General features: G+C 46.2%; 5 protein-coding genes and 3 pseudogenes across 7 annotated transcripts in view; 5 read left to right on the forward strand and 3 right to left on the reverse strand.

Moving 5' to 3' along the window:
- The window catches only part of LOC136500348 (wall-associated receptor kinase 2-like), a 4,758-nt gene extending 1,891 nt beyond the window's left edge, over window positions 1-2,867 (forward strand). Inside the window, exons 3-4 of the mRNA XM_066495685.1 lie at window positions 718-873; window positions 1,459-2,867. Coding sequence (XP_066351782.1) covers window positions 718-873; window positions 1,459-2,699 — 1,397 coding nt within the window. The 3' untranslated portion in view covers window positions 2,700-2,867. The remainder of the gene's footprint in view (window positions 1-717; window positions 874-1,458) is intronic.
- Window positions 2,868-3,920: 1,053 nt separating this feature from the next.
- Window positions 3,921-8,385, forward strand: LOC136500245 (wall-associated receptor kinase 3-like). The gene is made up of 6 exons (XM_066495607.1): window positions 3,921-4,187; window positions 5,120-5,558; window positions 5,805-6,314; window positions 6,418-6,546; window positions 6,688-6,837; window positions 6,969-8,385. Exons 1-6 carry the CDS (start codon window positions 3,921-3,923, stop codon window positions 8,162-8,164), a joined length of 2,691 nt encoding a protein of 896 aa, XP_066351704.1. The 3' UTR covers window positions 8,165-8,385.
- Window positions 8,386-11,309: 2,924 nt separating this feature from the next.
- Window positions 11,310-15,937, forward strand: LOC136500246 (wall-associated receptor kinase 5-like; annotated as a pseudogene).
- A 12,215-nt stretch (window positions 15,938-28,152) lies between these two features.
- On the reverse strand, window positions 28,153-28,815 carry LOC136500247 (predicted GPI-anchored protein 58). Its single transcript, XM_066495609.1, has one exon. The coding sequence runs from the start codon at window positions 28,813-28,815 to the stop codon at window positions 28,153-28,155; it is 663 nt and encodes a 220-aa protein (XP_066351706.1).
- A 7,017-nt stretch (window positions 28,816-35,832) lies between these two features.
- Window positions 35,833-37,394, reverse strand: LOC136502033 (2-oxoglutarate-dependent dioxygenase 19-like). Of its 3 annotated transcripts, none has more exons than XM_066497515.1 (3): window positions 37,066-37,394; window positions 36,423-36,950; window positions 35,833-36,197 (listed from the first exon to the last, which is right to left on the reverse strand). In XM_066497515.1, exons 1-3 carry the CDS (start codon window positions 37,252-37,254, stop codon window positions 35,916-35,918), a joined length of 999 nt encoding a protein of 332 aa, XP_066353612.1. In that variant the 5' UTR covers window positions 37,255-37,394; the 3' UTR covers window positions 35,833-35,915. The 3 variants fall into 3 exon arrangements, with proteins under 3 accessions (XP_066353612.1, XP_066353610.1, XP_066353613.1); XM_066497513.1 differs by having other exon boundaries at window positions 36,423-36,968; XM_066497516.1 differs by having other exon boundaries at window positions 36,065-36,197; window positions 36,355-36,968.
- Window positions 37,395-37,800: 406 nt separating this feature from the next.
- LOC136500248 (uncharacterized) lies at window positions 37,801-38,409 on the forward strand (annotated as a pseudogene).
- Window positions 38,410-39,360: 951 nt separating this feature from the next.
- Window positions 39,361-53,851, forward strand: LOC136500249 (heat shock protein 81-1-like; annotated as a pseudogene).
- A 1,650-nt stretch (window positions 53,852-55,501) lies between these two features.
- Window positions 55,502-57,382, reverse strand: LOC136502089 (pentatricopeptide repeat-containing protein At2g44880-like). The gene has a single exon (XM_066497575.1). It carries the CDS (start codon window positions 57,356-57,358, stop codon window positions 55,733-55,735), a length of 1,626 nt encoding a protein of 541 aa, XP_066353672.1. The 5' UTR covers window positions 57,359-57,382; the 3' UTR covers window positions 55,502-55,732.
- Window positions 57,383-59,294: the final 1,912 nt, after the last annotated feature.

The following is a 59,294-nucleotide window of genomic DNA, read 5'->3' on the forward strand; positions in this document are numbered from 1 at the left end:
AGCATCGAGTCACAACCAAACCCAGCAGCACCCATCAGAACTAGATCAAACCAAACCTAGGAACAACCAGTTCTAATTAGACCAAGTTCAAACCAGTCAGAACCTAGTTGGAACAAGACCCAGTTCCAACCGGTTAGAACGCCCCCGGTTTGAACCGGTGAAAATAGAGTTTCCAACCAGTCATAACCACAGCTAGAACCATATCCAGATCAAACCAATCAGAACCCAGTTTGAACAAGTCAGAATTAAAACTAGACCTAGTTGCAACAGGTTCCAACCAGATCTCGAACCAGTTAGAACTATGTTTGCACTAGTTAGAAACCCAGTTTGACCAGACCCATCAGCAACAAGTTTCAATCAGACCCAGTTTGAACTTTTCAGATCTACTTCTAACTAGACCCAACAACAAGATACGATATTGTACATTAAAATCGATTGGCTACAAAATTATATGACAAAAGATGATGACGATATCGAACCCAGCCCCTACAATTTCGTGTGCTGGGGGACTCAAAAACACTCAAGTGCCATTTTTTTAGATAAGGGAACCAAGTTCCAACCTAAGTGCCATATAGCTTTCCTCCATATATAACATCATTTAGTTTTATCCATCGATACACATGGCATTACAATACATATGCTTACTACATGTTATGGTATTCTTCCAAATGTATAGTGTGTTAACTTTGTCCATTTTGTTATGCATGTATTTTTTAGACATAGATGAGTGTGAGAACCCGGAGGCATATAGTTGCTATGGAATCTGCAAAAATTTCCTGGGTACATTTCAGTGCCAATGTCCTAATGGAACATATGGAAGTCCATCCACAAAACATGGTTGTGTTACTACAAAAAAGAAGAATTCCTCCACAGGTGACAAGCCACTATATGCGGACACTGCCTATTACCTTATATTTTCCATATTACAATCACTACTTTATTAACTTTTACTTCTGCGTATGCTAGAAACTTAGGAGATATCTGTATGAGAAATTTGCAGTAAAATTTAGGATATACCACTAATAGGACTCTTTTCACACAGTCTCTCCCTGTTCATTTCTAACATAAACCTAGTAACATCAATCTGGTTATGATAAAAAAAATCTACTTACAATTATTCAATGTGTCTTAATCTATATTCATTTTTTCCTCCTCTGATAGCATTGCTTCGCACCTCACACGCCTTGAATATGTATTTAATTGCAACCTAATGTGAGTTCTGTTAGCTTTAGTTGGATCCCGTACTAGGACTTCATGAGTCTAGATTGTGGCTTTCCAATTTTGATGCGCCTAGTAGCTAAGTTATTTTAACCTTGTATTAGTAGAAACTACATTCTCTTTATTATAAAAATGGATATGCTTGGTCTAAGCATCAGGGCTAGGATACAAGCATTCCTTGTTTAAAAGGAAACTATGATTCCAACTCCTTAATTTAGCCCATTGATCTTCTTTTTTCAGGTCTAAGCATTGGGCTAGGAGTAGGCGGTGGAACAAGTCTTTTGCTAGCACTAGGTGCTCCGTTCATATCACGTAAAATAAAGCTACAAAAGAAGAGAAAGATGAGAGAGAAATTTTTCAATCAAAATCATGGGCTACTATTGCAGCAGCTTGTATCGCATAATGGAGACATTGGAGAAAGGATGACAATTACTTTAAGAGATCTAGAGAAGGCTACAAACAATTTTGATAAAGCACGTGTGATTGGTGGAGGAGGGCATGGCGTTGTGTTCAAAGGAATTATTGATCTAAAGGTCGTGGCAATCAAGAAATCAAGGATTATAGTAGAAAGGGAGATCAATGAATTTATAAATGAAGTCGCCATTCTTTCTCAGGTCAATCATAGAAATGTGGTGAAGCTATTAGGATGTTGCCTTGAGACAGAAGTCCCGTTACTAGTTTATGAATTTATCTCAAATGGAACTCTCTATCAACATCTCCATGTTGAAGGACCAATGTCACTACCATGGGTAGACCGAATAAGGATTGCATTGGAAGTTTCTAGAGCTCTATCCTACCTACATTCAGAGGCTTCGATGCCTATATTCCATAGAGATATTAAGTCTAGCAACATACTTCTAGATGACAGTTTAACAGCAAAAGTATCTGACTTTGGCACTTCAAGATACATCCTGATTGATCAAACTGGAGTAACCACAGAGGTTCAAGGAACAAGGGGTTACCTAGATCCCATGTACTATTATACAGGCCGACTAACAGACAAGAGTGATGTCTTCAGTTTTGGTGTTCTTCTTATTGAATTGCTAACCAGAAAGCAACCATTTGTCTATCGGTCCAGGCATGGTGATAACCTTGTGTCACATTTCAGAAAGTTGCTCGTGATAGGTAATCTTGTTGGCATAATAGATCCTCAAGTCATGGAAGAGGAAGATGGAGAAGTCCAAGAAGTAGCTACATTAGCAACAATGTGTACTAAATTGAAAGGAGAAGACCGGCCTATAATGAGAGAAGTGGAGATAATACTTGACAGCATACTGGTTAAGAAGAAGCAGGTTCCATATATTGCAACAACAAGGAGGTATGATGAGAATAATGAAACACCGGTTCACTGCATGTCAATTGAAATGGCAACTGACCAAACAGATAGGCGACTTGCTATGGAAGAAGACGCGAATAATAGCGAAATAAGCCGGCAGTATACTATGGAAGAGGAGATATTGTTGTCAGGAAGTTACCCCTGATAAACCTGTGCTTTCATGAACAACAACGAACTTCGTTCCTTCGCGCTTCCAAATTATTCTGTAAACTTTCCGTGGATGCATTTTCTATTGTTGATTCCACAAATATAATTCCTTTTATGAATACTATGAAGACATTAGTATTGTCTATGGTGAACATAATTTACTTCTTGATCTGTTTTCCTGTTTTCTGTTAGGACTACTGCCACGAGGTTTAAAACAGAGTAAGTAATAAATGTGACTCTGTATTCTTGCGATATTGTATTCTCGGGACCTATTTAATCTATGCATGTAATGAATAGTACAGCAGTTTTGATGCTGAAATGTAGGCCTCCACAAATACAAGTTGCAATGTAGAAAATAAATTCAGCCTGGTGATTCTGTTAGCGCGGCGAGATCATGGCTTTTGGTAGCACTGTGGGAGTCCTTCCCGCCCGCGAAGCAGCGCAGGTGCAGTGGTAGTGACGACGAGGCAGGTGCTTGCTTACCAGGACCGGAGTGAACGACCTGAGCGTGTGCTTGCCGGCCAGCGAGCACGGCCGGATCAAAGGAATCCACGTTCAGAGTTCAAACTGGAGCACAGTGGCATGGCGGAAGCAGGCGGCGCTGTCAGAGTTGTAACCAAGTGAACTGATGGAGTGAACTCGAATAATTGTCCGACCAAGTGAACTGCCGACGTGCACTGCGCGTTATAGTATGTGAGATGTCATCCTCAGGCGGCCGGCGTAGAAAGATGCATGATGCCATGATTTGGATGCACGTACGTCAGCACGATATACTATAGGGGCAGGCCGACGAGCGAGAGAGGCGTGGTCAACGTTGGGTGGATTTGATGAAGAGCTGACGACGACTAAATATATATATGCTACTGGTGGTGCATGCAATTGGCGATGCCTTGGACCATCAGAGCAACGTACGCTGTGGTTCTGGTTCATGGACGACGTAGGGAGCTGGTCAAGTCGATCGCTGAGCGGTTGAGGTGTTCGTCAGTTGTCCATATTGCAGTGTCCACCGCTAGCGATGGCCGGCAGCACCTTCTGCTGTGCTACTGCCACTTGGAAGAGTAAGCACTCCATGACGTCAAGGAGAGACACTTTCACTGAACATAAACACTGTATCATGTGCTATTTATAGTGAGGACACATGAGTAGTGCTTAATTCCATAGCCAAACAAAACAAAGAGCCCTTTGTTTTACTTCCTTATGTTCTAGCAGCCAAGCACACATGGAGAAGAAGGTAGCTAGTGAAAAAGATGTAATAGCACTTGCTGCTGTAGTCGCGACGCTGCTGATGCTCCCGCCACCAGCTGCGACAACAAGCACCGAGCCGATCAGTGGCTACTGCACCAGGACGTGTGGCAACATCAGCATCCCCTACCCATTTGGCATAGAGACCGGCTGCTACCACGCCGACTGGTTCAACCTGGGAGTTTCACTTGTCAGTGCCCTGCTGGTTTTACAGGCAATGCTTCTTTCCCAAATGGATGCAAAGGTACACAATGCCAATCCAAGTTTATGGTTATCATAGTCCTTAGTACAGCTTACAAGATCAGTACCGGTGCTACTACTTATGTCATGACCATTCAAATTTTCGGCTTGTTTCCTTTTAACCTTATTTCATTTTATAGTTTCACCCATGCATTTTCCAATGACATAGTCTTGTAGTTATTGTGATACTGCTTACTGAATCGACATGAATCCCACCTAACACATAAATCAGTCAGCAAGTCAAGTCACCGCGTGCCTGTCGTTATTTTTGCTTTCATGGACGACGAAATTAACTTAACTTCGGCGGTGTTTAGGCAAACTTTGCACAGTGAAGATTCCCCACTGTAGTATTTCGTTTGTATTTATAAATTATTGTCAAACATTGACTAATTAGGTTCAAAAGATTCGTCTCGCAAAGTTAAAGCAAACTGTGCAATTAGTTTTTGATTTCGTCTACATTTAGTACTCCTTGCATGTACCGTAAGTTTGATGTGATGGAGAATCTTCTTTTTGTATAGTGCACTTTTCAGGAGTTTGGAGGAACTAAACGAGGGGCCTTGTTTAGTTCCAAAAAGTTTTCCCAAAAAGTGCTACAGTAACCATCACATCGAATCTTGCGATACGTGCATGGAGCATTAAATGTAGACGGAAAAAAAAACTAATTGCACAGTTTGGTTGAAAATCGCGAGACGAACGTTTTGAGCCTAATTAGTCCATGATTGAATACTAATTGCCAAATAAAAACGAAAGCGCTACGGTAGCCAAATTCTCAAATTTCTCCCAACTCAACACAGCCTTAGTTCGTCTTCGTCCTTGCGTACGTCGTGCTAGTTAATTTAATTTCACTGGAGAAACTGTGTGTGGCATGCCCTATTTATGGTGAGGAACGTAACTGACGAGGATGACATGGGTCGTGCTTCCGATCCATATAAGCAGGCACACATGAAGACGAATGTAGCAGTGGCTAAAACAGTTGTAGCACTTGCTGCTGTAGTCGCGACGCTGCTGCTGATGCTCCCGCCATTTGCTGGCGGCGGCGCCGCACTTGCTGCAACTGCAGCAACAGCCACTGGTCTGGGCAGTAACTGCACCAGAAGCTGCGGCAACATCAGCATCCCGTACCCGTTCGGCGTCGAGCTCGGCTGCTACCACGCCATCGGCTTCAACCTCACCTGCAAGCAGCAGCACTCCCACCGTCAGCCACCCAAGCTGCTCCTCGGCGACGGCACCGTGCAGGTGCTGGACATCTCTGTTGAACACAGCACGGTGCGCATCTACAGCCCCGGCGTGCAGTTGCAGCATGATGGCATCAGCACCGGCGGGACATGGGGCCTCGGGCTCCCAGAGACCGGACCGTACTTCCTGTCGGAGTCGGGCCCTGTTTAGATCTCACCCAAAAATCAAAAATTTTCAAGATTCTCTGTCACATCAAATTTTACGGCACATGTATGGAGCATTAAATATAGGCAAAAAGAATAACTAATTGCACAGTTTGCCTGTAATTGGCGAGACAAATCTTTTAAGCCTAAATAGTCTATAATTGAACAATTTTTACCAAATACAAACGAAAATGCTACAGTAGCCAAAAGCCAAAAATTTTCAGAACTAAACGCGCCCTCAGCTAGCATGGTCGAGGCGATAGGGTGCGACATCCAGGTCAGCATTAGCGGTACGATAGGAAATAATGTCAGCCTGGTGAGTTCTTGCACTGCTATCTGCCCCGTTATTTTGTCCGAAGATGGTGGCGGTAGCGGTACGATAGGAAATGGCAGCTGCACTGGCATTGGTTGCTGTCAGGCCAGCATCGTTGTAGGCTACTCTTCCTACAGAATCCAGATTGACCCGGTTTCTTCTGCCATAAGCTTGTACATTCCTACTTCGGTATTCATAGTCGACCAGAGTTTCTTTATCAGTATCAATTTTACTGGAGAACGAATTCCTGGATCGCTTACTACGGCTACACTAGACTGGATAATTAGCACTTCGACATGTCCTACAAATATGACCGCCCCAGAATGTCTCAGTAACCACAGCTATTGCCAAAATTCCTCTTCCTTGGGCCATGGTGGGTATACATGTCAATGCGCAGATGGTTATCAGGGTAATCCTTTTGTTCAAGGTGGATGCCAAGGTACACTACGTAGCGAATCAATCTTTTTTAATTATATTTTCTCAGCCTGAATCTGCATACATCCTTTGGTGCTCCTAACACATACCTTATTTTTTGGTTATAGATATAGACGAGTGCAAATATCCCGACCAATATGTTTGCTATGGTGTTTGCAAGAATACACCTGGAAGTTTTATTTGCCAATGCAACACTGGCTATACAGGCAATGCTTCCATCCCAAATGCATGCACAGGTATAATAAGATGGAAATCCTAAATACATTTGGTTATAACTTACGACTACTTGCTCTAGAGTTATTACAAGGCTTGCTATATACATATTGGACACTATAACAAGACATTAAAACAAAATCCATCTGCTCTAAATTTCCTAGACATTGACGAGTGCAAGCACCAGGAAGCATACTCATGCTACGGGATATGCCAAAATTTCCCTGGAACTTTTAATTGCCAGTGTCCAGATGGAACCTATGGAAATTCTTCTACAAAAGGGGGATGCATTACATTCAATAACTCATTTACAGGTACTAAGCAGCCGCTATATGCAATGCAAGCTTAAACTTTCCGATTTCACTCACAGAATTAATATTTTTCATCTTGATATATTTTTTTACTCCGAATCCTGAACGTGTCGTGTCATTAAATATTTTCTTAGGTTTAAGCATCGGGCTGGGAGTCGTTGGTGGAACAAGTCTTTTGCTTCTAGCCATTGGTGCTCCCTACATAATGCGTAAAATCAAGCTTCAAAAGGTAAAGAAGATGAAACAAAGATTTTTCAAGCAAAATCAAGGGCTGCTATTGCAACAGTTAATATCACGAAGCACAGACATTGGTGAGAGAATGATAATTACCTTACGTGATATAGAGAAGGCAACAAATAATTTTGATAGAGCTCGCATCATTGGTGGTGGAGGGCATGGTGTCGTGTTTAAAGGAATTCTAGATCTACATGTTGTGGCAATCAAGAAGTCAAAGATAGTAGTTCAACGAGAAATCAATGAATTCATAAATGAAGTTGTCGTTCTTTCTCAAGTGAACCATAGAAACGTGGTGAAGCTCTTAGGGTGTTGCCTTGAGACAGAAGTCCCATTGCTAGTTTATGAGTTCATTTCAAATGGAACCCTCTGTCATCATCTTCATGTTGAAGGACCAGTGTCACTACCATGGCACGATCGGATGAGGATAGCAGCCGAGGTTGCCAAAGCGATATCCTATCTGCATGCATCTGCTTCAATGCCCATATTTCACAGAGATATTAAGTCATCCAATGTACTTCTTGATGATGCTTTAACTGCAAAGGTTTCAGATTTTGGAGCTTCTAGATATATCCCAATAGATCAGACAGGAGTGACTACAGCAGTTCAAGGAACGATGGGTTACTTGGATCCAATGTATTATTACAATGGACGATTAACAGACAAGAGTGATGTTTTCAGTTTTGGTGTTCTTCTTGTAGAATTGCTTACTCGAAAGAGACCATATGTGTATAGGTCAGTTGATGATGATGGTCTTGTTTCACATTTTGTTTCACTGCTAGCAGAAGGTAAACTGGTTGACATAATTGATCCTCAAGTTATGGAGGAGGAAGGTGGAGAAATCGAAGAAGTAGCCACACTAGCAGCAATGTGCACAAAATTGAAGGGAGAAGATAGGCCTACAATGAGGGAAGTGGAGATGGCCCTCGAATGCCTACTAGTTAAGAAGAGGCAAGTTCAATATAATGGAACACGACAAACAAATAGTGGGGAAACTGCCGGTCCTTACATGTCAACTGACCGAGGAACTAAGGAAGCTAGCAGGCAATACACCATGGAGGAGGAAATGTTGTTATCAGCAAGCTTTCCCCGGTGAATTTTTATCGCTGTATTGAACAAGTGCACAATTCATGTACTCATTTATCTATTGTTTCTTAGCATTGCGAGACGACAAACAAGTGTCACTTCCATTTGTTCTCATAAGTAATTGATGAAATACATCAGTTTACTTTAGTCCCGCATATTGACATTTATAAATAATGTAAAGCTTATTTTTTGTGCTTGTTTTTGCAAGCTGAACATGAGTTCTTTTTCCTATTTTTGCATGTTTCCTTGTTCAATGAAGAATTTTGGGTTTGTCTCTGCATTCTCAAGATGATGCAACCTAATTGTTCTGTGTATTCATGTTTCTGTGTATCTTATATTATTTTTAGATAATAGAATTGTTTCCAAACTCTACTACTTTTTTGTGCATATGACAAAAAACAATGTACAATCATAGTTTGGATCGTTAAAAGTTGGCATCGACAAGAATAATCTAAAATGTCGGAAAGAAATTTAACTTGCCTGGACGACAGGCCACTTGCCCATTTTTCTCATCATGATTTAAAACATGGTGGGGGGACCTAAATAAGTTAATACAAGAGGTAACCTTACTTCAAGGATCTCCGGTGACACAGATCCATTTGTCTAATGGAGAAAGTGAAACTAAAATGAAGGCAGACGCATCAGTATTTTGCTATCTGAGTTATCTAAAACTGTGGTAACTCATATTTCCACAATCACCTTCGTCCATGATCGTTGTCCATTGCCCATTGCGATGAGTGGTTTCATGTCACTATCGAAAAACAAGGGAGAGCATAGCACTCTCTTTTGTTGGATCTGTGTCACCAAAGCAAGCATTATAGTAAAGCTCGAACAATCTAGCAGTGATCCAGAACCCTTAGAATGACCCTCTCTTCCCTCTACACTTGTATCCCCTATCCCTTCTTTGGTCGTTCTTGATTCTTAACCAGTACACACACGTTCCCGGTGGATTCGATACCTTGGAATACTCTAGGGTCAAAGCTATAGTGGTATCCATACGCTAGCAAATTTATCTACGGTTGTTAAGATTACCAACAAGCTTTCTTGTGCTATTGCTAGGGAATAGTTGTACTAGTTTCGAACCGAGTTTGTCTGTTTTCTTTTTCTTTCAAACACCTACCGGAAGGCAACCCAAAGTTATCTTTTCCTTTACCCTTACAACTGCTTTTTTGTTTTGAATCATCAAATTTCTAGTGCTTTATTGGGTGGCTCCTAGACTCTAAATTGTATTCGGTCATTCTGCCTAGTCTAGGTAGATGGCAAACTTCTTTGTTATCTATCTATTCAACGTTTTTAGTCTAGCTTTGTAGTAGACATATGTTAAACAGGACCAACGGACCCATATTGAAGGGACCATGACGCCTAAGACCAGGGGAGTGTGAATTAGGCAACTTAAAATCTACTTCTAAAACTATGGCCTCTAATTTGCTAGGTGTGTTGCTATCTCTAGCGTAAAAGAGTTATGCAACCTAGGCTACAATCCTATGAACTAACCTATCAAATTAATCTAGTAAGGTAAAGCACACAATCCTAAGTACATAAAATAAACGCAGAAGCTTAAGGGTGGTAGAGTGCAAACTCACATCGACGACTCTTGTATTTTTCCTAGGTATCGAGAGGCTCTTCGCTTCCACTTAGTCTTCGTTGGAGCCCCTCGCAAGGATGCCCTCGCAGGGGCCAAACTCCTGGTCAGGTAACTCCATGGATCGCCCTTGGGCCTTCCCCATGCGCAAGCGGATCTCCAAGATGGCCTCTCCACGAACCACTCCCCGCCATCTTCACTATCAAGTTTCTGGACAAAATATCATGGGCATTGTTCCCTTCTATATATACACGATGACGACCACACCACAAACGTGGTTGGTGTAAGTCTCTCAGGACTATAGGCCCCTTCGAGCATAACAATGGTGCACGCAACACCGAGTAAGCAAGACGTATGCAAACCTCACTAACACTAGGTCTAAACCAAGAGCAAGCGCTTTTAGCCATTGTTTAACTAGTCTAAGCACTTCGCAAAGCACCTACACTAATCACCGAGTGATTCTTTAAGCACTATGTGTGGCATGAGACACTAATCTTTCTTTGTTCCTCACTATAATGCCATCTTCATTTTGATTGTTTCTAAATACCCATTTGGTATCAATGACATTGTAGTTCTTTCGTCTCTCAACTAGCTCCCAAACTTGATTTCTTGTGAAATTGTTGAGCTCTTCATGCATAACATTGACCCAATCAACATCTTTCAAAGCTTCATCGATCTTGGTTGGTTCACTGAGAGACACAAATGAATAGTGCTCACAAAAGGATACAAGCCTTGATCTTGTTTGAACACCACTTCTTAAATCACCAACAATTTGATTCAATAGATGGTCCATTGCAATTGCTGGATGGATATCTGGTTGGACAATTTGCACTTGATTGCTTGAGCTTGGTGATAACTTGGTTGAATCGCTTGAGTTGGACTAGCCACTTGTTGATCTTGTGCTTGCTGAACTTGATCTTAATCATGAGAACCGCTAGTGCTAGGTTGATCATGATTTTAGAGTCATGTGTTACTTTATGTTATATTTAGAAAATAGAATGGATACAATAGCTATATTATAAATGGTGATTAAGTTATTATTGTATCAAACTGATGGTCAAATGTTTCAATTTTTTGTGAAATTTCTAAGATCTATCTTTTGTTTTTCTTATCGTGTCTCATGAGGATTAACGTGGATGCTCCATTAGGCAGCTTTAGTTAGAACTTCTAGTATTTATATACAAACTCTTGTTGCATCTTTTTTTGTGACTTCATGAATCTATAGCTTACCTTTTAACTTTTAATCAAGTTGTTATAACTTTTTTTAAATGTTAAGTAGAAACTCTAGCATTATTTTATCTTTTATTCAATTTTAATTATTAAAAGGAGTTTAGATTGTGCATCATTTTAATGTCTGTTGATTGTGCAATTCTAATCTGCTCTCATCTTTTAAATTGAGCACTATCATATATGAAAAGTAGAGTATATTGTTCTACTCAGGGGGTTAGGTGGTAGAAGATGAGACATGGGCTGTCTTCCTCTCCGGAGAGAAGGTAGTATTCTAAGTTTTGTGGGTGGTCAGTACAACACAAATTTCCATGCCAGGCCAAGTCAATGTAGCCATGTCGATGTTTTCCCAATTCCATGTAAATTTCACGCGGTGGGTAGGGCATATACTTGGCAAGAAATGAGTAATGTTTGATAGCTTGGAGAATGGAGATCATAGGAAATTCATGATCATCAGTTCATCAGAATCAGTTTATGAATATCTCAGCAGTTGGATGTATGGAGAAGTTAGCGAGTAGGAGAGTTGTATTTATGGTGGCTGTGGGTGCAGCAGTGCTGCTGCAGCTGTTGCATGCAGGTGAAGTGGGGCAAGAAATAGCTAATTGCAGCACTCACTGTGGCAATATCAGCATCTCCTACCCCTTTGGAATTGAGCCTGGCTGCTACCATCTTGGCTTCAACCTCAGTTGTGATCACTTGCATAATCCACACAAGCTATTCCTCGGCGATGGCACGGTGGAGGTCCTTGGGATATCCATTCCCAGTGGCGCAGTGCGCCACAACAGCAGAGGCATCGTGCTATCGTCGGTTCCTAATGCTGCTACAGATGACATGACGAACAAGACAGGGAGGTAGTACCACACATGGATAGATTGGCCTCAGAAAGGGTGGCCCGTTCTTTGTCTCTCCAGATAAGAACAGGTTCCTGGTGCTGTCTTGCCACAACATCCAAGTCCTCCTTGGAGAGGACGGCAGCATTGTAAATGCCTGTGCCACTTACTGTCCACCAGCCCCTGGGAAAACCAATCTTTTCAGTATCCAATGCGCAATGAGTGCTCTGGAATTGGCTGTTGCAGTGCATCAATCCCGAAAGGCTATACTTCCTACAGCATCCTCGTCCAACCGCCCAGTAATATTTCTGAGTTTGATGCAGAGTCTTCGGTGTACATAGCTGAGGAGGGATCCTACAATGTCACACACCTGATCTTTGAAACTGTTTATGCTCTCCCAGCCATGCTGGACTGGATGATCAGCAACTCAACATGCAGGAAACAGCTCTTGTGAAAACTATACAAGCTATGTTTACAGTGGTTACCGCTGTCGTTCTTCTGCAGGGTATCAAGGAAACTCATACGTACAAGATGGGTGCAAAGATATACACGTTAAAGCAATATAGTTTCATTTCCTTACAGCACATATCTGAAATGATTTCAGATTGATGTGGTGACAGTTTAATGCTTGCTTAGATGTATCTAAATCTTCCATAGGTGTGTACTAGTTTATTAATGTTTTTGAGACAAAACTACTTCACCAGTCTAGTTTCTAGTTTAGTTGATGGTTTTGTATTTTTGCTTGTTTAGACATCGATGAGTGTGCACTTTGGGAACTCCACTCATGCTACGGCACCTGCTTAAATATGCCTGGAACATTTCATTGTCAATGTCCTGATGGAACATATGGCAACCCCTTCACAGAAGGGATACATCAAGATAAAGAGTTCCTCTCCAGGTGACAATTACATCATGGGTTACCTAAGTTTTGTATATACCAACTTCATGAGTTCTGTATATACCTAAGTTTTGCAGAAGCTGGGAAGTTGAGGTGGACTGATTTTATCAAGTCTCTTTTATACATGAGAAATTGATACATGATGAATTCTTTAACAATATTTAATGCTCATCCTACCGTTAGGTAAGAGTGGTATATTTGATATTTAACTCTCTTTTTTTTCAAAAAAAAAATCAGGTTCAACCATAGGCCTGATAGTCAGTTGTGGCTCAATTTTATTTGTTCTGGCCTTTTGTGGCCCCTTCATAACACGTAAGATTAAGCTACGGAAGGCTGAAAAAGCACAAGATATTTCAATCAAAACCATGGTTTGCTACTGCAGCAGTTAATATCACAGAATGCAGGTATTGGTGAAAGGATGATTATCACATTAGCATAGCTGGAGAAGGCCACAAACAGTTTTGACAGCGGTAACGCTCTCCTGAGGGCGTCCGGACGGAGAGACGCGGCTTCCCCACTCGCTACCGCGCCGTCTGCTCGCTCCCGTCCACACCCCTTCCGAAAAAATCTATCTATTGCGCTCCGCCTCCACAACGCTGCCTGCCTTCCCCACTCCGCGCTCCACCGTGCTGCTCGCCTGCACTGCGGCTTCCGCCCGCCGTGGCCGCCTCCACCCAGCGGGCGAGCCTCCACGATAGATGCTCCAGTAAGCAGGCGTGGGGAGGAGCTTTGTGTGACACTGCCCCGCCGGTGAATTGCCCGCGCCGCTGCCACACCAGTGGGCTCCATGCATCGTCGCTGACCTCCGCGTTGGCGTCGAGCTCCGCAACGACGAGCCTTCATTTGTAAGTAGCAAGGTACATTATACTGAAAGCACATGTTGTAAGCGTATGTTTCAAGTGTTTTAGATGTTTCATCTGAATGTTGTATGTGTTTCATTTGGATGTTGCAAAAGTATATTGGGATGTTGCACATATTGCAATGGCTATATACGTACGTTGCAAGAGTACATTCCAAATGTTTCAGCTATTTTCAGACGTATGTTGCAAGTGTATGTTTCAAATGTTTCAGCTGTTTCAGACGTATGTTGCAAGTTTTTCTCTAGATGTTGCATATGTTCTAGTGGCTATACACATATGTTGCAAGCGTATGTTCCAAATGTTTTACCTGTTTTAGACTTATGTTGCAGCAAGTGCTTCATATAGCAAGTGTTTTCATTAGCAGGCACAGAAAGCGAGTAGAGGCAGAGGCGGTCCACACGGGCACAGCAACAAAGCGGGGAGGCATGCGCAGGTGTAGCAGCAATAGAAAGGCGCGCAGCAATAACAGGCGCGCGGGGCAGGCGCGGTCGTCCGATGGAAAAACCGTCTGTGATACGTTAGCATCCAATGGAAACAAACCTCCGGACGTCTGGGCGGTAGTAACTCCGTTTTGACAAATCTTGCGAGGTTGGTGGTGGTGGACATGGCGTGGTGTACAAAGGAATTTAGACCTACATGCAGTGGCCATCAAGAAATCAAAAGTAGTGGTGCAACGAGAAATCAACCAATTCATAAATGAGGTTGCAATTCTTTCTCAAATCGACCACAGAAACGTGGCAAATGGAAAACTTTCTCACCATCTTCATGTTGAAGAGCCGTTATCATTATCATGGGACGATCGACTACGAATTGCACTTCAAATTGCTAGAGCTCTGGCCTATCTACATTCAGATAGTTCAATGCCAATAGTCCACATAGATATTAAGTCTTCTAACATACTGCTTGATGATAGTTTAACAGCTAAAGTGTCGGATTTTGGAGTACGTTCCAATCAACCAGACAGGAGTGACTACAGCTGTACAGAAAACATTTGGTTATTTAGATCTCATGTACTATTACGGCCGTCCCAGGCCTAGGAAAATGATGGCCCCCCAGCCCCAGGTATGTATACATATACACTAGTAGCAATAGGAGATGACGAGATCCTCTGACTCCCTGCTTCCTGTGACCGTGATCACGCCCGCAGCACCGCTCCGCACGGGTCGCGACGCAACACGCGACCTTCCGCTTTCCTTCTGCGCTTGCGGCGTGGGAGCGTGAGGGGCCTGGCTGGCGGCGGCGTTCCAGTAGCAGACCAGAGAGGCGAAGCGAACAGGCAGAGGCAGGCGCCAGGCGGCATCTGGCAGCAAGGGCCCTCACGTGACGTGATCCCTGAATCCTGATTCCTGATCATCTAAATCCCTAAATCCTTGTTAGGCGTCAGGTATGGAATCTGAAATTTAGTTACTAATTGACTAATTGTTTCTCATGTGATCCCTATGGCCCCGTTCACGTGTCCTTAAACCCGGCTTGATCCGCTTCTTTTTTCATCCGGAACAGTGTTTTTCTCTCACAAATTCCTCCAGCATTCCTCCAAACCATCCAAATTCCTCCAGAATTCATCCATAGTTACTAATTGTTTCTCTAAATTTTTTAACAAAGCAAGGGATACATTAGTTGAGAAGGGGCCCATAAGAGAAGAGAATCTTGAATTCTCTTGGGATGCTAATGATAGACATTTTTCCTATGCCTATTACTCTAGAAAAACGAGCAAGGAAGAGGTATATGATAGAAAATGGTTAGTTTATTCCAAACACTTGGACATAGCATTTTGCTTCTGTTGTAAGCTTTTTAATTCTAACAAATCCAAGAGTTCATTGGGGAATGATGGGTTTAGAGATAGGAGGCATGTCAATGAGAGGTTGAGGAAGTATGAATTTTTTAAGGTAATTTAATATGTCAATTAGCTACTTATTACTAACATTTGTATATGTGTGTATATAGTACCAATGGGTAGTATTAGTAGTATTATCATGTTCATATAAAAAGGATCAAAATTTTAGCTTCGTTCTAGGTCCAAAAAAGCTCAGGACCGGCCTTGTACACCGGTAGGCTGGCAGATAAGAGCGATGTTTTTAGCTTTGGTGTTCTCCTTGTCGAACTGCTCACCAGAAAGAAACTATCCCTCTATAACTCAGAAAGCAGTGACAGTCTTGTTTCACATTTTGTCTCGCTACTCACAGAAGGTGACTTGGTTGATATACGAGATCCACAAGTCATGGAAGAGGGAGATGGTTAAGTCCACGAAGTAGCTGCGCTAGCAGCAATGTGCACCGAACTGAATGGGGAAGGCCGGCCTACGAATAATCTGCTGTCATCAGTGAAATATGATGGGCATGAAATTGCAACTCGTTGCGTGCCAGACTGCCCGTTCGAGGGGTTGTAATTGGAGCAAGTAGACAGTACAACATGGAGGCGGAAATCTTGTTGTCAGCAAGTGCGAACACAAGGTTGATATGTGCCCTTGCGGTTCGGATTGGTGATGAGTGATTGTTAACGTGACTTACGTCTTGGGTTGAGTCGGTGAGCTAACCATGGCGTGAGTTGGGTTGTGCAACATGTCTCATGGCTTGTGGTGCGCAGGTGTGGAGCTCGGAGGCGGTGGTCGACGCCAAGGTGAAGGTCAAGTAGGTACGTGCCGTGCCGATGGACCAGGAGCGGTAAAGGACAAACGTGAGGTTTGGACCGAGGGACCAGGAGGCCGGGTGGCTAGCCACGGTGGCTGACATCTGGAGACATCGACAAGCGCAAGTGTACATGGGAGTGGCCGTGTTGACCGAGTCAAGACGACGGTCGAGCGAGGCTTAGGAAGACTTGGCGGCCGGTCGGATGAGGACGGCGGTAACACGCGTCGAGTTGCGGGAGATGCATATGGAGTACGCTACTCGTTGGCGGTTTGGTGGGTTGAGCCTCAAAACCACCGAGTGGACGGTTTTCGGGTTTGGGCCTCAAAACCCGGACGGAGGTTCCGAGGAGGAACGGACGGCACGTGGCGGCATCGAGGAGTTCGCGTTGAGGCGAAGCTATCTCATGAAGGGCGCGGTGGCCGTCGGCTGAAGGTTACCTCGGGTTGGACCATAGTGCCCTCGGGTTAAGTGGTTCTGACTCAAAAATATCTAAGAGCAAAACTGAAATTATGTAATAGCCCTATTAAATAGGATAAGAGAGCTCCCATCTCCCTCACCTCTTGCTTCATCCTTCTCTAAGTTTTCCCCTTCCCTTAGGTGTTCCTAAGAGAGGTCAAAACTCTGAGATTTTCGTTGTGTATTTGCTGTGATTTGGTGTGAGAATGGAGGCCCGATCTGTGATTTTCGTGTGATTTTGTTCTTCACTGTGTTCTTCGTTCCCGTTTCTTTCCCCTTCTTGATTCGTGCTCGATTTGAGTTTCGCTGTGAGATTTGTTTGGTCAGATTGATGCTTTGACGAGTGTTGAACAATCCTACCAAGTGATTTGAATCAATTCCACTCGTGCATGAAGATCCAAGCCGATCTTCATTTTGGGGGAAAAACTCGTTCTTGCTCGAATTTCTTCGATTTACAGAGTTACAGTTTAAATTGAGCAATGATCTCCTAGGAGTAGCTTTTCATCTTCATTGCGAATCGCTGTGCAAAGTTTGGGAGCGATCCATGAAGATTTGAGTTGGATTTCATCGATTTTCTTGGCCGCTCCTTTTCTGTTCTTCACGTGCGAGCTCTCTCTTCGTCGTGTGCTAGTTGATGTGGCTCCTGGCTGAGCACACCAGCAGCGCCCAGCGCTGATGGGCTCCAGGCCGAACAGCAGTTACCCGCACTGCTCTTGCCCACCCAAGGTTCACCGGTCGAGCTCTTCGCTAGGACATTGGTGCTCGCTCGCAGGCTTCGGGTCTGTTCGGCTATTATTAAAGCCGGCTGATAAGTCGGCTGAAGCTAAATTCTTGTGAGAGAAAAATACTGTAGATTCTAGCTGATAAGCCGGCTGATAAGTTCAAGCGAACACGCTGGAACTAGCGGGTGGGCTCAGCAGCACATCGGTGCTCCAGCGCCGTGCGTTCCAAGCCGGCTCGATCTCCAGTTCCAGTAGCGCTTCTCCGCTCAGCTTTGCAGGACCGCAGCTTCTTTCTGGGTTGTTTGACGAACACTTGCAGGCAGCGTGTCCAGCAGCAAGTGCAAAGCTTGATTGTGCTTTGTTTGATCATGTGTTGTCTCTTTCAAGCTACACGAAGTAATCAATCAGCCTGTTGGTTTCGGCCAGGGCTTATCAGCCATTGTATAGTATTTTTCTCTCACAACAAACCAACACCAGCCGGACTTATCAGTTTAGAAACCAACCAGCGAACATGCTGAATGCTTGCTATTTTAATTTCAGTCATGTGCATGTAATTGATATTGTGCTTCCAACGGTGTTCCTTGTGGCTGAATTTTTGGGAGCACTTTCAGTTCAGCTTGTGTGTGCTGCTATCTTTGTCCTTGGACTTTCCGGTTCAGTGTCTTGGAACTTCTGGCCTGGCAATTTGTTTCGTCCGTGATTTGCGCGTTTGTGATCCTATTTGAGTTCCGTCTTTTGCGTTGGCTTTATGGTGTCTTGCTGCGTTTCTAGGAAACATCCACCCACTCATTTAGGTTGTGGACATCACGTTGGTTGCTTCGCGTGTTTGGCGGTGAATTTAGGACAGTGGCCGAATATTTCGTAACAAATTTTATGGCTTCCATTCACCCCTCCCTGATCCGTCGTTTTCGGTCCTTCAGCAAGCTATGGTCGGTTATATGGAGACGGTCATTTCTGTTGTATGTTAGTCAAAGGAAAGAACAAATATTGCTCCTTCCTTTTTGTTGAGGGGGAGGTGAATGTTGTTTTTGTTCTGCTCTAAATGATTATGTGATGTCAACCTTTTTCTTATCAAAGAACAAATATTTATCCTTCCCTTTTTTTCGTGACGGGACGGAAGGCTAGGAAAATGCAGTTTTTGTTGTGTCCTAATAAATGATTCTGTCAACCTTTGAATTGCAGCGTTTGTTTGGCCAAGTTGGTTCCATACAAATTCATATGTACAATGGTGAGAAATAAAAAGATAAAGAGAGCCGGCCTTGCGTATTATTCATGCAGCATGTTAACTGAATCTAGAGAGCTTGCAACCCTTGCTTGTAATCCACAGTTTGCTGGGTACTCCAATTGTTGTTGCCTGCAAACAATGCCACTAAGGGCCTGTTTAGTTACCAAAAAATTTTGCGCAGTACCTATCACATCGAATCTTACGGCACATGCATGGAGTACTAAATGTAGACGAAAAAAACTAATTGCACAGTTGGGTGAGAAATCGCGAGACGAAACTTTTGAACCTAATTAGTCCATAATTAGACGCTAATTGCTAAATACAAACGAAAGTGCTACAGTTGCCAAAACCCAAAAAAAAAAAATTGCATCTAAACGCGCCCTAAATCTTGCTACAGCATTGACGCGGCCGGGCTCCTCAGATGTTCTAGTCGGTGGTGGCAGTGATCCTTGGTCTCTCCACCAAGCTAGGACGACGGCGACCAGCACTAGGAGTAGTAGGAGGCAACCGCGTTGGCCATGAGGATGAGTTGGAACGTTGGATGGTAGTGAGCACAGCACTGCGCCACAGCATGGCGCACGAGCTCCATTCTCCATTGCTCCGATCCTTCGGGGTCAGGGGCCCTACCGTGTGCCAATATATAATAGCAGTGTTGTTCAAGTCAAGTCACCATCCCGTAATAACTTGTGCGTTTCGGACCTACTGTAGCTAAAAACATCGTTATTAAACCGTTTTCGACAACCGCGACCCAAAATACAAGACTCATTTGTCTTTTGGGTAGCGCTATAGGCAAATGGCTCAATACCTATTTTTGGTCTTCTCCAACAACAAGATCCAAAAGAAAACCATTTCTGCAAATGGGTCTCCAGGAGAGATGATACTCAGATTTAGGTTATGCCTCTCTTGACACCCAAAATACGTCTTCCATTTTGTGTTTGAGTTCCGCAATAGGTCTTCTGTTGGAGACAGCCTTAGCGACTAATCAGGACGAAAATGATCTGACGACGGGCCCATTAGTGGCTACCAGTTCATCGCACCTGTAGACGTTGGGTATGTACTCAGCAGGGGGAGTCTTAGACTCTAGTGCGTATTGTTTTTCTACGCATTTAGATATATATTTTTTTTACGAGGAAGATATACATTATATTTATAGACATAGTAAAAACAATATATCAACACAAGTCAAAATATCTTATAATTTAAAAACGGAGGGAGTCACTCACATGTGAGGTACCAAGAATATACATGTGAGAGAATACCACCGCGTGTGCATGGATGATGGGGCCTACATATTGGATGAAGGAGTAATACGGTATTGTGCTAGGCTCTTTATTTTGTCTGAAAATCGTTTCGATTCTTTATATTTCAGGATTTTCAGGATGTAGGGAGTAGTATCAAACAGGTCCAAGAACAGCTATAGCAAAGATCGGTAGCCACTAGACAGTGTTAGCAGCCTGCCTCAGGTCCGGACACTCCACGCAGTGGAACGCGCACCAGCAGCAGGCCTAAGAAGCCCAATACGAAAGTCGCCGGGCCGGAGTGGCTGTAATTGCTTGCCTGCACGCACTGAGGGGAAACAACTTTGGATGTATGGAGATATTATTACTCCTAATCATCATCTCTGGAACTGAATCTCGCTCTTCCTTCCTACTCTTCTTTCTCCCCAAGCCTTACCTCCGGCCTCTTACAGACAATCAATCACATCGTTCGTCCTGTTGGCTTGGCTTATAAACCGTACTTTTTCAACCAACGAATAGTATTTTCAACTCACAATAAATCAGCCAACAATACTTTCAGTCATGGCTTATCAGCTAAGCGAATAGGGCAGTTGTCCTTGGCTTTGTGCTACTTTCACTGAATAAACAGTGGATCGTGGGCTATCTATAGTGACGACATGAGTAGTGCTTCCGTGTCAGCCACCATGACAACACGGCCCAAGATAGAGCACCCGGAAACCGGCCCAGAGGAAGAAGGCCCAGGAAGCCCAACCCGCGAGTAGTTGGCGAGCAATGGGTTTGATCTCTTCGGCGCTTGCATGCGTGACTGAGGCAGAGCCTCTGTAAAGATATATCATTCGGTGTGAGGAAGGGAGAGAATCATCTGACATTTTGTAAACTCTGAACCAGTTTTCCTAAACTAAGAACTCTTCCACGCTTCCTCTAGTTCCTTCTTCTTCTTCCTCCGATTCTTCTTCCCAGTTCTTCCCATCTCCAACTCCTGTCGCTCACAAGTGGTATCAGAGACAACGATTCTCGGCACCCGTCGGATTCGGCGCACTCTCTCCATCGATTGCTCGCACTTCACCGGATTTGGTTGGTCTAACCCTGAATCGGAGTTGTAAGCTGCAGTTCCCTTTGGGGATTCCGTAATTCCAGTCCCGGAGTCGCAATTTGTGGTGTGTTCCGCCGATCTGGATCCTGCCCTTCTTCCCACACACGATCACTACACCCGTCTTCAACGTCACCGTGGTGCCATGGGTCCCGACCAGAAGGCCCTGCTGGCCGAGCTCGACAAGCGTTTCGCCGCCCAGGACAAGTGATTCGATGGTCTGGAGCGGAAGCTCGATTCAACTGCGGCGTCTTCTTCCACCCATCTGGATGCCTTGGAGTCTGCAGCCAAGGTGTTCGACGAATGGCGCCCGGGGGTCGACGGCGTCATCGACAACCTTCGCCTCGAAGTCAACAAGCTCGCAACTCTCAAGCTGGAAGTGGGGAAGATCTCCAAGTACATGGAACGCTCCATGGTGGACGGCCCATCAGCGACTCCCGGAGTGATCGCGGTAGCGCCCGCCACCAAGTCTGCTTTGGCTCCTGTGTCGCCCTACGCCTCGCTCCGCGACGCCAAGCCCGTCGTCACTCCGCACTTCAGATCCGCCGGCTTCGGTGACCTTCTGGCTGCCCCACGCCCATCTGTGGGATCTGCAGCCCCTTGGCCCAGCGGGCACCACATCGACAACATGAACCGGGAAGGTGCATTCGGAGTGATTACCACTCTGATTCCACCTCCCGGCAAGGGTATGTTTCCTTGCCCTCCTTTGTCACCGCATCCGTTACCAAGCCCTCCTCCCCGCCCATCACCACCACGTCCACCTCAGCCACACCCAGGGGGTTCTTACGAGTCCAGCTATCAGGGGGGTTCTAGGGGCGGCCATACCGGCAAGCTTCCCAAGTTTGATTTCCCCAGGTTCGAGGGGGATCATCCTAAGCTGTGGATCAAGCAAGCCATTCACTATTTTGAACTCTATCGTGTGGAATCAGTGGTTTGGGTGTAGGCGGCCACTATGCACTTTCATGGTGCGGCCAAACGTTGGCTATCTTCTGTTGAGGATCAGCTTGCGACAATCCCTTGGTCTGAATTCTGTTCCCAATTGCTTTTGCGCTTTGCCAGGGATGAGCACGAGCTCCTGCTACGTCGCTTGTTTCAGATTTGGCAAACCGGCCCTGTCAATGACTACATCAATCAGTTTGTTGCTCTAGTAGATAATCTGAAAGCCTATACCAAACACCCAGGCCCACTCTACTATACCCAACGTTTTCTAGATGGCTTGCTTGATGAAATCAAAGTTGTTCTTCTTGTTCAACGTCCATCTACTTTGGATACTGCTTGTGTTCTTGCTCAATTACAGGAAGAGGCGCTGGGACTCAACAAGAGGCCTATTCGGCGTTTGGATATATCCCCTGCAAATAAGTCGGCGTGGCCTAGTGCCCTAGTGCTGCCTCCACCACCACCGAAGCTTGTTGATGGCGAGAGTAAGCGGCTGCCCCAAGCTCTACCAACCTCAGCGGAAGACAAGTTCAAAGCCTTACGAGCCTCTCATCGTGCCCAGGGTCTGTGCATCCGGTGTGGCACAAAATGGAGCCATGAACACAAGTGTTCAGACATGGTGCAGTTGCATCTGGTGCAAGAATTAATGGATTTATTCTCGGAGTCTGATGCAGCCGAGTGCTCTAAGGATTCATCACCGGACGATCAGATCATGATGCACCTCTCGGTGGCAGCGGCAGTGGGCTCAGCTTCCCCTAAGACATTTAGCTTGTCTGGGCACATCCAAGGTCACCCTCTATCTATTTTGGTGGATTCTAGTTCATCTCATACCTTCTTGAACTCTGCATTGGCTCAGTCGCTCACCGACATCAAGGACCTTTCATTCCCAGTTTAGGTGCAAGTGGCTAATGGGGCCATTTTACAATGCACATCCTTCTTGCCCAGTGCTCAATGGTCAGTGCAGGGCTGCTCCTTTTCCACCGATCTTAAGTTATTGCCTCTTTCATCTTATGATATGATCCTTGGTCTTGATTGGCTGGCCAGTTTTAGCCCGATGCAAGTCCACTGGGCTCAAAAATAGATCTCCATTCCTTACAAGGGAGCTATAGCTATATTGATTGGGGATACTGCAGACCTTCCGGTGGGCTCTATCATTCAACTCTGTTTGGTATAGCCTCCTGAGTCTCCCCAGTCAGTTTCATCGTTGCATCCGGATGTGTCAGCACTGCTGGATGAATATGCTCATCTCTTTGAGCTAGTTTCAGGATTGCCTCCCAGCCGGCACTGTGACCACTCCATTCCTTTGATCTCCGGGGCTCAACTAGTCTTTGTGCGGCCTTACCGGTATGCTCCTATTCTGAAAACAGAAATTGAGCGGCAAGTAAATGACATGCTTCAGTAGGGAATCATTCAGAAGAGCACAACTTCTTTTGCCTCTCCGGTTATCTTAGTAAAGAAAAAGGATCAGTCCTGGAGGTTTTGCGTCGATTACCGTCAACTGAATGCAATTACAGTCAAAGGCAAATATCATGTTCCTATCATCGAAGAATTGCTAGATGAGTTGTCCGGGGCAGCCTATTTCACAACATTGGATTTACAGTTTGGCTTTCACCAAATCTGCATGAAATTGGGTGATGAATTCAAAACAGCCTTCCAAACACACTTTGGTCAATTTGAATTTTGGGTTATGTCCTTCGGCCTCACAGGAGCCCCTAGTACCTTCCAAGATGCCATGAATACAACACTTGCTCCTTGTCTCTGGAAGTTTGTCTTGGTCTTCTTTGACGATATCCTGGTCTATAGTAGAACATGGGAGGAGCACCTCGTGCATGTACGCACTATGTTTGAGTTGTTGTCTAAGGATCAATGGAAGCTGAAAATGCCCAAATGCTCCTTCGCTCAGACCAAGCTCTCTTATCTCAGCCATGTCATCAGTCAGGCCAGTGTGGGTACTGATCCATCCAAGCTGGAGTCTATTGCCTCTTGGCCAACTCCCAGTTCAGTCAAAGAACTCTGTTCCTTCCTGGGGCTTGCCGGCTATTACCGGCGCTTTGTTCGCCACTTTGGCATCATTTCAAAACCTCTGACCAATCTCCTGAAGAAGCATGCCTTGTTCATTTGGACTCCTGATCATGACTATGCCTTTCAGACATTGAAAACTGCCCTCTGTCAAGCTCCAGTGCTGGCTCTTCCCAATTTTGCCAAGCCTTTCTCCATTGAAACTGATGCATCAGAGTCGGGTGTCGGTGCGGTTCTCATGCAGGACGGTCACCCCCTGGCATTCCTCAGTAAAGCATTGGGCTCCAAGTCACGTGGCTTATCAACATATGAAAAAGAATTCATGGCCATCTTGCTTGCTGTACAACTGTGGCGTCCTTACTTGCAGTTTTAGGAGTTTGTGATTCTTACCGATCAGAAAAGCCTGACCCAGCTCACTGATCAGCGGCTGCATACTCACTGGCAACAAAGGGTTTTCTCCAAACTGTTGGGCCTCCAATACCGCATTGTATACCGCTCAGGTTCAGATAATAGGGCAGCGGATGCATTGTCTCGTCACCCCTCCCCTCCAGCTGTGTGTGCGGTCGTCACCTCTTTGGTACCCTCCTGGATCTCTGCAGTGCTTGCCAGTTATCGATAGGACTCTTTTGCTACTTCCTTGCTGACCAAGTTGTCGGTGGACTCAGCGGCTATACCTCATTATTCCCTTCAGTCTAGCTTACTCCGTTACAAGGGCCGCGTCTGGATTGGCGATGACCCAGCATTCCAACGGCAGCTTATCTCCCAATTTCACTCTAGTTCATGGGGCGGCCATTCTGGCATACCAGTCACATATATGAGGATCAAGCAATGTTTTGCATGGAGAGGTATGAAAACTGCAGTCAAGCATTTTGTGCAGTCCTGTGCCATCTGTCAACAGTCCAAGTATGATAGATCCAGATCTCTGGCGGTGGTTGCAAGGAAGGCTGAGCGAAAAGCTGGCTCAAAGGAAAAGCTAAGCGAGCTAAAATGCACCGAGTGGTGATACCAATGGCTAAGTCAGGCTCTGCTTATAAAGGCAAAGCATTCAGTGGTCCTGGCGCGGTTCACCAGGGTTCCCGCGCGATATCACTACGATGAATCGACCAACTTCTACGCGTTCGAGGCGAGCAACGTGCGATGCCATTACTGACTAGTACGACTGCAGGGTAAGGGTCCAACAAGAGCGCAGAAAAGAGGTATGGGGAGACGTGGGTCACGATAGGCGCGAACCACGGGCGAACACGGAGCACGAAGCCATAGTGCCGACCTAACTCTAGAATAGGAACGGGTTAGTCGTGCACAATACGATGTGCGTGACACCTATGGATGGCGTATCTACCAGCAATACGAGCGCTACAATGCACAAACAGGATATGCATGAATGCACGTCCTATACATCCTTTCACTATTGCCAACATATAGGGCAACCATTCTCAGATTTTTGGCACATCATTCTCTCCCTGTAACTAGGCGATACTATCGGACTATGCTCGAGTCAGTGTACCTGTAGAAAAACTTGATTAAGTCTACCTAAGTCAGCAGAGTGCCATCTATCCTGGATACATAACCATAGTAATAGGACTCCTTATATAACTTCGCATACAAACGTTCTAACTTTTTGCAAAAATGGGTTGTCAAATTTTAGTTTAGAAAATGTTTTTGAAGCCTTATTTCCTCATTTACGCTCTGATGCCACCTGTGACAGAACCACCTAATCTAATGCCTCACAGGAGTGCTTATCTTCCATTAGACACTAAGCACTCGAGGGAGAACACTAAATTACTCGGTTCCGTCGGACACACCCCAGGGGAGAACCCGAAAATTCACATTTTTGCCATCAGGATCACAAACGAGAGAATAAAGCTTACATCATTCTGAACCATTTCTTACATCACTTTTAATACAACATCAGAGTATAGTATTTATTAATATAGCAGCGGAATGAAATCATATTATCAGAGTTATGAATAATTTAATTAAGCAACGGAATTTAAACATGTGAACAGAGTTACAGCGGAAATAAACATCTATTAATGACATGATGAAGTATTGATATATAGACTACGGCAACAGATTATGAAACTTTCATTTATAAAAGTATTTGGTGAGAGTTATAAATAACAACTACGATCGCAGCGTAAAGGAATCCTCGTTGAGCCCACCAGGAGAAATCCACACACAAGAGTCAGCTTTAGCATCCACCTGTCACCTGCAATAGGGGGAATAAAACCCTGAGTACTTAATTGTACTCAGCAAGACTTACCCGACAGGAGAAAAGAAAAGACTCCAAGGATATGCAAGGCTATCTAGCTTGTGGGTTTATTGCATTTGTAGGAAGCATTACTAAGCGTGCGTCCTTATATTCGATTTTTATTAATAGCCGCATTGGTTCATTAACTAACCATTCTATGTAAGCACCTGTGCTACTTTCAAGCAGGTGGTAAGCAATCAGATTTTCTTTTTCTATATTTCATTCTTCAGTTCTTACTACGATGCTAAACATGAGACAAGCCGTACCGGATTGCCCAGTGATTCGTGAATCAATGCCCCCAGCTGGGTACCCCGAAAACACACGCCCCGCTTATACCCCAGACACAAGCAGGACCAACCCATCACTCTCCTGTCCTGGGTGTCTAGGTCCCTGTCCAAACTAGGACTCTAAGCCCCTGCCCCTGAGTCCCAGACTCAGTGTGGTGCAAGGACCTCCTCTACCAAAATAAAACTCCGACAGTCGATCCGAAAAAGAGCCAGATCCGCGACAAGAGAGCAACAAGTCTTCCAAGCGCCCATACACAAGTATGTGCTCAGGATAATAAGTCTGTGACTTACCTAGAATCTTATGTAATGATCGGTCCTTAACCGACCAGACAGGGAAAGTAGTGTAACCAAGCTATGCCCCGTGTCCACGGTAACACAACTTCTTACACCCACCAATACCCAAACCATATCCCTGCGCGATCACCATTTTTCTTTCTACCATTTTTTTATATATTCCAAGTGATAACCATATAGTAACATACTTCCTATATCTCGCGAGTGACAGGCAATCACTCGACTTCTACCGGAGTCCTGTAGCATAGCATTCTATACGATCTTGTCATACTAGTAAGACTCATAGGATAAAGATATATATGCAAGTGGGTTTTATTCAACTCCTTAAAACTTAATGCACAAATATAATTTAAACTGCAGAAAAGTATGGATTATGCACCAGGGCTTGCCTGGGTAAGATATATTAAAAGTTAGTATCTGCATCTCCAGATCATCCACCATCAACGGGATAGAAAGCCCATTGCATCATCTCCTGGAGAGAAATACCATTACACCATCTTTGGATTCCCAATCATCCTTCGATCGGTCCGTTGATCCATCATCGTACCTATACGATATGCAATGCGATGCAATGCAAAGACATAATTAATCGATTGCAACCGTGACTTGTAAAATACGATCTACGCCTCTCAAGTTAACGGCTAGTTCTAACAATGACCGTACTAAGGTTACATATCCAGGTTGTCTAATAAGGCGTTAATTCCCAACAATTATTTTAGTTATACAAACTCAAGTTGTTTCTTTATCCTATTCTATCAATTTAATCTTTATTCGTAATAGGACATCATTATCTATTTAGCAACTAATTATTATGGAGCTACAAAAATTACAGTGAGCAGTTAATATTGCTAGGAACCTACTATAAACATTTTAGATTTAATACTATTACCGATTTATCAGAACAATTCCTACAAGTTATCCTTTTACAATTTTTAAATATCCCAATTAATTATATAGCTCCGAAGATTATTATCCCACTATATGAACAAATTACACTAGCAGGTAGGTCATGATTTTAGGAGCCTAACAAAACTGATTTGGTATTTTTACGATTTTTCTACACTTTATTTTCAATTTCTAAAAGGCACTAAATTAATAAAACCAAAACAACATTCAAGACAAGACCTAGGCGGCCAACACGGCCCGTAGGCAGGGCGCGTGACCGGCAGCCCAGCCACCGAAGCGGACGGCCCAGGTGGGGCGCGCGGCCAGCGGCCCAGCGGCCGGGAGCGGGGCAGCGGCACAACACAGGCAGCGGCCCAGGCGCAGGTCACAGCGCGGGCGGCCCAGTAGCCAGCAGATGCCGCCAAAGCAGCCTAGGCGATAGGTAGGCTGGCCCAGCACGCGGACGGCCCATACGCGGGCGGCAAGCAGGCCGGCCCACGCGGACTAGTGCGGTCCACACGACCAGGGCCAGACGGCGGCGATGTTAAAGCGATTCGGGTCCCTCCTCTGCCTAGAAACCGAGCAGCGCAGGGAAAGAAGATTGTCCGGCGGCGGTGCTGTACCTAGCGAAGCAGAGGAGGCGCGGCACGGCGGCGGCGGAACCCGCCGGTGAAGACGCTGCGGGGCGCGGTGCTGGCGAGGCCGGACTCCCTGGCACCGGCGGACACGGCGCGCGGGGCACGGGAATGGAGCGGCGTGTGGGCTCGCGCGGAGGTGGGGGCGACACGGACGACTCCAGGACGGCGCGGGTCGCAGTGGGGCAGCAGATGCCGCGGCGGCTCGGCGCATAGCCATGGCGCGACTGGAGGGGAAGAGCCGCGGAGCAGCGGGCAAAGCTGCGCGCGGGGAGGGCTGGTACCGGCTGGAGGGAGGCGTGGCGCATGCCCAGCAGAGGGAGAGGGAGAGAAAGAGCAGCGCGAGGTGGAGCAGCGCTGCAGCACGAGCATGACGTGCGGACCGGGGAAGTGGCGTGTCGGACTCGGCTGAGGGAGCTGGCCGGCCACGGCGCGGCACGGACGAACTGGCGAACGGGAGGCGCGGGGATGCGGTGCGGGTGCAGCTCCAGCTCGGAGCCGCGGAGTGCGCACGCGCACGTGAGGGGAAACCGGCGACGGAGCACCAGGGTGCTGGAAAGGCAGCCCCGAGGGACGGCGGTCACACGTGGCCGCGGCATAGCGAAGAAGAAAGAGGCAGCTGCAGCACGGAAAACTCGGTGGCGCTGAAAAGGTGAACTGAACCGCTGCTGGCTGCTACGGCGCGGAAAAGAAAACGACGGAGCGAGCAGCTGTGGGAGCGAGGTGGAGTCGCTGTGGCGGACTGGAGCAGAGATGCCTCCTCACGGCTGTAGAAAAAAGGAAAGGAGGAGAGAGAGAAGCATGCTGCCGACAAGGACGGTGACCCGGCCTCACTTGCTCTGAGCGCTTGGGACTTGAAATTTTGGCTTGCCAGCCACGGTAGACAGCAGACAGCAGAGCAGAGCGCACGCACAGGAAATTGAAAGGACACGGCGGGGCTGTGGACAGGAAAATTGGCATGCAAGGATGAGACGCTAGCTTCCTGGCCTATCTCTGAGCACGTGCATCCAACAGCTGACCTGCAAGCACCATTAATTCTCGTATCCTTTATTACGTCTCAATCCTCAGCTGCATGCATGGTAGAATAGGCAGACAGAGGCACATGGGCGGTGCAGACATGGTGGCCGCGAACAGCGTCGAGCAGAGCAGGCAACAGCTCGTTACCGACACTTTGCGTAGAGTTGTCGTCGTGCATATATATATATATATATATATATATATATATATATATATATATATATATATATATATATATATATATATATATATATATATATAACGGTTTACTAATTTTCACAATTTGCAACGTCTAGGCACAGAAAAACTTCAGCAAAGCTCGAATTTAAATTTGATTCAAACGTTATATATATATATCGTTCTATTTATTAATGGATTTTATTTTATTTATAAAAGTTGTTTTTCCTGCTCAATCTAACAGAACAAACCGTTCGCTATTTATTTGCCAGGATTATCGTTCCACATTCTTAAACATTTCTACGCCCGGCGTGATTTAACTTGAGCGTTTACTTGAGTCCACGAAACTAAGTCACACAGGATTCGCGTATCGCGTTGAATACATTTTAAATAAAAAAATCCGAGAAACTCGTTTCAAAAATTTGACTTAGGCCTAAATCGCGGTGCTAAATAGGATCATAACACCGGGGTGTTACAGTGGGGCCGGCGTCATCAGGGGGTATCACGCGAGGAGGGTGGCTCCCCTGATGGCGCGCGTTCTCCCGCTATATGGGGACGCGTAGCTCGTCGGGACGACCCTCGCCTAGGGGCTGCTCCACGATAGTGAGGTCGCATAGCACATCAAGGAGGCCACTTGGGAGGCCGACGTCGTGTTCTCGATCCTAGGGCATCCCGTGATGCGGCCAGATGCAGGCTTCATCAAGCTACCCGCTGCTAGAGCACGCGGCCATGAGGGCAGTGAACCATGCCACAGATGAACAAAGGAAGAAGAAGAAGGACGAAGAGGAGAAGAAACGACGATCGAAGTAGCGAGCGAAGCTACAGCGAGGGAAGCAGCGTCAATGTTTGTCGGAAGAAGAGAAGGAGGATGACGGCTCCATGTCGCCCATCCCGTGGGATGATCTGGCCACCGGGGATGAGGACCCGTCTTCACCATAGGTGGGGCCTTTCCTGCGGCATGCCACGGGGCAGGAGGGGGAGGACGCGCCCCTAGAGCCGGCAGAATCAAAACACCCTGCCCCATCTGGACCTTTGATGGCGGCCTCGGAACCGACGGAATCAGGCCGCCTTGCCTCATCTGGGCCTTGAACGGCGGCCTCGGAGCCGACAGACACAGGTCATCCCACTCCATCCATGCCCTCGGCGACGCCTCCGGAGTCGACGAGAGGCGGTCATTCTGATTCGTCCGAGCCCTTCGAGCTGAGGAAGGGATCGAAGCGGCAATGTGCGGACGAGGAGCAGCCGAGGTCGGGCAAGCCGACCCCAAAATGTCCTCGCATGATGACGTCAGGGTGAGTATAGAGTTTTTTCGTCCTTTTGTCTTAAAGAATTTTTGCCGTGAACTGACCGCCATGTCCCTTGCAGCGTCGGAGGACATGGGACTCTCTTGAGGCTCGCTCTGAAGAAGATCCTCCTCCGACAAACGTGCTAGGAGCTGGCTGGCGTCGTGTTGGTGGTGAGCGTGAGTGGCGTTGGGGCTACCACGGCGTCGACCGGGAGATGCAGCCGGTGGTTGCGTCCATGGGAGAGCAGGTGGAGGAGGGCATGTCCGGGGCGCCCGCGGTGGGCGCGGTGCGGTCGGTCGTGTCCTCGACGTCGCAAGCGAAGGTGGCATGGCCGGAGCTGTCATCTATGCAGGTGGCTATGTCCGTGGCGGGATGGATGGAAGGGGGCGCACCCAAGGCATCCTTCGTGAATGTGGCAATAGGGCAGGCCTCCATGTCCGTGTCACCCGCCCCCTCTATCGCTAGAAGAGACGCTCTAGAGGAGCTGTCGCTGCAAGAGAGGTCGACGCGGGGGCGTCCCGGTCTCTGGTCCAGGCGGCTGCCCTCGATGAAGCAGCAGAGGAGAGGAAATGGGGAGCATCCATACAGAGGTTGGGGACACAGTTCACGCCCTGGCCACCATGCTGAGCTTAATACACGACATTGTCACCCCGGTTGGCCAGGTATGATATGACCCGTGCTTCCGACCCTCATGTTCTCTTTCTGTGCCTCTAAGTCTTGTCTTCTTCGCAAATCCTTATAGCCCGCAGCCCGAAGAAGTCCCAGTTCCTTGTTGAGGAGATGCAGCGGAGTGAGGGGCTGGCCGCACAGCTCGCTGCTGCTCATCAAGAGGTGGCTGAGCTTGCCCGTGCCGCCCGGGAGGTGGCCGACCTCCGAGTTAGGGAGAAGGATGCTCGTGATGACGCCCCCGAGGCTGAGGAGAAGCTCGTGGCCCTAATCGAGAGGGCGCGCACGGACGCTGTGGAGGCCGAGCGGCTATGAAAGGAGCGGGACAATTTGCTCCAGGCCATAGAGGAGCTCCGCACAGGGTTTGACCTGGCTCGCTAGGAGCAAGCCGATGCTCAGCAACGGATCGACCACCTCGAGGATGTGCTTCAGAGGGAGAGGTACCTAAAGGTTGTAGCCAAGTACGTGTCCGCTGGGCTCACTACGGAGGTCGGTCAGTGCCAAGAAGAGGTCCGACACCTGGAGGCCGAGGTGACCCGATAGCGCGATGAGGTGTGCAGGTTTTGGGCAGACGTGAATGGTAAGTCTTTGGTTTCCCTTATTGTCTTTCTCCCTTTAATCCATGGTGAGCCTTTTGATACAGTCGGTACGTGACTTGGGCAGGTCTCGACGACAAGCTTGAGGCAGAGGTGGTGAAGAGCCGTGGCCTAGAGAAGGAGCTCAACAAGGTGAAGGACACCCTCCAGAAGGAGAGCGATGAACACAATACCATGCGTGTCGCCATCCAGCTGGTATGCGATGAGCTCGAGCTGGCCCCGGAGCAGGAGACAAGCTCGCCCGCGGTTCACGCCACCCGGATCATGGACCAGGCACGTGATATGGCAAGGGACGCGCTTCGCTTTGGCGTTCACCGATCGTTCGTGACCGCCCGTTCTCATTATGAGAACATCAATCTGACAACAATGAGCCAAGGCTTCGTGCCCGTCTATATCGATGCCGAGCTAGACGACATCGAGAAGGAGGTGGCCCCCTAGCGCGTGACCTTTCTGCCAAGATAGAGGACGAAATCATCCCCTAAGGGGTTAGTTTAGTCAGATAGGTCAGACGACGTATTTGCAATAAGCGGACGAGATCCTCCAGAACCCCATGGATGACCACCTTCCATGTCGTGCCAGATCGAGGAGAATCTATTATTATATTAGCGAATCGATACGGCCGTGGAATCAGGGATCTTGTACGTGCAGCTAGCAAGAGGAAGTGCATGGCATGCATACCATCAAGAAGCCCTGGTCCTGGCACGCCCGGGCGACGTCCTGGATCGCCTGCGCCCGTTGCTTGGCCGCGCCGTTGACAAGGGCATCGAAGTCGACGGCGGGGATGCCGGTGGTGCCAGCGTCGGGAACGGCATGCTCGCCGTTGTCTGTGCATGGATCCAGGGAGTGGCAAGCCGAAGCTCCCGCCATCGGTACTGGCAGTGCAGCGATTAGTTAGGAGACGATTCTGGAGCAAGCAAGGCGAGGCAGGCTGGTGTAGGGCGTTTACCATGGCGCCCCAGTGTTCATCCACTCAAGAAGGGACAAGACGACAGGCGTACTCATAGGCGGTGCAGCGTTGGACGTGATAACTGATTAGGCACGCAATGTGTACTTTTCTCAAGATATTTTCGTGGTGTATGTATGTCTTGATGAGTCGTAGGAGATGGGGACGTGCGCTGTGCCACAAGGTGGCCAACGGTCTTTGTGGCATAGCACAGACCGAACGGGAGTGCTGTCGGGACGCTCCGGATGAGGTATTTTGGTGAGAGCGGCTCTCCTCCGGCAAGCTGCGTCATGACGTTGGCGAACGAGAAGGTGAGGTGGCGCAGGTCCTCCCGAGACGGTCGGGGTCCCAGGAAGGCGTCGAGCTGGCGCTCTAGCCTCCGGTAATCGAAGCCGAGGAGCTGGTCGCTGACGGGGGCGCGGGCCTCTGGTGCGTGCAGCTGCAGCTCCTCAAGCGCCTCACCGATCGCGTCGAGGCCAGCGGAGTGGAGAGGCTGGACGGCGGTGGGAACCTGCGCCAACTCTCTCTCTCTCTCTCTCTCTCGTAATGATAAAGTCCAGGTTCCTGAAGCGCACGTGCACGCCCAGGATCTAGCTTAGCCATCTGAGGCCTGATGTGGACGTCCAGACGCGCAAAAATCTCCTACCTGGCGCGCCAACTGTCGGTGTTTTTATACTACGGACGAGTAAATTTGTATTTACGCGTCTAGCTCGGATGGTGTGCTCGGAGGATACAAGGGTTTATACTGGTTCGGGCGGAACGTCCCTATGTTCAGTTCGTCGCTGCTCGTGTTGCCGGCACTTGGTTTGTAGTAGGGGTTATAAACAGGCGAGAGAGGGAAAAGATCCTAAGTCTCTGGTAGAAGGGGTGAGCGGGTGCTAAGAGCTCGATTGCTGCTCAGCCATGTGCTCGTGTCGTGCTCTTGTGTTTCGATCTCTTGTCTTTTTTCTCCTAGCGAGGGATGCCCTGCTTCTCCTTTTATAGACGAAGGGAAAGCGCAGGTTACAGAGGAGAAAAATGAGAAGAACGAGATAGAGATAAGAAGGCTTTCAGGGTTACTGGGTCCTTCTTCTCCTTCATGCGGGTCCTGCCGATCCTGTAGATGTCAACAGGGACGGCTCCATGTCGCGGTCATGTTCATCACTAGCGCCATGCGTAGGTGTAGCGTCCGGACGTCGGACGCTCGGGTTAGAGCGTTTTCGATAATTCAAACGGGTGCCGTGTGAACTCCACTCTAGTAGTTTATTGGATCGTTGGTGACACTGTTGTAGTGTGGGTTGAGGGATGGAGGAAATGGTTGGGGCGTATAGAAGATGGGAGAGGAGGCTAAAATTTCGATTCCTCTGTTCCAAATTATAAGACGTTTTAGTTTTTTCTAGATACATAGCTTTTGCTATGCACATAGAGATACACTATGTCTAGATATGTAGTAAAAGACTAAAAGCAATGTAACTAGAAGAGTCAAATCGTCTTATAATTTATAATGGAGGGAATAATATAGGGCCAGTTCGCTGGTCTGGTTTTCAGACCAGCCGGCTGGTTTCTCCTCACAGGTATACTATTCATCAACCAGTCGCTACAGTATTTCTCTCTCACATAATCAGCCACTACAGTGTTTTGGCTTCTTTTTTCCAAACAAGCGAACGGGGCCATAGTCTAGACTCGAGAGTGAGCTTGGCCATTACTTTAGAGCAACTCGAAGAGTCTCTGAGGACTTCAATATTCATATCTTTATTTAGAGAGACATGTGAATATTGAGCCTGTTCGCTGGTTTGTTTCTGGGCTGATAAGCCCGGCTGGTGCTGGTTTGTTGTGAAAGAAAAACACTGTTGGCTGGTAAATAAGCCCTGGCTGAAACCAATAAGCGAATAGGCTGATTATCTTAATATATCCCTTGTGTCTCAGGTGGACTCTCTAAGTTTTATTTTCATACTTTCTTGCCTTATTATAAAATGAGAGAATTCCTTGTGAGCCATTAAAAAAAGATCGTAATTCTCTATGAGCCACTGAAAAAAGTTTAATGGTCTTCAGTGCCACTGCTCCAACTTTTTTTTTTGCCCCTCCATGCAACTGCCGTCAGATTGGGCCCTAACGGTGTCAACTGCATGTATGAAAAAGTCGAAAATACCCTTAAGTCTAAATATGTGATTAATTTTTAGCATCTTAATGACTTCAAATGAAAAAACTCAAAACTAGAAAGTTGTAGATCTCGTCGAGATCTATAATTTTCATATAAAATTTATCTTCTTTTAATACCGCAAAAAAGATATGATTAAATGAAGATATGATTTGATATGATTAATATATCTTAGAAAAATCATATATTTTTTGCGGTATTAAAAGACGATAATTTTTATATGAAAATTATAGATCTCGACGAGATCTATAATTTTCTAGTATTGAGTTTTTCCATTTGAAGTCGTTAAGATGCTCAAAAAATTAATGACATATTTAGACTTAAGGGTATTTTTGACTTTTCACAGTTGACACCGTTATGACCCAATCTGACGGCAGTGGCATGGAGGGCGATAAAAAGTTGGAGCAGTGGCGCTGAAGACCGCTGAACTTTTCCAGTAGCTCACAGGGGATTACGATCTTTTTTAATGGCTCACAAAGAATTTCCCCTTATAAAATTCCTTATGCAAAAAAAAACTCATGCAAGAACTATCGTATATTGAATTTAGAGAGCAATATAGTTGTAAGGATTGTTTTGGAGAGTGGAAAAGATAAAGGATGGTTTCGATAGCCTATTGAAACTTTTTTTAGTTGTTCTTTTAAATCTCGTGATACATTTTGATACGTCATGGTTGCATAAAGAGCTTCATGGAGATGCACTTATTTCCGTGGTGACAAGTGGCCATCGCTCCTCAAGCTGCTACATACTTATGGATAAACGCATAGTTTTTTTTTTTAGAAAAAGAAATTTTTATTTTGATCTCTGCAAGAGTTTTGCACAAAACCAATTCGCACAGTACCTAACAGCTATATAATCTCTTATTAAAACGATTTATTCATTAGCGCCAGTTCTCTGGCCCCGTAACCGTAACGACACGCTGCACCCGAGCGATGTCCAGCGCTGCTTTCCCGTCGAGCTTGTTGCGCTGCTGATGCTCCATGTGATCTCTGTACCTGACGCCCCGGAACTCCAATCCCTCCCCGTCCGCCGCCAGCTCCGGGACCGGCATGACGACGGTGTCCAGGCACGGCGAGATCATGCTCACCATCGACATCCTCGCGCGCTCGCCGCCGACCACCGCGCGGTGGAGAACGCCCTTGTACCTCCCGTTGCTCACGATCTGGTCACGCACACGGTCAGTAAACGATCGTGGATTATTTACTGCTGACTGGTTTAATGTGAGAGAAAAACACTGTTTCTGGCTGGAAATTTACGACCGTTTACGAACAAGCGAACAGGCCTACAGTCGGTGACAATTAAGAACCCGTGGAACTAACCGAAGTGAGTAAAGATGCGCCGCGCCCGGCCGGCGGCAGCGGCGTCTGGTTCGTTGCGTTGCTACCACCTCCAGCTGGTCGCCGGCGATGACGAAGAACGCGCCGGGGAGGGGCGTGGCGAGGAGCCACCGCCCACCGTGGTGGACCTGGAGCCCGTCGACGCCGTTCTGGAAGAGCAGGGTGGGGAAGCCGTGGTCGGAGTGCTCGGGCAGCCCCAGCCCCGGACCGGCGGTGTAGGGCGGGTAGCGGTTGGCGACGAGGATCTGGAAGCAGGACTCGAGGCGCATGGCCTCGGAGACGGCCGTGGCCAGCGACAGCAGCAGGCGTCGCGTCGTCGCCGCGTACTCCGTCGCGACCTCCCTTAGCTTCGCTGGCGTCGCGGGGCAGTGGAGCTCCGGGTGCGCGAACATCTTGAAGTAGTCCCGCCAGTACCGGGCGCCGTCGACGGCCGCGTAGAAGCCTGAGCCGACGCGCACGGGCGCCATCGGCCCGGCCTCCAGGTACTCCGCCTTCTCCTCCTCCGGTGAGCTGAACAGCCCCTCGCACGCCTCCATGAACGCTTCTTTGAGATCCTCCGGCACCCCGTGGTTGACCACCTTCCATGTCGTGTCAGACTGGGAGAATCCGTTATTATATTAGCGAATCGAGACGGCCGGGGAATCGGGGATCTTGAACGTGTAGCTAGCAAGAGGAACAGCATGGCATGCATACCATGAAGAAGCCCCAGTCCTGGCACGCCCGGGCGACGTCCCGGACCGCCTGCGCCCGTTGCTCGGCCGCGCCGTTGACAAGGGCATCGAAGTCGACGACGGGGATGCCGGTGGTGCCAGCGTCGGGAACGGCATGCTCGCCGTCGTCTGTGCACGGATCCGGGGAGTGGCAAGCCGAAGCTCCCGCCATCGGTACTGGGCAGTGCAGCGATTAGTTAGGAGACGATTCTGGAGCAAGCAAGGCGAGGCAGGCTGGTGCAGGGCGTTTGCCGTGGCGCCCCCGTGTTCATCCACTCAAGAAGGGACAAGACGACAGGCGTACTCGTAGGCGGTGCGGCGTTGGACGTGATAACTGATTAGGCACGCAATGTGTACTTTTCTCAAGATATTTTCGCGGTGTATGTATGTCTTGATGAGTCGTCACAGAAGAAGGGTTATTGTCTTTCCGTGCCTTCATTCAGCTAAAAAACAAGAAAGAAGAAACTGTCCCACGGGCGAGAAGAAAAAAAAAAGAAGGAAAATAAGATCCGTTTGTCCCGTCCGTCCAGACGCCACCTTAGACGGGTGGCCCAGGCAACCGCAGTTATCTATCATGTGACTTCCGTCGGGACATTTCAACACGACTCCTCCAATTGTTCCACTGCGTCCACATGTCTCCCGGTTCCCCTCCGCTCTCCAGCCCTCCACGGCTCCCCCCCCCCCCCCTTCGATCTCTGACCCGTGCGACGAACCCGCGATGGCGCACCACCTCCTCGCCGCCCTCCTCGCGGCGTCGCTCCTGCTCCCGCTCGCCCACCCGGACACCACTTCGTCACCGCGCAGCCACCACCGCGTACGACAAGCTCTGCCTCCGGGGCTTCCCCGCGTGGCTTGCTCCCGGCCAACGCGCGGGCCTACACGCTCGACACCGGCTCTAGGGACTTTCGTCGTCGACCTCCGCTCCAGCTGTCACATCCTGCTACCCGCGGGGAGCTACCTCACCGCCTTTAGCGACCGCCTCACGGGCTACCTCGACGACCGCTGCATCTCAGGCCTCAACGACATCCGTGTCAGGGCCTTCTTCCGTTGGTGGTCCATCACGAGCACCGGTGACCTCCTTTCACTCTGTGGCATCGAACTCCGCGCCGGCGTCGAGCTCCACAACGATGAGCTCCATTCGTCTAAGCAGCAATGTGACATTGCGCTGAAAGCGTATGTTGCAAGCGTATGTTTTAAGTGTTTCAGAGGTATGGGCATGGGTTTCATATGGATGTTGCAAAAGCAGATCGGGATGTTGCAATGTTGTAACTTATGTTGCAATCATTCGTTCCCAATGTTTCATCTGTTTTTCAGACGTATGCTGTAAATGTGTTTTTCTAGATGTTGCATATGTTTTACACATATGTTGCAAGTGTTTTATCTAGATGTTGCGTATGTGTTGCAATGGTTTCAAGTGTTTCATGTGTTTTTTGCAAGTGTTTCAAACGCATGTTTCAAACATTTCATCTGTCTTCATATGCATGTTGCAAGTGTTGTAATTGGATGTTTTTCAAAAGTGGATCTGGTGTTGCATCTCTCTTCTCGCCTTCTGGTGCCTTGCCTCGGTGTCTCCTCTTTCTCAACACTGGTGATGTTCAGGCGGCGTGGGTCCGCGTGGGGGCGGGCAACATGGATGGGGCGTGAGTCGTTCAGGTGGCGCGGAACCTGAGTGAGCGGGGCGTGCGGCACGAAGCAGGCACGGGACATGGGGAGCAGCGTGCTGCATGGGCCCGCATGGTGGTGGGCAGCGTGGGTGCAGCATGAGTCGTTCGAGTGGTGCGGAACCCAAGTGAACGGGGCGTGCGGCACGGAGCAAGTGCGGGAAGCAGCGTCCGGACGCGGACCTAGGGCCGAACGTCCACGCGCTTGCCCGTCCAAATAAGAAGAATATGCTACGATATGTTTCAGAGACTCGCAAATAGACACTAGAACACATAGGAATGTCAATATATTTAGAGAGAATTATATATTTGGCATTCAAACAAATCAGTCTCTTATTTGGCACTTAAAAATTCAAAGTTTCTTATCTGGCACCAAGTTAAAATTTCCTTTCTTGTATGGCACTACCGTCTATTTCATCCATTCATATGTTAGTTGACTACTTTGACCGTGTCAGTTTTTTCTTAGTGTGACCAACATACCCTCTGTTACTCACGCATCCAATTTCTCTCTGGACTTCCCGAGCGGCCGAGCGCTCCTGTCTCCCGTGAGTCCGTGACCTTCTTCCCCGAAAAAAAAACACCAAACCCTAGATTGATGGAAGGAGGAGGAGAGAATGATGGAGCAGAGGATGTTGCGGCCGACGGCGCCTAGCACCAGCTGCGCGTGCCCTCTGGCGAGGCGACCTCACCCGGCGGAGCCAGGCCGTGGCGCGGTCGCGGCGGCGGGGCCGACGCTCCGGCAAGCCCACGACGTGGCGGAGGCGGCGCAGCCCCTACGACCAGCCAGCAACGTGGCAGAGGTAGCGCGGCGGCGGCTCCCGACGCACAGGCCACAGGGCAGCCTCCCCAGGCCAGATCAGGAGGATTGTGGGGGCATGTTCTTGATCTGAAACGGGAAAGAGTTTTCTTGCACTTGTTATTTCTGAGATTTGCAATGCTTTTTTTTTTGCTAACCCAGGCTACATATCCAAAAGCTTGGGAAGACAAGCGGTGCCCCCAGCGAAGTCCTTTATTGAATACTCCCTCCGTTCCTAAATGTGTCGTTTTCGCTTATTGAAAAACAACTTTGACTAAATATGTATTAAAATATTAATAGTTATGATACATAATTAGTATCATTGGATAAATATTTAAATTTAGTTTTTTAATAAATATATTTGGAGATAGAAATATTATATGTATTTTCTATAAATCGAGTCAAAGTTATTGACACGCAAATCGTGACGATAAACATTTAGGGACAGAGGGAGTAATTCATAGTTTCGGTGATTGAGCGAGAAATATGAGTACTTGTATAGTTCTGATGTTCAGTTCTGGAGAACTCTAGATGATTGGCTAGCTGTGACACCAGATGCTCAAACATGTACTATTCTAAATATTTGTGGAGAAATATCTGTTTGTTGTTGTCTTCATGTCTTACGATGATCTGACAAGAATATAGGACTGACCAAACTGAGATGAGCGAGCTGCTAAACTGCATCAAAAATTTTCTGACCAAGCTAACTAGACAGGGCAAATCCCTCCCGTGATAAGCCTACCCAGCGGACCTGCTCTTGCCTTAGAATTTAAAATTTATTATTTATTTATTTGCAGACTTCGATTATCAAAATCCCATATTTTAGTTCACAATATATTTGTGATATTTATAATTTTCTTATTTAACAATCTGTCCATCTATTATTTCCCTATTTGGCATCATGTATTTCTTCTACAAAGAAGGGCATTCATGTCATTTTACTAGCCACTTGACATCGTTACTAGCCTAAATGGACGGCAGTGCTATCTAGGGAAGGAAATTTCAACTTGGTACCAAACAAGAAAGTTTAAATTTTTTAATGACAAATATGAAAGATTGATTTGTTTCAGTGTCAAATACATAATTCTCCCATATATTTATTATGAGCTTTTAAAAAGGGTGAAATCCATACCTACATTTTACATGTAATCCAATAACCACTAGATAAATACTTGCCCTGTTCGCTTGGCTGATAAGCCATCGCTGAAAATACTGTTGACTGATTTGTTGTGAGAGAAAAATATTGTTCGTTGACTGAAAAAGTACGGCTTATAAGCCAAGCGAACAGGACGACTATCTAATACAAGACGTTTTGGTTTTTCTTAGATATATTGTTTTCACTGTATATCTAGATATATTGTATATCTAAGTACCGGATAAAAACCTATATATTAAAAAAACGAAAGCATTTTATCAAGGTCGGTCCTGAGTTTTCAGGGTCGGGCGAAACCAAAATCTAGGCCCTTATATGACGTGAACGACGTAATATTACTAATAAACACTTAAGTACATATGCAAAAGTAATATTTCTAGAAAACAACTCATACATGTTAAATTATCTTAAAAATTTCTTCAGAGGAGGGAGCCAGGCCACTTTATCAGGATCCGCCAAACCTGACAAATTTTCCTAAAAATAGTTGGAAATTTATTCCGACCAGGGACGGACGTTTAACCTTTCTGGACACGTATATCTCAAATAGTTCTTTTCTCAATGCCGGAAGCATATTTTCCTAATGACATGATCGTTAACATTTAACGAAACAACTAGTTCAAAAAATTAACATGGATCCGATCTAATCAAGTTCAATTCCAAGCACGCCAGCATGGGATTATTCGCATATACAATACGCACCAATATAAAATCTAATAAAACACTAGTATAGAAATAATTTTTAGAAATATTTTTTACACACAATCGTTGCTGGAAATAATTTTTTCAGAGATGGTTCTGTTAAGAAAACCGCCCCTAGAAACGTATCCATTTCTATGGGCGGCTTCCTTCAGAGAACCGCACCTCAAAATAGTATTTTTGGGATGGACGTCTTTACCGAATCATCTCTAGAAGATAGTTTGAGGGACGGTTCTCTTGAAAGAATTGCGTCTAAAATGTGATAACAGGGGTGATATTCTTAGTCAACCGCCCCTAAAAATAAACCCCCTACGAATACGTTTCTTTCTCCCTATGACTGTAGCTGTTCATGCCATTGTTGAGCTCCATTGGAGGTGAGAAATTGTAAAAAAAAACAGAGGGGGAGGTTTTGCCCATTGAACAGTTGAAGGAGTTGGTTTGAGAGGTGAGTTTGTGTCATCTCTAAAATCTTTTCAAATCTTATGAATACATTTCTTTCACTAATTTTTTGTTCTCACGTAGATCGGGAGATACATGATGCTTGATACTTTTTTATTTTTTTTCTAGCAATTTAGTTTCTTTTTTTGCCCAACTTATTTGGCTCACATCAACTCTAGTTAATTTACATATTTACTTTGTCATTTTTGGTTCACAACTATTAAAATTATTTTTTATATAAGCTCTAGGTTGTGACAGAACCACCCAATTTATACAAGATCAAGTACGGTTGTCCCCGCTAACACGTTGACACACCCATACTTTCACTCATATAAACCCGGTAGTCCGCCGAGTGTCCCGAAAGACCTCGGTAAATCAACATCACAACCAAGATCGCGTGATTAAGCAAATACACATCACATACACAGGGTTGCAGCGAAAATAATATTACAAATGGGTTCACAAATAAAAGTACCAGTTTGGGTTTTAAAACCAATTATTGAAAACAACATAGCTTTCAAATGATTACATTAATATAAGTTCTAAATATATTGCTAGCATAAGTGACATCATCCGACAAAAGCATGTAGATGAGAAGTAAGTATAGAGTCACCGAGCCCACCGACGGTTAGCCACCATCATCAACAGGTCGAGAACATCACCTGCAACAAGGTGGGATAAACCCTGAGTACTCGAATGTACTCAGCCAGACTTACCCGTCTTAAACCAAAATAAAGCGACACCAAGGATTATGCAAGGCTTTCTTTAGTGGGCTAGCTGACTCGTTTGTGAAAAGCATAAGCTATCATGAAGAAACCATTTTAAGTACTTTGCATCATCTTTATTATGACCTATCCATCTAGGTAAGCACATGTACTATAGCAATCACTTGATTAACCAATAACATCCAGTTACCAACTTAGATTTAGCATATCCCATACCATCTAAATAACCATCATTGTTCCATAATAATTACTACGATGCCGTAACTCGAGTCAAGTGCTCACTATCCAGGAGCGATGGCGATTCGAATCGATTCCTAACCAGCTGGTGATTTATTCCTTACACAAACCTCACTCACCCGCTAAAGTGAGGTATCGGTCACCGAGTCAACTATCCAGGAATCTCGAGTTTGCCAGGAATCACATGTACCCAGGGGCCGACCGACTGCCCTTTGGTCTTATCATCGCGCCCCCGTGTCCTACCACACCTGCTCCGGTACAGTGCGCTGCGAGCAATCTACTCGGCCCGAATAATCTCCCAGCTTCGCAGTCGAATGGTACTTTCTTCGGCCAACTAAATGTAAGGCATGCGTTCAACATGACAAGAGGGACGAGCAACGGTCGGTCCTTAATCGACACAGACGGAAACTAACAGCACCCCAGAACCCTGTCTGGTTGCCTCCAACTTTTTCCGTCCGGACTCCAATTATCTATCAGACATGGTTAATTCCAGGATATCATTCTTTCCATAGCTAAACTCTTCCAGTAACCACCTATAATGTAGGTGACCGGATATCACCGATCGCTACCGGTCTAAGCAAGGCTAAGCAGTTATTCGATCCTGACCTAACAGGGTAATAAGGTAATAAGGTAGGCAAGGATAGTAATAAATGCATCAACGGTTTCAATCAACTCCTACAACTTAATGCAACAATATATAACTCGTATATAGAAAGAATTGCTTTTATAAAGTAGGAGACTTAGAATGCTCCGGGGCTTGCCTGGGATCCGTCACAAGTCAGTTCAGTTAGCTTGCACCGTCCTGGTGACGTCTCAGGTCCTAGCATTCGCTTAGTCCTTCCATCTTCGGGATAGATCCATTAAACACTGTCTTCGGGTTTGGCTCCAACATCTCATCCTTCACGTGGTGCATCTAGCGTACCTAGATGAGATGCAATATGCAAGTGCATAAATATGAAGAATAGTACCATGAGACGCATCACAAAATAGCAAGCAAGACAAGCATAGTTTACACTAACACACTTAAGTACTTTGCGATGCTTAACTTAAACATCACACAATCAATCATGCTAAGATGGCAAAGAAGACGACAACACCAAGCATGACATAAGTTTCCCAAGATCTCAGGTGCTCTAACTCAGTCATCATTCAAGGCATAAGTCACACTTAACAATATACAAGCAAACACTATAATTGGAATCTGCTAATTTCTGGACATGCAAATAGCAGCTACAAGATTTAGCTATAACTGGAGTTACACAAATCCAAATGACTTGCAAGAAGACATTTTGGAAAGCTTATGAAATTATCTACATTTCATCTATAACCATCACAGCATGATTCCCAAGTTAAGTAGGTTGAAATTATACCTTTACAGAAACTGGTTCATACAAAACAGAGAGCAACAAATCCTGTATTCTAACTTTAAACAGTTGTAACTCAAACACTACTCAGCCAAATGATACCAAATTTTAACAACAGTTAGATACATAAATTATCTACAACTTTTGTATAAACAAGTTTCACAACAAAGCACCTTATCATGAAGAACTTTGCTAAGTTCCCAGATCTGTCCATAAACCACATCGGCAAGAAAATAATTATTAACTTATGTTGCAAATTCATAATTGGGCAAAACCAACTTTATCAACATTTCACACATGACTACAGAACACCAGAAAACCTAGTGTCCATGACCAAATAAATTCTTTTAATGTATTTCTTAATTTATTTTAGATAACAAGGTGACTTAATGAACATATACCAAAAGTATACAATAAATTCTACAAAAATTACAGTGGCTCACATATCCTCTCAATAGTCTACTGTACAAATTTTACTCCATTTGAATATGTATAGCAACCTCTATGAAAAGAACAAGTTGCTAAAGCAAGAAATCATGTGAGAGCGAGATAAACCAATAACTCACTCATACTTCACCCAATACTCATGAAATTTTTACCACACATCAACTATCACATGAGTAGCATGCCACAAAAATTTCACTTCATTTGGAGCCCTAGATCTACAGTTATGAAAAATAACAAATTCAACTAGCATTACAACCTTACTGCACAAATCTATTTTTACCGCAAAATATTTAAACTAAAACATGCCATATTATAGATCCACTGCATATACAATTTCACAGGGATTCTAAAAAGTCCTCATTTACTATTTTACGAATTTTCTACGATTTACTATGAATTTCCAAAGTTCCTGCAAAATAATTACAAACCAGTCCTTACGGCACTATTCATATGAGTCACAGGTTCTGCAGAAAGGCCCTCTCCTTTACTCGAATTCTTGCACGAGGTCCCTGGTCGGAAAACAGAGCAGAGGATGGCCGAACTCGCGGCTCCGGCCGGCTGAGGCAGCGCCGACGGCCGTGGAGTCGCGGTGAAGCATCCCCATCGCTGGGAGCACTCAAGGGAGGGGACAGCTCCACCAGAAGCTGCCCCAAGGGGCTCACCCACATGCACACATGGCGATGGCGGCTGCGGCCCGACATTGGTGCGGCTTCGGCCTCCATGGGCCCGGAGAGTGCGCACAGGAGGAGGAACAAGGTGAGGTGGACGCGGTGGTGCTTAGCTTGGCCTGCGACCGAATACATCAGCGAGAACAACAGCGTGGCCGCGAGCTCTGGAGCTCGACCATGGCGGCCGCCAGAGGGCACGCGGAGAGAGGCGAGAAGAAGAGCTAGGAGTGGGGAGGCGAGTCGCCCTGGTGCTCCACTACTTGGAGTGCGGCGCAGGGCACACGGCAGAGAGCAGGGCACGCGGCAACAGCGGAGGCGCGCGGCGTCCATGCACGGCGACCATGTCGGCAAGCGGTCGAACAGGTGGCGGGCATCGGTGTGGACAAGGTGGGGAGCTGATTTGGGCCACTTCCGGGCCGAATCAAACCTTGGGCCAAAAATGAAGTTGATCACCTCGGCCTGCTCTACATTTTTCATTAAGGCACTCTAGTCATTTGAGCAACATAACAGTGGGTAATTAATCTCCAAAGTGGCATTGTCAATGCATTGACGGCGATTAACAAACTCCAAAATTGAGGGTCATAAAAAGGTCCAACGAGTGCCATCCTTTTGCATGCTCTTCTTCTCGATGTATGCTCCAACTTTTATTTTGGGGTCAAGTCAAGTTACTTAATGAAATTTGGAGAACGCGAGACGTCAATGCCGATGTCGATGAATTTCTAGACTTAGACTATTTCTAAGTGCTGAAATCAGCAGCAGGTTCCAACTTCGAGCCTCTGTTTGACTTATTTCCAAGTTGATCTAGCTCTTGGTCCAAAAACAAAGTTTGTTCTACATGATATGGACTACAACTTTCATTTAATGTCCAACCTCAAAACTGGTATAGAACCTACTGTTCTACTTTGACCAAAGTAGGATCACGATGAAGCTTAAATTATCCTTTTTGATCCATTGGAGCGTTTTCTTGGCATTTGCCCAACATGAACCTTTTATGACTTTTGTTGTAGAGTTCATCTAGAGTCATTTTGGCAAGGTTGCAAGATTGGTTGACATCTCATGTTCTCATTCACTTAATAGTGTAATTCAAGCACTTAGTAAAACCATTCCAACAAGGATATAACTTATCATTTCATATGACTTTTTGATTCCAAATTTTATGAAACTTTTTGAGTGCCCAATATAGATGGGTATTGATGTGAGACACATGAAGATATCCCAATCACACCACCCAAGCATATATCTTGAAAAGGGGTCTATAGGCGAGCAAAGGTGCAATATTCAAATTTAGGTTGGGGCTCGTTTCTATAGGTTGGACCTTGACATCTTCATCATCACTTAATATGCCATGTTCGAGCTCAAACCCATTGCTTAACTGGTGGCAAACACCTGGGGTGTTACATAGGTCTAGAATAATATAATATTTATACAAAAAAGAATTCTTTTTTAATTTACATATTTACCTTGTGGATAGGTTATGGATGTACATGAAACAAAGACATGAAGCTTCTTACACACAAGATGTGAATGGTTTTATTGAAGCCACTAAAAGACACACTTTGATTAAGCAAACAAATGATATATAGTGTCCTTGTTGTGACTATCGTAGCCATATAGTATGTCAGGATCCGAATATGACAAGATCACACTTAGTAAGAAGGGTTTTCATGGAGAATACACGATTTGGGATCAGAAGAGCACTCTCCTTGAGTTCACTTCCGTCTCCTTCCTAGGTAAGTAGAAGAGCTCGAGATAGGGCAAGAGTGGGATGGGGCGAGCGAGCAGCGGTGGGCACAGGGAGGAGTAGCAGCGGAGGCGAGGCCCCACGCCACGATCGACGACGACTGGTGGCGACGACGCGCAGGCGAGAGTAGATATCAACACGGGTCGAGCTTGAGGACAACGCGTAGGTCTGGCATGGGTCAAGCTCAAGGGTGGGGGCACAGGCAGATGTCACCCTGTTCGCTTGATCGTATCAGCCATGATACAGTGTTTTTCTCTCACAACAAAACAACATCAGCCGGCTTATAAGCCACAGAAATGATCAAGCGAACATGGTAGGTTGGTGAGCATGTTGTGACACTATCCGGGCGAGCAGTGGCAGTGGAGGCGGCCTGGTGCGTGTGGAGAAGAAAGCACAAGGAGGGAGAAAGAAAAGCTGTGGATAACACATGGATCCTGCTCCGCAGACACCTCATCCTACCTCTACTAAAACCAAAGAAGAAATAGGGATAATCACATAAATAGAACCAGTGATAGATCCGACCCATCCCAGCTCGGCTGTCTTTCTTGTGCTGTGGCTGCCACTTTGGGTGCATGCATTGTTCTTTCTAGTGCCGTAGATATCGAGGACTTGCCTCCGGCTGCAACAAGTGCAGCTGATGAAGTTCGAGAACTCAAGGGCCAAACGGTGTCCTGGGAGTTGCAGGATGTGGAGTCGTGGACACCATCATGCATGACTGATGAATGACGACGAAGAGTGAAAGGTTTTCGTCTGGAGAAAGAAATGAACAGTAAAACATCACCTACATTAGGCGTGTAGTACACGTGATAAGTTACTGGTAGCGGTTGTTTCCATTTTTCAATAAACGTGGCCCCATAAAAAAGAAAAGAAAAGAAAATTACATATACTGTATAGCACTCCCCGTTGGGTGTTGGCTGTTGAGCTTCAACGGTTCAACCAGCAGCCTGTTCGCTTGATCGTAAACGATCGTAAATTTTCAGTCAAAATAATATTTTTCTCTCATACCAACCAGCCAGCAATAATAATCCATGATCGTATAGAATCGTTTCAGCCCCAACCAAACATGCTACTGATCGGTCCTCCAAGGGGAAAGCGACAACAGCCAACAGGGTACTGATTCCCAGTTGCTTCATGTACCAAGCAAGCAGAGGATCCTTCTTTCGCTTTCCCCCCTTTCTTATCAGCAGTTGAGCTTGAGCATCCAGCTAAATACCCTGTTATATATATATATATATATATATATATATATATATATATATATATATATATATATATATATATATATATATATATATGAGAAAAAAGTTGCCAGTACTCTTTTTTCTCTTACCGTGTCTGTATTCTGGCAAATTGCTGAAGGCTAATACAAAAATGATTCCAAAATTAGGATTACTTTGTAATTGTAACGAGAAGTTCAGCTATCTGATTCTGATCTGAAGCTTGAAGCCTCAAGTATGAAGACTCGCCGTTCTGTTTTTTTTTCTGTTTTTCCGTTGCCGGCCCGGTTTCCAGCCTGTTCGCTGGTTGGTTTTTGGGCTGATAAGTCTAATTGGTGCTGGTTTGTTGTGAGAGAAAAATACTGTACCATGGCTGATAAGCCCTAACTGAAACCAGGACCTTTGTATTTTATATAGAAAAACACTGTACCATGACTGATAAGCACATGTCTCGAATCAACAGCTGGACAGGACAGTTCCAGAAGGTTCCTTGCAAATTGCCTAGGCGGAGGGAGGACCCGGTCTACCGCTGCCCACGATGTAGCGTGGTATAACCAACTGATTCAGGCTGTTCGGTTGGCTGGTTCGTATCGTTGCTGGTTTGTGAAGAAGTACGATTGGCTGGTTTGTGTGAGAAAAAAATACTGTTCTGGCTGAAAATTTACAATCGTTTACGACAAGCCACAGCCAAACGAACAGGCTATAAAAGAGGAGTACAATTTCCTTGTTGGTAATAACACTGCAAAAATTGGATGGTTTTATGAAGAAAAAAAAGTACAGGTCCCTCCAAGATTTCTACTGGACTTCTTCCCAAATCCAAATCCAAATCCAAACAAAAAAAAAGACACTAAGAGCATCTTTGAGAAGCTCTTTATATCCTTCCTAAATATTAGAAATAGAGATTTTAGTGAAAAACTATCCTCCAATATCTTCTCTAAATGGTCATCCAAAGATAGCCATTTTCTATTATGGATTTTTCGCTAGCAAAAAATAGAAGACGAGAATAACTCCCTAGAGTGCGCATGAGATATATAGAAAAACTGTTGTAGAGCGAAAATATATAGAAAATTAATTTTTATTAAATAACTCTTGAAATGATGATTTAAAGAGCGAGATTTAGGCCCCATTTGGCAGGCCTTCTCCACCGGCTTCAGGAGCCGTTTTCTACCAAACGGGGTAAAGTAAAATAGCTTCACTTGTGAAGCCCCTAAAAACATGCTCTCACAGTGATTTGGGGTGGGATAGAGCCAAAAAAGTGGCTTCTCTCCCGGCTCCTCCTCCAGGCCCCTAAAAACATGCTCTCACAGGAAAGTCATTTTACCAAACGATTTAACAAAACCACTTCAACTTCACCGGTGGAACGGTTCGTGGAGCTAAAGCCAAAAAAATAGCTTCACTAGTGAAGTGAAGCCCTGGCAAACGAAGCCTTAGAAACACTCTCGAAAATGCTCTAATAATAGCCAACACAAGAGTTCGTAGATGGACGTGCCAACTCCTGCCCGTTATTAAAAAAACGGGTATAATAATTAAGGTAATCATGCTCCTAAACCCCCAATCTAGAACCTACCAACCCTATATATAATAACAATACAAACGCAAAATCCACACCAGCTACTGACAGGTGGGACAGGGAACTCCGGCCCCACCACGTCGGGGCCCGCGTGACTTCGGGCCCAACGGCAAGTCAGTCAACACCCCCCCCCCCCGCCTCCCGTCTCTGGTAGAACATTCGAGAACCCCTCGTCCCCCCTAAATAAATCCCCACCGCTCCGCAGCCTACCCAAGTCCCATCTCGTCCCACGCTGCCTCCCACAAACCCTCGTCTCGTGCACCTTTCCTCCCCCTCCCTGTAGCCGCCGCCGCCGCTGCCTACTCGCGTTCGGGGGGAAAAGGTCGTCTCGCCATGGCCATCAGAGACGGAGACGTTCGCCTTCCAGGCGGAGATCAACCAGCTGCTCTCGCTCATCATCAACACCTTCTACTCCAACAAGGAGATCTTCCTCAGGGAGCTCATCTCCAACTGCTCCGATGTGAGTTTCACCCCCCATCCCCGACGGCCCGCTCGTGCTCCTTCCTACCTTTGCGGTTTTAGGGTAGAACTAGATCTGTGCGCTAAACCCTCGCGCCGTCCGATGGGTAGATCGGAGCTTTTACGGCCTTGCGCCGCGTGTTGACTTGATTTGAATCTGGTGGTGGTGGGTTATGTAGGGTTTTGCACTGTTGCTGGCGGCGCTTTTACATCCTCAACTTTGTTGGAGCAGACGTCGGCCATAAATCTAGTTGGATCTGTTTTGTATCTCGTATCTAGTTATTATTATTATCTACATGCTCTGTGACTACTGTCAGGGATCCGCTGTCGTTATGTTTTAGTAGTTGAGAACGTTATTATCCATGCAAAGTTTCCCTATTCTAAAGGTATATGTTAGGGATGATTTGATCAGTAAATGGCATTAGTAAATTGTCTGTATAATTCGTGTTTATAATTTATTAATTCAATACTGTGCCTAGTCTAGAATCTGCGATGGGTTCTGGGTGGTGACAAAGCAGTATGACATCATATACTTGCTGATGCTGTGCACGTTTCACTCAATTAATTATTAATTATTCTTAGTCCTAGTGCTACAGTCCTACTGCATGATTAATAAAGTTGTGTTGTGCGACCTTTACACAGCATTACTTTTTGAGTTCTTTCATCCCTCATGGCTTGATGTATGAATCAAGCCACTAAACTGTTGTTTTGATGTGTTTTTAAACAGGCCTTGGACAAGATCAGGTTTGAGAGCTTGACGGACAAGAGCAAGCTGGATGCCCAGCCGGAGCTCTTCATCCACATTGTACCCGACAAGGCCAACAACACGCTGACCATCATTGACAGTGGCATTGGTATGACCAAATCAGACCTCGTGAACAACCTTGGTACCATTGCGCGGTCTGGCACCAAGGAGTTCATGGAGGCGCTAGCTGCTGGTGCCGATGTGTCCATGATTGGCCAGTTTGGTGTCGGTTTCTACTCGGCATACCTTGTCGCTGAGAGGGTCGTTGTGACCACCAAGCACAACGATGATGAGCAGTACGTGTGGGAGTCTCAGGCTGGTGGCTCCTTCACCGTCGCACGTGATACCTCTGGGGAGCAGCTTGGCAGGGGCACAAAGATGACCCTCTACCTCAAGGATGATCAGGTATAGCAGAAATTTACTTAGTTCATGTTTTTGCATAGTTGTTAATAAGTCTCTATTGTCATACAGCCATGGTTGGTTATTTAATGTTTAGCTTATGTAGCACTTCTGGATGACACTACTAATGCACTTTGGCTATAGTAGTTGTATTAAAATCACATGGCTATTATGTGGATAGTGGGTTCAGTTTTTAAGCTGCTATGGAAATTGTGCAGAAGTTCTGTTGGGTTGACTAAATATAGAAATTTCAACCTAAAATGACTGCTGATGGAGACAAGTGCATACTAATTTTTTTCAGTTATGGAGTTCATTGCCTTAATTAAGGTTTGATTGGTTCATCCTAGGATTGCCAGGAACTAGCTTACAGTCTTTTGTTATTGTTGTTAAATGTATAGTCCCCTTGATTAATAGGGAAAAATGTTTGTTTTTGTTTTAAATCTGTTGTGCATGTATTCAGCCATAGCATTGATATGGAATTAAGTTGAATGACTGTACAAAGATGATAATAACTGTTCTGTGTTGAGTTGTTTAACTGAACATTTGATAATTAGGTTCAGCCATTGGTGCATTGATATTAAAATATAGATGTACAGTTTTGCTGTTGCACTGAACATTCAAAGAGTTTGTGCTGCTACTATTTTATCATTTGGCTAGTTATTAGTCTGTACCTCTTCCTTACGATTTGCTCTTATTATTTACAGTTGGAGTACCTTGAGGAGCGCCGCCTGAAGGATCTGATCAAGAAGCACTCAGAGTTCATCAGCTACCCAATCTCTCTCTGGATTGAGAAGACCACTGAGAAGGAAATTTCTGATGATGAAGATGAGGAAGATAAGAAGGATGAGGAGGGCAAGGTTGAGGATGTTGATGAGGAGAAGGAAGAAAAGGAGAAGAAAAAGAAGAAGATCAAGGAGGTTTCTCATGAGTGGCAGTTGGTCAACAAGCAGAAGCCAATCTGGATGAGGAAGCCTGAGGAGATCACCAAGGAAGAGTATGCTGCTTTCTATAAGAGCTTGACCAACGACTGGGAGGAGCATCTTGCCGTGAAGCACTTCTCTGTTGAGGGTCAGCTTGAGTTCAAGGCTGTCCTCTTTGTGCCAAGAGGGCCCCCTTTGACCTCTTTGACACCAGAAAGAAGCAGAACAACATCAAGCTCTATGTGCGCCGTGTCTTCATCATGGACAACTGCGAGGAGCTGATCCCAGAGTGGCTGAGCTTTGTCAAGGGCATTGTTGACTCTGAGGATCTTCCCCTCAACATCTCCCGTGAGACCCTCCAGCAGAACAAGATCCTCAAGGTCATCAGGAAGAACCTTGTCAAGAAGTGCGTTGAGCTGTTCTTTGAGATTGCTGAGAACAAGGAGGACTACAACAAGTTCTATGAGGCCTTCTCCAAGAACCTCAAGCTTGGCATCCATGAGGACTCCACCAACAGGACCAAGATTGCTGAGCTCCTGAGGTACCACTCCACCAAGAGCGGAGATGAGCTGACCAGCCTGAAGGACTACGTGACCAGGATGAAGGAGGGCCAGAATGACATCTACTACATCACTGGTGAGAGCAAGAAGGCTGTGGAGAACTCTCCTTCCTTGAGAAGCTGAAGAAGAAGGGGTATGAAGTCCTGTACATGGTGGATGCCATTGATGAGTATGCTATTGGCCAGCTGAAGGAGTTTGAGGGCAAGAAGCTCGTCTCTGCCACCAAGGAGGGCCTGAAGCTTGATGAGAGCGAGGATGAGAAGAAGAAAAAGGAGGAGCTCAAGGAGAAGTTCGAGGGCCTCTGCAAGGTCATCAAGGAGGTGCTGGGCGACAAGGTGGAGAAGGTGGTGGTCTCTGACCGCGTGGTGGACTCCCCCTGCTGTCTTGTCACTGGTGAGTATGGCTGGACTGCTAACATGGAGAGGATCATGAAGGCCCAGGCGCTCAGGGACTCCAGCATGTCTGGGTACATGTCCAGCAAGAAGACGATGGAGATCAACCCCGAGAACGCCATCATGGAGGAGCTTCGCAAGCGTGCTGAGGCCGACAAGAATGACAAGTCTGTCAAGGACCTTGTCATGCTGCTGTTCGAGACGGCGCTGCTCACCTCCGGCTTCAGCCTCGACGACCCCAACACCTTTGGCAACCGCATCCATCGCATGCTCAAGCTGGGCCTGAGCATTGATGAGGACGAGGCCCCGGAGGCTGACACTGACATGCCCCCTCTGGAGGACGACGCCGGCGAGAGCAAGATGGAGGAGGTCGACTAAGCCTTACCCTGAGTCCTGGCGGAAGAGCGAGTTTAGCTTAGCTATTCTGGTTATCGTGTCTGAACATCTCGAGTTATCGCTTTATTTTGTGTGGTTTACTTTTACTAGCCTGCAATCTATGGGGCTGGATGCGTGTGTTATCGAACTAAGTACGTTAATGTTGGTATAATAGTGCTGCTATTATCCTGCTGTCTTCCTATTGATTTTTTGTTGTTTTGCTTGCTCGGTTTTTCATCTGCTAGCTGCTCATCGCAGCAGTGGTAAAAGCTTTCTTAGTACACTCGTTCACATGTGAACGGGAACGCATCGTCAAATTCCTCTGCTCCTGGATCCATGTCATGAATTGGCCCAAAGTATGTGCGGAGGAAATGCCCCTCTTAAAGGATGCAGTAATTTTTAGGAAGTTAAACAGAGATAGCCTTCTTAGTAAATGCACTCAAATAGACATCAGAGGTAGTTTCTTAGTAACTGCACTCAAAATATTAGACTAACAGAGATTGCTTCTTAGTAAATGCAGCTCAAATCAACCTGTATATACTTATCTAAACTGCAAGTGTAACGAGTAGTACTCTTGCCTTTTTGCAGTGTCCATTTGTCATTAGACAGTTCTGAAACTAGTTAGAACTGTTCGCTAAAAGGATTTCTAGTACCAACAGCTTACTAGCTCCATATTTGCTGGTAAAGAATATGTAATCAAATCTACCATGCTAAAGCCTCTGTAAGAACTCAAAAAGTCAAACCTATCCTATTGCATTGAGCTGGATGCTCCACCTGATATTGTGAGGTTTACTTGTATACAGATACTTAGGCGATGTCCAAGGATATCTAAAATGTAGCAATCTCACAGGAATTGTGTACAATTTTCATGAAATAGTTAAATCACTGGATCCCAGACATGGCATATTTGATGTTCGAGGCGTAAAAAGATTGGCCAACTGCTTGCCCAAAATGAACGTTGCCAGAAATTTGGAGGGAAAGTTTGACTCGCAGCAATTAGCCCTCAGTAAAAATGCAGTAATTTTCTGTGAGATAAACAGGGACGTTTTTTTTTTTGAAAAATAAATTTAGTAGTCTTTCACCCCAAATTGAAGGTAACCCAGTGTTCTATTCAGAGAAAAGGGGGATAAACTGAGGGTTCGCCAAGATCATACTTAAGATTACGCAAACACATGTGGTCCAATTTCTTAAAACTTGTAAGCACCATCTTAAGAAACACATGATGCTTTAGAGAAGCATCCTGAGGAAGCCATATATTTTTTGACGGGTAGCAAGCCATATATTTGAACTGGAAATGTGCCGGGCTCCTGATTAGACATAATAGATGGTAATATGTGGCCTGTTAGTCAAGTCAGGAGAAATTTGAAAACATCATATCAAGACTTAACTGTAATGTACTGTCTTGACTCTTGAGAGACTGAGATTACTTGGAGAAGGTAGGACGGCCTGAATGAAATGCTGGAGATGAAAGCAATCATATTCCGTGAGGAAATCATAAGGACCCTTGCATACTGTACCCTTGTGCAGTGGCATTTGTTATTATTGCCTTATTGGTCCATGGTTTTGTAAGAACTGAAACAGACATTGTTGAGGACAATACAGACAAATGAATAAAAATCAGTTCTGTGGTAGGAGAAAGACAAATCTTCTGCTTTTGTAGGATGTAGGACACGATGATTTCAGGCAGCTCTGAAACTAGAACTGCTTCTCTGAAACTAGAACTGCTTCGTTAACAACAATTTCTAGTCCCGACAACTTATTGGGGTGTATATACTCTTAGGTGGTATGCGCTACAATTGCCGGTAAAGAATGTGGTCCAATAAGATGTTCAAGCCTCTCCAACTGCAAGAATCTCAAACTAAATATATTGAGCTGGATGATCCATCTAATTTCTTGATATTATACTTCTGCATAAAACCCCTTGCGTTTGGGGCATCAGCACATTTGCCAGCAGCGGCATAAATGTCAGATATCAGAACATGGCAGCCAAGCTGCTTTGTATTCTGTAATAGGCGCGTATGAGAAATCTGGGTGTGTGGTGGTGTGTGTTTGAAAGAGCCCACTCTTACCCCCTTTCTTTTTTCTTCTTAACCCATCGACACGCAGCTCTCCCACGTGTTTGAGGAATAAAAGGGTTGCTTTGCATTGAGGTTGAGGATCCTGCTCCGTACTCTTTCAGCTACATCAAGTCTCTTGTGCACTCGACAGGCACCTAGTAGCGCAACCAGAAGCTTGACATCTGGGGCCATTGGCATGCCCCAGATCAGCTCCTCTGCCTCATCAAGCAGCCCTGCTCGGCCAAGTAAGTCAATCATGCAACCATAGTGCTTGAGCTCCGGCTGCACACCACAAGCAGATGACATGCTCTGAAAGAACTGCCGACCCTCATCAACCAGCCCAGCATGGGCACAAGCTGTCAGCACACTGACGAATGTTATGTCATCCGGCTTTTCTTCTGACATTTTCATCTGCTCAAACACATCAATGCATCGCCGAGCATCACCGTTTCCGGCCAGTCCAGTGATGAGTGCATTCCAGGCGGAGACATTCTTCTGGTCCAAGGAATAGAAAATTTTGGTAGCCATGTCTGTTCTCCCACACTTGGCATACATGTCTATGAGAGCAGCACCAAGATTGAACTCATTGTCGAGCACCATCTTGTGCTTATCAATGAAGACGTGAGCCCACCTCCCTTCCTCAAGAGCAGTCAAATGTGCGCATGCTGAGAGCACGCTCACCATGGTCACCTCATTAGGCCGGATATCGCCATGGCTCTGCATTGTCCTGAATAGCTCAAGGGTTTGCGCATATCGCCCAGCCTGTGCATACCCAGAAATCATGCACGTCCAAGAAACGACATCCTTCTCTGGCATCACATCAAACAACTCCCTCGCACCATCCATCTCTCCATTCATCGCGTACCCCCGGATCATTGCGTTCCATGACACAAGGTTTCTGACCGGCATCTCGTCAAACATCTTCCTCGCCAATGGCAACAGCCCATGTCTTGCAAACTCTGTCACCATCAAGTTCCATGTGACGACGTTCCTCCCAATGGCTGGCATCCTATCAAACATCTCCCTCGCTACATCCAGTTCCCCAGCAGCCGCATAAGCTCCCACCATCGCGCTCCAGGATACGCCATTCCTATGAGGCATTTCGTCGAACACGCGCCTGGCATTCCCAATCTCCCCGCACTTCGCGTATCCAAAAACCACCGTGTTCCAGGACACCACGTCGGCGACTTCCGCGCACGACTCGAACACGCCCCGCATCGACGCCATGTCGCGGAACGCGGCGTACATCGCGAGCAGAGAATTGACAACGAAGGTGTCGGCCAAGAACCCGCGCCGGGCAGCCTGGGCGTGCACCTGAGCGCCCGTGCGCTGGAAAGAGGGGAGCCGGGAAGCGGACTTCACCAGTGGAGGGAAGGTGACGTGGTCGGGGAGGTATCCGGACTGGAGGAGGGAGGAGAATACGGCGAAGGAGAGTCGCGGGGAGGGGGACGCGGCGGAGGCGCGGATGAGCAGGTTGTGGAGGAAGGTGGCGGAGGAGGGGAAGAGCGGGAAGTAGAGGCTGGAGAGGGCGGCGGCGAGGTTGGGGTGCGAAGGAAGGTGGGGTATGATGCGGCGGAGGTGGTCCGGGCTCCGGCGTATCTCGCCGCCGACGAGGAGGCGGCCGAGGAGCGGGAGGAGGCGAGGTGGCGCCGGCATTTCCCTTTTCGCGGAGGACGGAGAGTGTTGCGAATTTTTTTAAATAATATTTTTCCATGAATAATTGCAAATCTAGAAATTGTTATAAAAAAAATTATAGATATAGCATCCTATCGGCCATCGGAAAGCTGTCGACAGGTCCCATGTCGCACCTCAGCAGACGATAGGGGTGACGTGGCAGCCGACGCTGGCCTGCCGATGCCGATAGCAGACTTATCGGCATCTGGAAGGCCGACAAGCCCTATCGGCTTTGGGGACGGTTTCCAGCACCCACTTACACTATTTCATGTTTTATGACCTGATATGAGCTCTTTTCCGAACAAAACCATCACTCAATATAAAACTAACTTTATCATTGCAGCACTAAAAACATTTGCTCTCCTTTTCCGGACATATAAACATATGCACCATAACCTAAGGAACCTTACAAAATTTTAAAGATAAACACATTCTAATATTAACTCAGCGCGGTACATGGACCAAACTTGTAATACTAAATTGCATATGTGGAACTGTATGTAGCTAAGGTAAGTAGTCCCACCACTAATCCTAACATGTCTTAGGAAAACAAACACGGACTTGCAATGGCATGTGTGAAACTCTGTACTTATAATGTTCAGAGGTCCATCAGCTAGTCCTAACATGCCTTAGGGAATTTAACTTGCTGGGTCTATTACATTGTTCTACTGGGTGCAGCGTGGTTGTTTTCCTTTTCTGTCACGCCCTGAAGATGGTTCCGCTGCATCCTTCTTGTTCTTCAGAGCTGCCTCCCGGATTTTGAACTCTTGCTCCTGACGCTTGATGACTGCTTCACACATACTTCACCTGCTCCCTCCTCCTAGAAAGGTCATCCTCCTTTCCCTTCAGACGGATTTGGTCAACCTTAACGCGCCGCTCTTGCTCCTCCCTAATTTTGCGGACCATCTCGCGCTCCCGAGTCATCTTCATGTAGTATTGGCCTTTGGTTTCCACCTCATGTGGGAGATTTCCTGGCCATGCTGGAAACTTCTGATCGACCCATTGAACCCACTTACAAGGCTACATGTGTAGTGGTAGATGTGATGGTTTAGGTTGACAAAAGATAACGAGAATTTAAAGGGAGATTTTGTTGTCGTTCTTACCATGAAGTCGTTATCCAGATAAGGGCTCGTGAAGTACCTACAACCGTAGTGACCATCTTCAAATGATACGGACAGGATCGTCCTAAACTAGCAATGGCACTTTGGTCGCTCATGCCACTCCAAGAGTTGAGTTGGGTCAGTCCTATAGGACGACATTGTTTCTTAGTTGAATGAGGAGGGGAGGCGGAGAAGATGTGGTGTGGTGAACACATACGAGGCCTTTTATACAACATGTTTGTGTGGTGTAGTGGACTTAGTCCATATTGATAACGATCATGCTAGGTTGTATGCTTTGGTCGAGTGCAGAAAAAGAAGAGAGCGTGCCAGCTTACATGCTTTGATCGGGTGCAAGGAAAGAGGAGACCGTGCAGGCGCACATGCTAGAGAGAAGGGGAGAAAGGGAGACTGCGCGGGAACGTACGGGCTCAATGGAGCACTAGCAGACGAGCAAAGTGTGCTCTTTAGCAGCACCAGCATCCGAGCAATCAAAGCGCAATGGTAGAACGTAGCATTTTCAGAGATTGGTAGAACGTAGCCTTTTTGTCCTTTGCATAAAATATTACGTTCCACGAAATAAGTGATACAACATAGCCTTCTCATACTACGGATTCAAACAACAAGGTACACTGCAGGAATTACAAACACACAAACTGCACACTTCCTTTCTCCATCATCTATCATGTTCTCAACCGCTTGAGGATCGGAAACATAGGTCTGCTCAGCATTTGCGGCCTCTGAGTTGTCCTCTACTACACCTGTATTGCTACTCTCACCCTGCATGCCATCGTCCAGAAACTCAACAAGCATGATGTTGT

This window comes from Miscanthus floridulus, chromosome 13 (genome assembly GCF_019320115.1).
Source record: "Miscanthus floridulus cultivar M001 chromosome 13, ASM1932011v1, whole genome shotgun sequence".
NCBI classification, from domain to species: domain Eukaryota; kingdom Viridiplantae; phylum Streptophyta; class Magnoliopsida; order Poales; family Poaceae; genus Miscanthus; species Miscanthus floridulus.

What these genes read in the sequence shown, in the direction of transcription:
- LOC136500245 (XM_066495607.1), top strand. Translation starts at nt 3,921, where the DNA reads ATGGAGAAGAAGGTAGCTAGTGAAAAAGATGTAATAGCACTTGCTGCT. An exon ending in TTTCCCAAATGGATGCAAAG is followed by an intron (nt 4,188 to 5,119) that starts GTACACAATGCC and finishes CCATATAAGCAG; the next exon opens with GCACACATGAAGACGAATGT. An exon ending in ATTCAATAACTCATTTACAG is followed by an intron (nt 6,838 to 6,968) that starts GTACTAAGCAGC and finishes ATATTTTCTTAG; the next exon opens with GTTTAAGCATCGGGCTGGGA.
- LOC136500247 (XM_066495609.1), bottom strand. Translation starts at nt 28,815, where the DNA reads ATGCCGCGGCCACGTGTGACCGCCGTCCCTCGGGGCTGCCTTTCCAGC.
- LOC136502033 (XM_066497513.1), bottom strand. Translation starts at nt 37,254, where the DNA reads ATGGCGGGAGCTTCGGCTTGCCACTCCCCGGATCCGTGCACAGACGAC. An exon ending in AGGACTGGGGCTTCTTCATG is followed by an intron (nt 36,969 to 37,065) that starts GTATGCATGCCA and finishes GGATTCTCCCAG; the next exon opens with TCTGACACGACATGGAAGGT. An exon ending in TCGCCGGCGACCAGCTGGAG is followed by an intron (nt 36,198 to 36,422) that starts GTGGTAGCAACG and finishes GTGCGTGACCAG; the next exon opens with ATCGTGAGCAACGGGAGGTA.
- LOC136502089 (XM_066497575.1), bottom strand. Translation starts at nt 57,358, where the DNA reads ATGCCGGCGCCACCTCGCCTCCTCCCGCTCCTCGGCCGCCTCCTCGTC.